The 72,089-nt window shown below is 40.7% G+C and overlaps 2 protein-coding genes across 3 annotated transcripts; one reads left to right on the forward strand and one right to left on the reverse strand.

The window, feature by feature from the left end:
• Nucleotides 1–6,011: 6,011 nt before the first annotated feature.
• Nucleotides 6,012–17,293, reverse strand: KLHL28 (kelch like family member 28). The gene is made up of 5 exons (XM_075192571.1): nt 17,076–17,293; nt 13,621–14,519; nt 11,285–11,728; nt 10,358–10,566; nt 6,012–8,753 (listed from the first exon to the last, which is right to left on the reverse strand). Exons 2-5 carry the CDS (start codon nt 14,517–14,519, stop codon nt 8,590–8,592), a joined length of 1,716 nt encoding a protein of 571 aa, XP_075048672.1. The 5' UTR covers nt 17,076–17,293; the 3' UTR covers nt 6,012–8,589.
• Nucleotides 17,294–17,385: 92 nt separating this feature from the next.
• Nucleotides 17,386–50,032, forward strand: TOGARAM1 (TOG array regulator of axonemal microtubules 1). Of its 2 annotated transcripts, none has more exons than XM_075192568.1 (18): nt 17,386–17,473; nt 20,403–22,015; nt 30,747–30,864; nt 33,714–33,958; nt 34,979–35,205; nt 37,794–37,894; nt 39,094–39,249; nt 39,574–39,672; nt 40,558–40,712; nt 40,859–41,000; nt 41,829–41,915; nt 42,827–42,962; nt 44,276–44,381; nt 44,991–45,226; nt 46,948–47,106; nt 47,373–47,499; nt 48,678–48,793; nt 49,785–50,032. In XM_075192568.1, exons 2-18 carry the CDS (start codon nt 20,792–20,794, stop codon nt 49,813–49,815), a joined length of 3,465 nt encoding a protein of 1,154 aa, XP_075048669.1. In that variant the 5' UTR covers nt 17,386–17,473; nt 20,403–20,791; the 3' UTR covers nt 49,816–50,032. The 2 variants fall into 2 exon arrangements, with proteins under 2 accessions (XP_075048669.1, XP_075048668.1); XM_075192567.1 differs by lacking the exon at nt 17,386–17,473 and adding an exon at nt 17,874–17,955.
• The last annotated feature ends 22,057 nt before the right edge of the window (nt 50,033–72,089 follow it).

The following is a 72,089-nucleotide window of genomic DNA, read 5'->3' on the forward strand; positions in this document are numbered from 1 at the left end:
TTTACAATCAACTCATTTTTATGACAGCGATGCTGCGTCTCACGCTACGGAATGTTGATGGACATCGACTTCATTAAATTTTGTTTATTTTATTTGATTTCTGATCTAATTGCCAGTTAGCATTTATATTCATTTGGGACACTGCACATGCATATATTCAACTTTTTTTGGAGACACATGAATCATCTGGAGCTGTAGAATTTGAGAGCACTATTGGACCGTTTTTCACGTGTCTTTATTACTATCATCAATATGGATTATTGACCCAACTGCCACATTACAGGCTCTTTTTCCATCTTGTTTGGGCTAACATATATATGACCGTTAGGACCTTGTGACTTTCACATCATTTGAGCTTCATTTTTTGTTTTCATCATTTTTTTATTGCCTTGGTGCATAGATTTATCCTCACTCTTTTTGCCCTATATTGAACATTTATTTTTGATTTATTATTTTCCTATGTTTGAGTTTTTATTTTTTTATTTTCTACTATTTTAATTTTTTATTTCTATTTTTATTTTATTATTGTTTAATCTCACACCTTATTTTTATTTTTTCATTCATTATTATCATCATTTTTTTATTTTTCTGATCTTATGTACACCTTTTATAGATCCATTTATCCAGGTTTTGACTTTGCGAGCGCACTTGGGACTTTTATTATTTGTCTATTTTGTCAAGGAGGGATACCTTGGTCCCACAGCTGCTGCCATTGTGTCGCTTAGTCTGTCTTTGAGCGCATTTGTCTATTTGCTCAATGGCGCTCTATGCTGAAGACTACTAGGCTGAGTCACTTACCGTAACAGCTCACTTTACCCACTGAGCAGAGTGAGCGGTGATGCAACTGATCTCCCGTTTGGTCCAATCCCACAGAAGAGCTTCTATAGCGCAAATTGCTGAAAACGTTAATGCTGGTCATAATAGAAAGGTGTCAGAACACACAGTGCATCGCAGCTTGCTGAATATGGGGCTGCAAACCAGTCAGAGTGCCCATGCCGATCCCTGTCCACCGCCGGAAGCTCCTATAATGGGAACATGAGCGCCAGAACTGGACCATGGAGCAATGGTAGATGGCCTGGTCTGATGAATTGCGTTTTCATTTAGATCATGTGGAAAGCCAGGTGCGTGTGTATCGTTTACCTGGGGAAGAGATGGCACCATGGAAGAAGGCAAACCAGCGGAGGCAGTGTGATGTTCTGTGCAATGTTCTATTGACATTCATGTGGATGTTACTTTGACACATACCTAAAGATTGATGGAGACCAAATACACCTCTTCATGGCAAAGGTATCCCCTGATGGTAGTGGTCTCTTTCAGCAGGATAATGCCCCCTGCCACACTGCAAAAATTGTTCAGGAATGGTTTAAAGAACATGAAAAAGAGTTCAAGGTGTTAACTTGGCCTCCAAATTCCCTAGATATCAATCCGACCGAGCCTCTGTGGGATGTGCTGAAAAAACAAGTCCGAGTCATGGAGGTGCCACCTAACAACTAACAGAAGTTAAAGGATCTGCTGCTAACATCTTGGTGCCAGATACCACAGGAAACCTTCAGAGGTCTTGTGCAGTCCATGCCTCGACGGGTCAGAGCTGTTTTGGTGACAGGAGGAGGGACCTACACAGCTGGCTTTAATATTGTGCCTCATCAGTGTATATACAAACTAAGGATGGGGGATTTTTTTGTGGAGAATCCCCCTTTAAATCAAGTTATGTTAATTTTATGAAGCATTTGGAATAGTACAATAAAATAAATTTCCATTTAAGAAGCATCTGACTCATGCCAAAAAAATATGCATTTATATGGACAGTCTAAACCAGCGGTGGCCAATCTGTGGCTCTAGAGCCACATGCGGCTCTTTGAGCTTTGAAATGTTGGTTCGGGCCAGAATCATGAAAGATGTATAGTGTGCCAGGCAGAGGCAGATTGGAAAACATTCAGCTGCTCGACTGACCGAGACGTCTCATCGTGTGACCTCCTCTGTACAATGCAGGAGGTCACAGTGCCACAGATAATTAAATCAGGGAAGGAAAGTGTAGTGTTCTCTGTAGAGTGAGGGGTGTGGAGAGGCAAGTAAGGGGCATGTGAGATCTGAGGAAATGTGAAGAAGCTAATGGGCATTTGGGGAGATCTGATGAATATGTGGATACCTGTTGACATGTGGGGAGGTTTGATTGGCATGCATAGGGAATGTGGGTATATCTGATGGCATGTGGGAAGGTCTGATGAGCATTTCTGGGGCATGTGGAGAGGCGGATGGGAATGTAAGGGGCAAGTGAGGAGGTCTGATGAGCATTTCTGGGGCATGTGGGGAGGTCTGATGAGCATTTCTGGGGCATGTGGGGAGGTCTGATGAGCATTTCTGGGGCATGTGGAGAGGCTGATATGCATGTAAGGTGCATATGGGGAGATTTGACAGCATGTGGGGAAATCCTATGAGCTTGTAAAGAGGTCAGAGGGTTTGTCTATGCAGTAGCAGTGTGAGCTACCATAGAGAGAGTATAAGTAACCCTTCGAACCCCCCTCCACTGGACACAGCTGTGCCAATTTGATGATTACTCTGAACATTTCGGCAATGTGCTGGATATTTTCTTTTTCGCTTAGCAAGATATTGTAAATTATGTTATATTTGCAATGTATGAATGTAAGTTATGTATGAGCGTCTTTATGCTGGGTCTATGCATATGCACACAAATATATAAAAGGTAAAGTTGGCTCTTTGCGGTATTAATAGATATTTTTTGGCTCTTGGTCTCTGACTGCATGACCACCCCTGGTCTAAACCATTTAGTTTTGCAGTTTCAGCTTTACTATAAGCAGCCATAATGACTTCGCTGAAAGTGGGAAGTATTGTGATGTAGAAATCAATGAGGCAATACAAAAGAAATATTTATTTTGCACATATTACTGCTACCAATCCAAACAACTGACTTTATGTATGATACGGACACTCACTGAAATATGGTAGTGATCAATTTGAATTATTTGTGATTCACCCAATTTACTTTTGTGTGTGTTTATATTTATTTCAATGTGAGCTGCCACAGGATGTGCTTTAGCAAATTAAAATTATCAAATCAATGTTCCAACACTAGGTGAATCCAGGGGACTAAACTTGACACATAGCACCATTGTTTAAATACACTTACAAATAGAATTCTAAAGTGTGAAGTAGTAACTCGAGATGGACTCTGTACAGCCATAAAGTCTGGTCCCAACTTTTCAGGCAGTGTTTCCCAAAGCTGGTCCTCAGCAAACTCTAACAGTGCAGGTTTTCCATATCTCCTTGCTGGAGCACAGACAACAGATACACAGGTGATATAAATATGTCACTGGTGACCTGGAAAACCTGCACTGTTAAGGCTGCGGGAGGACTGGATTCAGGACACACTGGTCTAAGGGATTGTTAATATTAAATCACCTACTATATCCATCTTCTTCCCAATTTCCCAAACACAGTTCACTGTGAGCATCATATACAGCAGACTAGTTGCATAAAACAAAGAACAGGAACATAATGTTCCTTCTTCTTCTTGGAATTATTTAAATAACCTTCCCTTCCTAAACCACTAATCTCTGCACTTGATGTACAATTCATAAACAATTGTACCCAGCTCTCCGTTTTCCTCACAGTAACAGTATCCGGGCCGTAAACTGTGACATGAACTATTTATAGACTAAAGTCACAGGTAAAATAGCCCTTTAATTAGAAAAAACTGATTTTTTTTTTTGTCCTGTACCTGCCCAGATAAATAAAAGGAATTAACAAATGTTTGCCCAGAGAACCCAAATAAATAGAAGGCATATATAGTACAACCACCGTGAAGTGGCGGGTGGCTTTACATACAGGTGTGCAACTGAGATTTCTGCATTATTATGTACAAATAAAAATAGCAGCTCCGTTGCTGGTTATAGCAGAGTGCTGGGGGAGTTTTCTCTGTATTTGTTCTATGCTGGATAACCCCCCGTTTCAAGCACCTGCTATGAACCTATAAATTGATTGAGCAACTTCTACTTCTGTGTATATTACAACCATGTCAGAACATAGACTAATCCCCCTGAGAAAGTCACATCATGTGAAGAAACGCGTCAGGTTCGTCTTTCTGTATTGTTTGTTTGAGAGGCATGCTACGGTGTCAGTAGGTGATGGGGAGTGCTGGTGCTGTATTGCCATTTGGAGGAGTTTGGGGTACCTCTTGGTAAGTTAGATCTCAATTAAAAGCACATGTATGACTCAAAAATATGGACTCTCATTATTTAGAGTTAGGACCAACCTATTAGTCGATGCACCATGAAGTGGCGGGTGGCTTTCCATACATATGCAAAATGTCTGCAACTAAGATTTCTGCATTTTTATGTACAAGTAGAAATAGCAGCTCCGTTGCCGTGTATAGCAGCATGCTGGGGATTTTTCTCTGTATTTGCTCCTGGCATGATTACCCCACCCTTTCAAGCACCTGCTATGAACCTATAAATTGATTGAGCAATTTCCACTTCAGTATATATTACAACCACGTCAGACCATAGCCAGACTAATCCCTTTGAGAAAGTCACGTCATGAAAAGAAAAACACTTTGGAAAAGCCTTTCACACTACACACCAAACTATAAGTAGCTCTGTGTGTTCCACAGTGGAACGCACCTCGGATTTCTCACCGTCATACTGGATATTCAGGTACAACTTCTGATCAGAAGCCTCAGATAAAACAAGAACCTACCTTTGAGACACTAACAGAAAGTATCCAATCTAACACCATTGGATAATAACTACTGCATAAATGGAACTAAGCCATCATATGGATATTTCTGGATAATTACGAAAACCATTTTAGCAACCATCGTTGCTAAAATCGGGACTACTGCCTTATATGGTTATAATATATCAGTTTAGTTGTGCAATAAATAACATTTTTTTAGCTACCAATTGTATCTTATTCATATAGTTGACAAACAATTATAATTTATTAATGATCAAGGTTGTCAAGTTAACTTAATTTTTTCCAAATCTGGGCGATGATGAATTTACTCCAATTACAGTGTGAATGAGATCCATGAGGATAACCTAAACTTGATCAGAGAAGTTTTGGGGGAGGGAAGGCAACAGAAGTTCACTACTGTCACTCATTAGCCACCCATTAGCCCAAATACAGACCCCCCCCAGTTTCACACACTAGTGCTGAATCTCGCCTTTATTAATTTAAAAGGGATATAGGAATGTATGCCCAGAACAATGGTCTGTAAGTGGATGTAACATAACATATTTCCATCTACTACTGAATAGAACAGATAAACCAGAGGACTGGTATAATGACGTTTACAAAAGGTTTTCCACCATCGGAGGACTAAAGTAACAGCATGTACATGCTCTTCTGCAAATACACAACTACTCCCTCCTTCTGTGCCCTTTAGCCATGTTTTTCATCAGACAGAGTACATTATTTTGCTTATCGTGTGACACAAGACAAGGATGCTCTCTATATGTAACTGTATCCAATGCAGAAAACAGAGCAGATGTGTCGTATCAAAGGGTAACAAATAAACAACAATAAAAAACCCATAAGTCTGGCTGATGATGCAAATGCATGGAAAACTATAAATAAAAATAAAGTAAAATTTGAGAATGACATGTAACAGTCTATAAATTAGTCAACTGAAAGGCAAAACACCTTTATATCAGTGCTGGGAAATTGCGGATGTGTTGTCAGTCCTTACCCACAATCCTTCACTGACCAGCAGAGCATCATGGATGAGGACACTCAGCAATTGGCTGAATTTCCTAAACAGCTTTAACATCTTCACACTTATTAAATACAAGGCTGGGGTATTGCTGACCAGTTAATACTACTGCTGCTGCTGACTAAAGTTATGGGTTCAAGAAAACCCCAAACTATGGAGGAGCAGTAATGAACCATTGAAAGTATTGAACGGTGCCTGGTCTGTCTTCGCCAGCATTAATAGTACTGCAGCTGGTTCCCATAGAGTCTAGACCCTTCTCTATGGAAGATGGCCGTGTAGGACTCAGTCTGTGTGCAATATAACCATTGTATTTACATACTCACAAACGTTTTGATTTTCATTGTCATATAGTAAGAGGTTATATATGAACATGTTTATTTAGAACATAACATTCCATTTTTTTTTCTGAAATGCAGTTTTAGACCTTTTCCATAATATCCAAGCTTTCTACAAGATAATATTTAAACATTTATATAACAGCGCAGTACTAGCACCAGTTATTTCGCTATGGGACAGCAAGTCACATCTTGTCACTGCAAAACAGCGAGAAGATTTGTATAATTGACCAGGACAGGCTGTCCGGCACACAACTCTGATACTTGACAGAGATGGGAAATATTCACCATGTCTGGTAAATTTACTATTCTACTAAAGTAAAATAAATCTGGCTGTGCCACATAAACGAGTACCTGTCTTCTGCACACAGTAGAGGCAGCCATTTTGAACCAGTAGTCAAGAGAATACAGCCTGTCATTTTACTAGGAACAAGTAACAACACGGAGGCACTAGATGCATGAAGCATTCAGGGATGGCCAACCTATGGCTCTCCCGGTGCTGCAGGACTACAAGTCTCAGCATGCTTTGCCAGTATACAGCCAGTCAATAGCTGTCAAGGCACGCTAGGAATCACTGAGGCACTATGTGCATGAAGAGTCAAGGCTACCGATTACTAATGCAGTTGAATCAGCCATTTTGTTTCACTAGGAACCATTGGCATCTCTTAGGAACCTTTTTGGGGTTAATAAATTGTCAGAGAGTTATTTTTTTTTGACCGCGTAAAGTAATTTTAACGCTGTTTTTTTATCATTTTCGAGCGGGTTAACCCACAATTCAATTCCATTTTTAACGCTACGTTTTTTTCATGAAACGGTCCTCTCGCGCTCCAGTAGACGGTCTATTGAAAGTATAGGGCTTGCGAGAGGCAGCCGCGTTGAAAGCCATTTAATTGTTTTAACGCGGCGGCTAAAAATCCTGGAATAATGTGGAAAAAAGTTAAACTTATGTTTATCACTAATGCCTAACTTGTGTAAGTTGACTTTCTTGTGAAAAAATAATGAAATAAAAAAATAAATAAATAAAATCACTAATTATATTTATGTATGTTTTTGGTACAAATATGAATGTAGTAATGTGTTTTGACATGGTATAGATGATTGTATGGTAAACAAATAGTTCAATAAAAAATATGCTAAAGAAAGTACTGTAATGTAGATATTATCAATGTGTAATACAATCTAATGTATGGAAATGTATGCAAAACCTTTTTTTTGGGTTATACATGATTGCGTTAAAACTCCCCTAAAATCTCGCAAACACAATTTTTAACACGCGGGAGCAGCGTTCTCTTTTTCAATTTAATTGCACGAGTTTTCCCGTTGCACTAATTCAAAACGGTCGCTACTGCAGTCAAAAACCCGCAGGAGATTTTTTTTTTTTACGCGTCAGGGGGAAAAAACAAACAAAAAAAAAACTGCTAACAATTGAATACCCCCTTTGTGTCTTATGTCTCCATGTTACCACTAGTTTCTCATAAATTAATAAACTGCAGTGATGTGGAATATTCAGTCAGCTCACAAAATGGCTGCCACTATTGCACGTCATGTATAGGGTGTCCGTGATGTTACTGGTTACTAGCATAATTATAACCTGCAGTCTCATGAATACTGGATCATCCAACCTGGCCTGTGGTGGGTAGACATAATGTGCCCTTCAAAACCTTTGTCCAACCAAAACAAGCTGCCATCCAGTCAATTTTTCTTTTCTTTAATAAACTGGGTACCTGATGAGTCCGTCACCTCCCTCTGACTTACATACAACGCAAGAGGAAAAAGACAAGGGGAAGACGGATTAACTAGGTAAAATGAGGAAATATTTCCACAATAGATGGCTATTATAATGTACGTATAGTTGTGCACATGGTAACAATGTACAACATGCTCATTTGTGGCGAGAGATCCACTTTATGTATACATTTTGGGTACATGATTGGGAGAGCACTGCAGAATATTAAACAGTGATTTCAAACTCCAATTATTATTCTACGTTCAGTATTCATAAATTGAGAATTGTGCAAACACACACGCATATAATATATATATATATATATATATTCCAGTGACACACTGTGTGTGTCGTGTGTGTCGCTCTATTTCCATCGTAAACACTTACACCGAAGCTGTTCAGAAAGTAACGGCTGTCAAGGAACAAGATGGCAGTCATATCTGCCAATGTTAGATCTGACACAGAACCCATTTTTACTCAACATAAACTTACATCTTCAGGACCAGCAATAGTCACCGACTGTTCTTCCCACATACTACAACTGCAATGGTTGATCATTATTTTAGATCTTTCCAGAGGTTTGGAACTTATGATAACATTGGGAATAGTGAGTCATGCTAGTTTGGATTTACGGAATACAAAAATAAGTGACGTTTCAGACTGCTGAAGGGCTTTCACCCAGCAGATGATCGGATTTCCCCTGAATCTCTGCGTCGTTGTGTTTCAATTTCCTGGAAACGAGGCCTCGGACGTCTGCTCATGCAGGGATATATTATCACACAATGTGCTTATGTTCATCAAAGGGCCGTCAGACCAAAGTTACATCGAGAATATGCCATGCCAGCCGAATCCAGCCATGTGTCCGAGATGGGGTCATATTTCTGTACTGTATTGAGATAGGATGACCCTGAGTGACCCCCAACCACATAGAGGTAGTTCTCAATCACCGCTGCGCCAACGCCTGCACAGGAAGGGAGAGAGGAATGAGAAATGTTCTTGTGAAAGAGATAGATGCATATATTACAATGACTCAATCAGTTCTACAACTGCAGCTATGATTTCTCAAACTGTCTGGTACACAAAGTGTTGACCAGTGCCAGCTTTGAGGGGTGCCATGCGCGCCACCACACAGGGCAAGCTTGTGAGGGGTGCCATGCGCGCCACCACACAGGGCAAGCTTGTGAGGGGTGCCATGCGCGCCACCACACAGGGCAAACTTTTGAGGGGTGTTCTTTCCCCTTAGTGGAGCCTTGGGATTTGCACACTGTACCCGTCTTTTCCCGGGCCTCCCGCTTTGCTGTAGTGAAGCACAGTGGAGAGCTTGTGGCCTCCCACGGATCCACAGGGACACAACCCAGTCTGATAGTTAACACAACCAGCTGAGGACAGGACCTGATTCGCAGAGACTGTTGACCTTCAGGAGAAACAGCTTGAAATGGCAGTTCCTGGAACTCCACTTAGGGGCAAGGAGCAATTCAGCAATTTAACATTAATGTGGGTCCCACAATGTAAAGGTCGACCTTAGGGTGGGGACTCTGAATGCAGCATAGTGTTCCAAGCGAATGCTATGTGCTGCCTCCTTGTTTGAGGAGGAAATAGTATCATGTCATTGCAGTGACATGACAAGGAATTCCCCTGGCAGAGGGCAGTGCCAATGCAGAGCAGAAGAGACCTAAATCAGCTATCTCCGGCCTGCTAGCACTATTAGATCCAAGCACACGATCTAATAGAAGCAGCTCTACCGGACCCAGTTTACATCACACCATTTAGTGGGTGTAAAAGGAGAGACCCATTAAACAAACCAGGGTCTACCTAGCATAAAAACAATAACAAAACCCTACATATTACAATAAATAAAAATATACTGCTTATATTTACAGCGTTATTGTGCCTTCAAAGAGGTAAAATACAGCACACACATCCCCCTTCCTCCTATTTAATAGTCAAAAAAAATCCTAAAGACATTGATTCCAATATGCAATCAAAAGAAAGCCGTACTTCTCCCAGGAAAATAAATACAAACAAACAAATCAGCTAACACAGTCATTTATCAACCTAAGTCAGTGATTTAGGTTGTTCCACCAGTTACCCGGGAGTGCTGCTCATGCGCCACTTTAAAATGACACGAGAGTGGGGGATGTGGCCATACAGCCCAATAACGTGCCACAAGCTCTGTGCCACCCTCCTGCACCCACCCCAGCTGGGAGACAAACAACTAAGTGGTCAGTAGGGTCATTTTTGGCCCCCAAAAAAATGGGAATGCCACTTTAAAGTTGCAGGCAGGAACATTGAAACTGAAATAAATAAATTCACTCTTCCGTACTGTTTTTTGGGAATGGATGTGGTGCTGGGAGCTGTAGATGAATGAACTGCCAACACGTCATAGGAGTATCTTTCATTCAAGGGATGTGTAGCAGCTATAGATCTGAGTAGGGACAGGGCTGACTACTAGGTTTTCACAAACAAGTAAATAATTAATAAAGACAGCTCCTGAAACATTCAAAAGAATACAGGGTTGAAGTGTAAATTATTGATAGCCAACGCTTTATGTCACGTTTCTCTCACCTGTTCTGGGCTCTGTCATTGGTCTGCAGACGGTCCACTGATTCTGGTGAGGATCATACCTCTCAATGCTGGACAAGTGAGACACCCCGTTGTGTCCCCCCACTACAAATATAAATCCCAGCATAACGCTCACGCCAAAGTTAATCCTTTTATCCGCCATTGGAGCCACCATGTCCCAGGAGTCCTTAGCAGGATCATATCGTTCCACACTAGATAAGACATACAAAACAAAGTTAATGCTGCATTTATAGAACAAAAGGTCACTCTATTATTGTTGAGTTATCATTATTCTTACATATATGTTTTTGAATATTTAATCTACTCAACTATCACTCACTGTTGTATGCATAAACCAAATTTTGGGTCAGCCATTTTCCTGGAGACCAATTTTGCCTGAAACAGCCTCCAACACAAGAAGACAAAACTTAACCTCACTCTATTCTCCCATTGAAATCTAACACAGCAGTTTGGGAAGCAAAGGGATTTTTGGTGATCTGTAACCTGTGAGTTTCTGAAATCTCACAGAGTGGACACAGAGAAATACGCCGGTAATAAGACATTGGAAATAGAAATATTTGGCAATATATGGTATTACTATGGGACCAGTATATTGCCCCTCCCTAGGCTGTCTCCGATTAATTTATATATTGTCGAGAGCACTCCTTTAATTATAGTTGTAGCAGCACTGTCACCAGCCAACACCCAGTAAAGTTTGTTCACAAAAATAATGACCACCATAGACTAACATTCTCGTGTTCCCATTGCAAACCTCTATTTATGCAAAGAAAAGGTTCCCTTAACAACCATGTATTTATAGCGATCAAGATGGATAATTAAATCCCTTGATGCTTATTACCAGGAGGATTTAAATGCTCAAAACGCAGCATAGAATAAACAGGACACTATGCAACAATATATAGAAAGTACCTGTTCATATGAGCTGGTCCGTAGCCACCAATAGCATAGATCATGCCATCCAGCACGGCACCGGCAAAGCAACTCCTTGTTTTAATCATGGGAGCAACTGGCTGCCATTCTTTAGCCTTCGGTATATATTTTTCCACAGACTGTAAGCATGACTGTCCATCGTATCCACCTAAAGCATACAGTTCTCCTGCTAAAACCACAGCACCAAGAGTACTCCGACACTCATTCATCCTCTCCACGGATGTCCACGTGTTGGTCACCGGGTCCCAACACTCCACGGAGCTCTCATGCTTCCTGTAGTTGATGCCCTGTCTCACGTGGGTAGCAATGCCCCCAACAACATACACTTTCTGGTCCAGGGTGCACAGTCCAAATTCATAACGGGTGGATCCCAGGGGGGCCAGGCCTATCCAAGAATCGTCCTGGGGAAAATACATCTCCATACTGGAAGGAACAAGACATAGTCAACCAGACAATAGACCAAAATGATTCAAAATTAAATAGTTTACACAAATACTGTGATCTAGGCTTACGGATCAGAAATAGTCAAACATATGGAGAGCAAAATGACACCGATTCAGTTGTTCAAGTACCTGATCATACAACAAGATCAGAGTTCTCTCCATAGGTGCCGGCATGCGGAACTAATTGGACAATTTTCTAGCATACTTGAAAATTCAATCCACACGGTACAATTAGATAATGTAACCAAACTAAGCAAAAACTAAAAAAAAAACCAAAAAAAAAACCAAATAATAAATTACACCCTATGCGGCCAGCCTAAAACTCAGATGACTCATTAAACTAAACTTAACTAGTAGACCCCCCTAGAAAAACAAAGAAAATGAAAACTACAAATAAACAAAGACAATGACTATCCCACCACAGTCTGAAAAATATTCCACAAACATCTATATACAGTGTTATTGTACATTTAGAAAAGAACATGTATGTGTTACATAGAATTTAACTCAGAAGTCTAACAACATTTCCTGGAAGGCAATAGAAACCCAACTCAACACTGAATGTGAATAATTTGTTAATTATAGACTCAATACTACTAGCACAAAGTGAGCTATTGTTGTAGAGTCCAAAAATACCATGCTACTTGCATTACCACAATTCCACGTATGTCTCCCGTCTTTCTTAAAAACTGCAACGTGCTAGAATTTATAACACACTATAGTTCAAGCTAACTCTATATTGTGCAATAAAGTATAGTAATTTAACAGTATAAGAAACAAATTATTAAAACGTGGGCCTAAAAGTTTAACAAACCCATCCACATGCAGGCTGGGAAATGGGCAACATAAAGGGGCCAATTTAATTCGTCCGCTTTAATCTAGAAATAGCGCAGCCTGCACAATATTACCGTTGGTACGGTAAAAGTGTGCAGTATTACCATTAATATGGTAACTTTAACGCTGATTTTTGCTCGCAACTCTCGAAAGTAAAAATACCGGTTTAAATGACTGTATTAAAGGTAATACTACTAACGACGCGTTAATCCTAAACTAATTGAATCTGCCCCAAAGTGGTATATTCATCAAAGTGTCTAAAAGGAAAAGTGGAGGTGTTGCCCATAACAACCAATAAAGTTTTAGCTATCATTTTCTAGAATGTACTGATAAATGACAGCTTAAATCTAATTGGTTGCTGCAGGTAACCCTTCCACTTTTTCTTTTAAGGCTTGATAAATCTACCCCAAAGTGTCTGCACACCCCTCATTAAGCATCATATATCACTAGAAAGGTTACTGTCCACAGAGGGAGCTTCTCAAAACAGGCTTTGTTGGGAGAATGTAACAACTGGCAAAACTCCCAACGTGGAAAATTAAATATGTTGATGCTGCTTTTGACGAATATTGTTGTTGGGTTTAAAAATAGGAGGCAGCGATCACTGCTAGACTTCAGCCAAGATATAAAAACTTTGACTCAGTCTATGCTTGTATATAAATGTCCTAAATCAAAAAAATCCAACATTAGATTTTCACTATAAAAACATGAATGGACTGAAATTGGGCATACAGCTAGGAGCGTTATTTTGGAAGCTTGATTAATCTGCCAATACATTTTACAGGTAATGTTAAACACAAAGAGCCGACAAATAAAGATTTCAATTTCAATTTCAAAAGCATTCGATCGTGGTTAGTATATTACATACGTCATAATGAATAATTGAAGATTAGCCCAAGTGACTGATCAACCTATCCTCTAGTAGGGATTTACAACCCTTTACATTTAAAAGAAGCAATGATGCTGTCCGCTACTATCAGAGACTACAGGGAGTCTAATTCAACAGAAGCTGGGACACTAAGATTGGTTATATAAACGTACCTCTCCAGGCAAGCAAACAGTCCAGCTTTTCCTCCCACCGCACAAAGCACTTTGGGAGCACAGCGTGACTGTGTCTTTAGCACCGTCTGATGGGAGAGTCTATGTTCAGGCATAAAATGGTATTTCAGAGCTTCGTTCAATAAATGTTTACATGTGTGGTCATCGCGTATAAGGTGATTAGCTTCATACAGCCTGGTGAGAAATTTGACACTCAGCAACGGCAGTCGGACACAGTGCAATAACTGAGAGAGGAACTTCTGGCGCTCCTGCACGTCATACTTGATCCACGCCTCTAGTGCATAAAACACGCTCTCCTCACTAACAACATTCAAACAGTCATTGGAAACTATCTCATGTAACTCGGAGTTTGTCAGCTCGAAAAATTCTTCCGTCTGACAAACATCCTCAAAGTTCTGGCAAATGAACTTGTTGGCGGCTAGGTACAGTTCGTGACAGCCGTAAGTCTCAGCAAAGCGTGAAATCCCGATGCAATTGCCTACGTCCAGCTGGCTCTCCAGGAACGCACAGCATTCCTTTAGCACAAGCTTGATCTGTAGGAGGTTTGCGGCTGGAAGAAGAGATTCCACTGTTTCCTGGGAGATGAAGACTGTTCCTGTATAGGCATATTCTATGATGGCCTGGAGAGCGGCCTCATCGACGCACTGAAACTCCACCTGCGAATTCTCTTTCTCTGAAAGGTTTCCAGTAAACATGGCTTTGAAGTAGGGGCTGATGCTGGCGAGCACCACTTTATGGGCGTGTATCTTGACATCGCCCACCTGGAGGACAATATCGCAGAGCTCGTGGTGCTGGCGGAGGAGGTTGAGGCCCTGCAGAAGCTGTTCGGAGTGCAAGTGGGTTATGTTGGCAAGCATGTAGGACTGAGAGGACTGGTCCATCTGAGAAGAGAAGGATACATATTACTTAATCATGAACTTCAGTAGGTCAATGGATTGGCCATTTATTTACATTTTCCTGAAAATAACACTTGTGCCCTTGATAAGATCCCTATATTAATGCTGAAATCAGCAAATGGGTTGCACAATATTTAACAGAAATATACAGTATGTGGATATCTGAACATCAGAATCAGACTTAACATCCGATTGAAACAAATCTATTCATTTTTAATAGCTACTATGAGAAGTGATAAAATGACTAGTGATGACAGGTGATTAGGGACTCCCAAGAAGTCAGAATGATGAGTGATGTATGATGTTGTGCCTCACCACATCTAACATCACAAATGAGATTAAAATGTACATTTAAGAGAAGCATGTTATGCAGTCAATGGAGCTAGTACATGTTGATATTTCCATCATCTAAAATGCATTTTCAAGCCTTAAAACTGATGTCGATTAGAGACTCCTAACGATGTGCAATGGAGTGAAGCAGGGCTCGACAAAATCTAGTCCATATGGTGACCAGTGAGCTTGACTATCCCAGCTCTCTTGTAGCTCTTCAGCTAGATTGAAAGCCTGGGATAGATCCCTCAAACCAGAGGTGGAGGCACCAAGTAGGTGATTTGCGTTACCGTGAATATTGGGGTCGGCCCAGGACCCACCACCAATGCATGTGGGAATGAGGTGGGGATTTATTAATGATAGACAGCACTCCTCCAACCACAGTTAATATATTTCAACAATGCCTAATAGGCAACTCATTTGTGGCTTCTACTCTATATGGTCCTTAACCTCAGAAAACTTTTTATAAAAAAATATTATTCACAAACTTTTGTTAGATTATGCACCTATTTCTGCAACATTGAGCTGATCTGTATGGATAATAGCAGATTAGTGTGTCAAGATACTGATTGTGGAGGCCCGTCTAATGGAAGAAGTGGGGCTGGGCTAAGGAGGGTGTCACAGAGACTGTGCACTTAGGGGGTATTCAATGTTTAGTGGCGAGGCATGGTGCTTTGGTACTCAAGGCGAAGTTATCTAGATGTGTACCCTCAATTATACCAGGTCGGTGCCTTACAACTGATTATATTAGCCCTTTGCTGCAGGGTTACCCACAAAAAAAAAAAAGAAAAAAAAAAAAGAATAAAATGAAAAGGTAAATTAGAGAATACATTTTTTTTTACAAAACAGCTAAAGACAAAAACAACAGAGGAAAAAATAGGAACAAACTTATGTCCTAAGTTGTGGGTCATGCATAAGATGCTCCCTAGGGAAATGAGGTCCTAGAAGACAGAAATCACATTGCCTGTCTGCTGACAGTACTGACCCTATGGAGTAGTCTTCCCCTACTTTGCTCTCAGTGGGTAGGTGAATGCCAGGGTGTAGCCTCTGCCTCAGCCCTGGGCCACAAAGCCCCTTCAACTGCTGAAGGCAAACTTTAAGGCTTGGCTATTACTTTCCGTGGGTCGCATTTTTAGCCATCCAGACTCATCTTGTATAGAAAATCACATTTATAGGCACACAAATACCATTGTAATAACTAATAAATAACTAAAAGAATACAAATAAGACACCTTAAAGACATTTCTTAAGTCACATTACTCTAATGACTTATTTAATATATAATTGGCTGTGGAAACATCCAAGACCAAAAATGTAAAAGTTTCAAAGCGATACCAAGGAGGACTTTGAAATTATATTTTTAGTTACATTGCCATGTGTAATCCTATGCAATACAGATATCTGTAGTCTCATCTCTGGGGCAGGTTCAGGCACCAGTTAGCTCCCTGATACTAGTAAACTGTCTGGCACCATTTACCAAACAAGAGTTTACTCCCTGGCACCTGTCAGTTCGGACAGTCTCATGCCTGGCACCTGTCTGTTGGGACAGTCCCCTGGCAGCCTCATCCCTGGCACCTGTCAGTTGGGACAGTCCCCTGGCAGCCTCATCCCTGGCACCTGTCAGTTGAGACAGTCCCCTGGCAGCCTCATCCCTGGCACCTGTCAGTTGAGACAGTCCCCTGGCAGTCTCATCCCTGGCACCTGTCAGTTGAGACAGTCCCCTGGCAGTCTCATCCCTGGCACCTGTCAGTTGAGACAGTCCCCTGGCAGTCTCATCCCAGGCACCTGTCAGTTGGGACAGTCCCCTGGCAGTCTCATCCCAGGCACCTGTCAGTTGGGACAGTCCCCTGGCAGTCTCATTCCTGGCACCTGTCAGCTGTCAGTCTCATCCCTGGCACCTGTCAGTTGGGACAGTTCCCTGGCAGCCTCATCCCTGGCACCTGTCAGCTGGGACAGTCCCCTGGCAGTCTCATCCCTGGCACCTGTCAGTTGGGACAGTCCCCTGCCAGTTGGGACAGTCCCCTGGCAGCCTCATCCCTGGCACCTGTCAGCTGGGACAGCCCCCTGGCAGTCTCCTCACTATCACCAGTCAGTTGAGACAGCCCCCTGGCAGCCACATCCCTGGCACCTGTCAGTCTCCTCACTATAACCAGTCTTGTCTGGTGGAGGACTCTGTCACCTCTGACCTCCATAGCCCCACCGGCCACATACCTGTGTCACTCAGAGACAGCGGAACAGACACGAGCGCGGCCTCCTCTCTTGTCACAACCCAAACACAGCGGAGAGCGCGTCACTTCCGGGTCACCACTCCCTCCACCCTTTAGAACCGCTCTGTAATGGATGCGCGCTCCATCGCTGTGCCCTGGTAGACTACAACTCCCAGTATGCTGTGCGCGACTCACTGAGGCCTCCTCCTGTTGCCATAGGAACGGGTTTAGTGACGACCCGATCTTATCTAATTCATAGCTAAGGTTCCCCTGATCTGTTCACCGATGAAGAAGCAGGGGGCCACTACGGGACCCGGCGGGGCCACTGACTCTCTCACCAAGCCCAGCGCAGTGACTGGTGGAGGGAAGATGGGCCTGATCAGGTGACCGCCACTGTTTATGGTGGGTAGTAGTGTGTCATGTGACCTCCAGTCTGCACGGCCACATAGGACATGTATGTATGTATGTATGTATGTATGTATGTATGTATGTATGATGCATGCATGCATGTATGGTCAGTATGTTCCCTGTTGCATATATCTGCATATGAGGGGTGTACAGTATCTGGAGCACACAAGCTGATACCTCTGCAGGGTGGGGGACAGCAACACCTGGATACATATGTAGCCGATAGGAGGTGAGGTTATTACTTAATTGCTCATTGATTCCCATGACACATTGTATGGGTATTATTCCCGGCCACTTTGGCAGAGACCCTTCCCCTCACCTCCCCGAATCCCCTCCCCTTCCTTCTCCCCTCCTCCCTGCCCCATCGCCCTCCTCCGCTCCCTGCCCCCTTCCATCTCCTCTCATTCAGTCTCTACTCCTCTCCTCCTCTCTGTACACTGACCGTGCACAGACCAGACCGCTGCCTTCAACGTTAGGTAGGTATCTGGGGCTACTAATGTCATCTGTGGGGTATATTAATGTTATCTGGGGCGGGTGTATTAAAGTTATCTGATGGGGACGTGGGGTATAGGAATGTTATGTGTGGTGGGGGGTATTAAAGGTATTTATTTACAACAAGTCCCAAGTACTGCACTCCTGCCACCACCGTTAATAAATATTAAGAATGATTTATAGATGCTTCTTGTTTGGTCCTTAACTAGCATTACACCTATAGTGAACACAGAGAATCAGATAATGTGGTAAATTAGATATCCTAGGGCAGGCTAAAGAAATATTACATACTCTGAAAAACCAGAATAAAATCCCTTAGATTGGTATCTATTTTATTTATGTACATATTTTGATGGGGAATTTTACCACATCTTTTCATGATTTTTTTTTTTTTAGTCTGAAACAAGGAAATCCATAACTTGAAAGTGGAAACAATGTCATAGTTCTCAGAGTGTTTGTTACATAGTGCTAAATAGGTGGCTGTATAATATATCTCATGCAGTCAATCATTAGCTGTCTAGTGTCTCTACAGAGCTGGCTCGTTTTTGTATTTTAACTGGAGAACCTCAGGTTGCCTAACATTGTTGGAACTACAAATCTCAGCAGTCCCGGCTAGCAATAATCTGGCAGATCATGCTAGTTTCACAACAGTTAAATCACATGTATATTTCCCTTTTATTATCTTTGTTATATATACAACACAATGTTTTACATTATAAATTCTCAAGCAGCAATATATTATTATTATAAAAATATCAATATTTTATCTTATGTGGCCATAAAATCAGAATTTATAATATGCTTGCATTAAGCTATAAGAAATGTCATATTGGTGAATTGAACATTTAGTTGCTTTTTGGCTTATGGTAAGTAGGAGATCACTGAAATGGAGCATCTAATAGCTGCATATAACTAAATCTGACACCTGGCTTACATGCTAAGGACTTTGGTATAAAGGTGGCCATGCATGGACAGATTCTATTTGGGGCTAAATTTAAAGTATCTGACTTATGGGAGTCCTATGGTGTACAATAAGTAAAGTTGGACAGTGGCCATAATTTAACCACATTAAATACGTTTTGACATCTGAAGATGATTTTAATTGGTATTGTCTTTTTTGGTGGGCTAATACACGCTGTGATTTAGGGATTATTATGTCTAATTTCCCATTGGAATCACAAATCCAAAAGAATGGTTATAAAGTTACTATTTTAAAAAGTGTCAAAATCTAGGTAGGTCTTCGGTGCAGTTCAATATAAAACAATAAATGGTACATCGTTATGAAAACTGCACAGCAAATTAATAATAAGACCTTTCCAAGGCTCTTGAGTTGTCCATACTATGAAATATTTGCCAATATTTTAATTAAACTTCCATTTAGTACAAAGGGAAGGAATTTGCCAGTTCCCAGCTAACTGAAAAAATTAAAAAGTGTTACAAATTTGTCAGCTGGATCTTTGCGTTCAACCGTGTTATAAATGTAGAAGCCGTCCAGAGTATCCCTAACAGAAGCAGATAATGTATCAACCAATGGGATAGAACAGTGGAATCCCGGAAATTCATGTGTAGCCAGTATAAAAATCCATAAACTTGCATACAGTTCATTTGTCTTTTCTGTGATGCACACACAAGCACGGAGCTGCAGTCCATCTCAGGGTTTGGAATTGCATATAGACCAGTAATGGGCAACAAGTGGCTCTCTGAGCCTTCACTGGCGGGCCCCAGCTCCTTACTACTTTATTGGCAGATCTGTTTGTTATAGCTTGTTACATTTGTTTAAAATGCCCGCTAATGTTATTACAGATAGGTGTCTCTTCCTTTGATTAAAGTATCGTTTTAAGTTATTACTGAGATTAACGTTCAAAACGGTCGCACGTTACCCTTAGAGGGTCGCAGCATGCGGCCCCTAAAGTGTTTCACCCCATCACTGTTCTAGACTGTGCTGTCATGAAGTTGTGTAACTTACACGTGACACAATTGCGCCAATTACCAGATGGAACACACTTACTGTGCAGTATAATCACCAAGTTACAATCGCTGCCAGTGAATGGGTGGGTAGGAAAGTGGGGTTGAAGATTGCTTCCATAGATCACCTGTAGCATTGTGATGTCACAGGCAGTGGCAGAGGATCTACCATTGGTAAATTTATATACTGGCTCTGGTCATATTTATTCCTATAGTGGTTCAGCAGATACAATAACTACTGTCAGCATTCGTAATTCAGGTATGAAAAGCTCTACATTTTGAATGATTGCCGAAAATATTGATCCACAGTGATTTATGCAATAATGTTGTAAAGGAACGGCTATTGCTCTCTCAAAGCTGTAAAAATCCATTTTGCCCTCTTTGTGAATAGTTTCTTTATATTTATATTCTGAGTATATTACATTATTTTTGTTTACTTGGTGTTTTGTTCATTTCATTCACGTAGGAATCTCCTCTGTCTCGGGATGTGTGAGGAAGAATAGAATTGGTGCCATCAATTAAGTGATTGAATCTTGGATTTGCATCCTGTTATTTCATTTTGATGTTTGAGGACTCAATCCATTGGTGACTGACATTTTTTTTAATCCTGGGAGCTTGATTGATAAACTAATCTGTCGCTGAATATTGATTATCTGGAAAATACCATTGATCTTTTACAGATTTAGCACAGTATGATATTTATAGCCAGTTTCCTAATACAAATCCACATTAACAGCTGGAGAACATTATGAGGTAGCCCAGAAGGCCACCTCCGTCTCCGGCATTGTCATTATGTAGACAATGACGTTTTCTAACTCTAAATCATTTTCCCAAGTTGAGAATTAATCTCAAGTGATGGAAGTCCACATATCGCCCTTCACCAGTAATGGGGATATTAAACCATTGAAAACTGGTTCTGCAAGGAGGAGATCACGGGCACGAGACTGCTCTTATTGTGACGTACCATGTGAACCAGTTACACAGTGGAGTGGTCCTACAGTTAGCCCTCAATCACGTAGTCCCAAAACATCTTCAGTAATAACGGGAGACAATCAAGTCAAACCATACTTATCTGTAAGTGATGGCAATCTTAGCTGTGGAGTCATCCCGCAGGAGTTGAAATCAAGACTTCTTGACCTGAAGGACTATAAGTCTAGAACCCGCGCTATTGAGGAACTTAAATATCTCATCCAAGATTGTGATTTTAGTTCCATATCACAATCCAATGTGGTCGGATTTATCAGCTTTTTATATACACTGCTAGATGACAGTAATTTCACAGTTGTCCTGGTCACATTGGATGTCCTTAATTGCCTCGTAATAAATCTTGGTCAAGATGTAAAGGACTTCCTCAAATCTATCATTGCTTCGACAGTGAAACTTCTTGGAGATGGCAAGATAACCGTTAAACAGGAATACATGAAAATATACATGAGACTCATGAAGGTGGCGGGACCTTCCAAAGTGTTAACCGTGCTGCTTGAAAACCTAAAACACAAGAACTCCAGAGTGAGAGAGGAAGTTGTAAATATTTGTATTGTGTCCCTGTTGACCTATCCAAGCGAAGACTTCAATTTACCATTTTTAGCTTGTGAAATTGCACCATGTTTAATTGATAGTAAGAGGAGAGTCCGCCATGCCGCTTTGGAGGCCTTTGCGGTCTTGGCTGTCTCGATGGGCCCAGGAAAGAGCTGTCTACTTAAAGCAGTTGATGAAGTAGAGTTGCAAGAAAATGGCGATGGATTAATGAATGCTGTTCAGGCCAGGTTGGCACGCAAGACCCTACCCAGGATCTCTCCCCAAGGTTTAGTAGAGTACGCTCTACCGTTCCCCTCATCGGCTCAAATGAGAGGGACTCATCATTTGCCAGGAGCTGACACAGACTGGCTATTGACGGGCAACAGAGCTCAAAGTAGAAATTCTCTAGCCTCTGATCGCAGTGGTAGAGGGATGGTACCGCACATTGATCCTGTTGCTCGCAGAATGTTGAGTGCTGGGAAAGGAAAAAATAAGTTCCCTTGGGAGAGTGAAGACCCAGGTGTCTTGGATGTGTTTCCAGGAACTCCGACCTCTGAGCAGGTATGTTGTGTTGATTTCATGTTCTCTCCCTGTTGGTTTCCTTCATTCATCACGCAACCTCTCTGCATATGTGACCTTCTCAGGATCTCGCTCTGTAGATTTGCAGTATGGACTCTATACTTAGATGCCAGGAGACCATTGTTGCAACATAAAGTACCTTGCAGGATATTACGGTAACTGAAATCCACCAACCTGCCAATGTGTACATAGGACTTTTAAGGTGGTTGTTTGGTGTGTGTTAGTCTTGACCTGTTTGATACAGTTATTAGAAGCTATAAGCACACACTGTCCTCACTCTACGGGCTTATACACACAGGTGCTATTTCTGCACATGGTCCATCTGTCACAACAGATAGTGGATAAAACCGAGAACAATGTTCTCTATGAAGATGAGCCTGATAGCGTAGTGCATGCACTATTGTTGTACATTGAAGCTTGCCTTTCCTTTGCACGTTTATCTAGATTTATTATTTTTAACGTTTGTTTTTATTGTGCCAACACACTGTGCAGTATTTTGCAATTGGATTGACTGGTATTATCTTTATTGGGGCAAAATTCCAAATTAAGCTATGTTTTACATCAGCTGAACACATGTATATTCATATATTTCACTAGTTTCCATAAAGCATTTACTAGCATATGAGACAAGAAATATAGAATGTTCTATAAGTGTGGCTTTGTCTTGGGTAGATATTAAATAACATACAATTCTTTCCAGTTGCAATAACGTGTTAACAAATAGGGCATACTCTAAGGCTGGGTACACACTACAAAAAATTTCTCCCGATGCGATATTGTTAATTATTTTACCAAGTCCGATCAGCAGCCGATTCATGTGTACACTATACACATTTTAAAAGATTTACCTTCAGATCTGGGCTCTTCATCTTTTTGGCTGAAAAGATCGTGACTCTGTAAACTCTATGGAGATCTATAGACACTGCTGGTTCGCATAAAGACTTCAGAATGTGCCCGACATCGTTTATAAAATCAAATCAAACGATACAATGTGCTTTGGTACAATAAAACGTGATTGTGGGAGCGTACACACTAATGTGATATCAGACCTAACGGTCGTTTATCGTGTGACTGGTCCGATATTTGGGTGAAAATTATCGGCTCATTATTATTTGTGAGTACCCAGCCTAACAATGCCTTTCTATAGTACTATGAGCCCATTCATACACATTATTTCTTATTCAAATCTGAAGACTTATTACTTGTGTGCAACTAGTGGGGTAATAAAGCATATTCAAGAACTAACCGTATATTTCATGGTTCAAGCGGGCCTTTACAATGTTCTTCCTGAGAATTGCCTTTTGTAGTATTTTAATAATCAGTTAAGCTCAAAGTTGCTTATTGCAGCCTTAAATAAAGTTTGTTAGGGTTATATCACGGGTCTCTTTGTATGTCTGTTTGTTGCTTGATTTTATATAAAGTTATTCATAAGATTTAGTGCTTGGTCACATGTTTGAATGTTTCGCTTGCTTTTCAGCAGTTTTTGATGCATAAAGACCACATGCAATATGTAACGCAGTGATTGCAACTTTCATGTATCCTCATTGATGTTCTAGCACTTGGCACTTTTATCAATGCAGCGTGCGCATCAAAGTCAATACATCTGAAAATATATTTGTTTTGATGTGCTTTTCTTGTGTGCAGATTTGTGAATATTTTTATTGTATTGTTTTAGATCATCAGATTTATATTACCGTAGATCCTAACACCCATTAGCCTAGAGATCCTGGAAAAGGAAGCCGTTAAAGAGCCATATATTTTGAATTTTGATCTTTTATGATATGTTGTGACATTCACAAATAACCTAAGTTTAGCCATAGTTTGGTTATTTAATGTAATCTATTGTCTAGCTGAGTGCAAGCTGCTGTTCTCTGCAAATTTCCTTTCTCTTGCTCCTGCTCTCAACTGTACTTTTTGTTAGTATGATTACAGACAGGTGGGTATATTTACTAAACTGCGGGTTTGAAAAAGTGGAGATGTTGCCTATAGCAACCATTCAGATCCCAGCTGTCATTTTGTAGAATGCACTAAATAAATGACAGCTAGAATCTGATTGGTTGCTATAGGCAACATCTCCATTTTTCCAAACCTGCAGTTTAGTAAATCTAGCCCAGGAAGTCTATTATTTACATTGGGAAAACACATCCCACCATGATCATAGCTTATCACTTTGGATCTATTAAGTTACAGAAATTAAATGTGAAAGTTAATCTTGTAATACTTTCACTTAAGTCCACATTAGTTGTCATTTAATGGCTGGATCATATAGCCTCACTAAGTACATTTTCCTATTTCAATCTGGCTGGATTAATAGGCCAACTGAGTTTCTTAATCTTGTGTATCAAACTGCTATTGTTCTATAGTGTGTAACATTGGATTGTAAAATAGGATTGGTCAACATACTATGTCACTGTGCAGTTTAATATGCCAGTTTACAATAAGCTAAAACTGAATTAATTCCTTTTAACCAAACTTCTAAATCTGATTAAGCTTGAGATACAGCTGTGATAGTAGAAGGTTGGGGTAGTTGAAACAGATCTGCCCCATATTGCAGCATATGTGAGCTCAAAGCAGTCGGGAAACCAAATCAACATTTGACTCCGATATGTGAGCTGTCAATCAAAGCTGCTGGAAAATCTGATTGGCCATTGAATATAATCTACTACTTCCACACTAGGCTCCACATTGGTGGCCAAATTTGGACACAGACTTTGTTGCTTGGCGTGAGCAACCAAAACGTCCCATGTATGGCGCAAAGCTATTGGAGGATGCTGCGAGATTGTGTCTGATTCTGACACAGCTGTTAACAGAGGACAATATCTTGCACTACGTTATATATAGCAAATGCAAAGTGCTAAACATTGCAAGCTCTTCTGCTCCAGCAGCAGTTTTCCCAGAAGCCCCCAGTGCTCCAGCAGCAGTTTCCCCCAGACTCATAATGTATGCAGTGTTAGTATATTATTGTTTAGTCTTTTGATGTAGTTTAGTTAAGTCTGTTGTTTTATTATTCACTTAATAAAATGTAGTTTACACAGACTGAACATACCACAAATCATATAAACTGAGGACATAAAAGTTTTAATTAAAAAGGACCTGTGACCTTGTGTTTTATTACCTTACTACATAGGCCCTTCTGCGCCTTGTAGTTAACAAAGAAGTGGGATCACTATGACCCTGTTTGCCTTGGAGAGTGTGTTTAATTCAGACCACAATTTATGCTCCACTGCGGCCATGTCTGTGTTTATCAGCACATATATTAGAAACTAACACAGCTATTTGGATTTACACTTCTCTGGTTGTAAGTGCCTGGAGAGTAAATGTGACCGTGTTGGAAGGGGGTGAGTTCCTTACAGTTCTGCTAGTTGGGGGGTGGGAAGATGTTTTGTTGGTTTATATCCCACTAAAAGCAATAGCAATCATGAGACTGTAGTAACTCTTATGTCAGTGTGTTTCACTAATCTGTAGAATTCCGCTAATCAGTCTGGTTTCACTGTCGCCATTTTCAGCAACTGACATCCGAACTATCTGCAGTTAAGTCTGGCTGTACTTTAATATCTTGGCCAACTGAGAGGTGTCTAATCTATTGGCAGCAATTACTGCCAGTCCTCGGTCAGTATTTCACAACTTTCCCCTCAGCCACTGTGTAGGCGGAAGATTTCTGCAACTCCTGGGATTAACGAAAGCCCTCTTAGTGTGTGTGCACAAATTGTATTCTCAAAGCACATGAAAAACAACATTTATAATGCATGGAATATATGCATCCTAGATTGTCTGTAATAGACACGTTGAGCACACTGCAGGTATTGTATAATTGCTAGTATCCGAGGATACACTGAGGTAGATAACAAGGTTACATACAGTGTTCAGAATCTGAACTCCTATGGCGACGTTTTGGATTATTTTGTACTGTAGAAAATATCCACCCATGTTAAATATTTCATGGTAAATCCCTCTTCCCACAGCTAATGGGGACTCCTGCTGTGTTGGAGATTACCACCAAGTGGTACCTCTGTAATGGATCACTTTCCCTTCCACAATTTTGTCTCTGGGTCCTCTTGGCCCAACTGAATGGTCCCTGCTGTGCTGTGACTATCTTCCGAATGGTTCAGGGTATTGCCCTACCCCCGCAAGTGTTCAGCTGGATGGGGTGAGAGGTGGACATTTTATTTAAGGAGGTTATTTAAAGAAGCACAAATGCACCTCACTGCGTGTTTAAATATAGCAGATTTCCTGCATTCACAATGTGTTATTATCACTCTATAACTATTAATACCAGTAATGAGTCACTGTTTTTTGCCTGTGGTTATGGAGTGATATAGTGATTTTTTTATTTTATTTTAATGTAGCCTTAAATTAGAGTTTTATGGGTCTATTTAACAAGTGGTGAAGAGCCAAAATGGCGACAAATGGCTCATTTTACGTTTTTTTATTTATCCACGGGTTAAAGCTGGAGAAATCATAGTTTTCTCCTGATTTTTTTTTTTTAAATAACTTTATTTTCATCACACATACAGAAATAGATCCCTTACTTTTTGAACCAAAAGTGATCGTTTTTCCACTTCACAAGGGGCAGCAATCTCCGGAATAACACATAACTTGACCTTGTGCAAGTGAACACCGGGGAACAAAGATTGAGACATGAAAGTCCCTTTAATTTTAAACTTTCATTGCTAACATTACAGAAAAGTCACTCATCCATCATTCTGTTCCTAACTACCATAAGTAAACCACTGTACAGGAATTAATACTATCCCATGGTAACCAGGCCGCATTTTGTGCTAGGTGTTTTCCTGTGTACAGAAGGCTCCGTCTTAAAGTCAGAAGTTCTATCTAGCCGCATGTCACTATTATTTTGTTAGCAGCACAAGTTAAATATTATGTCTGCCCATAAAAGGAGAAGCCTCTTGTTACAATTGTTTGGCCCAAGTTTACTTGGTGTATGTATAAAGTGTGATGTTGCCACGAGACAGACAATAAGCAGGGCTGCCAAGAAGAATTCAGGGCCCGGGTACAACAAATTCATGGGGCCCCCCTCATAGTGAAGTAAGCCCCAAAAATTTTTTGCGCCGCCTTACGGCGGCGCAAAAAATATTGGGTATATGGTCATATATTCAGGGGCGTGGCTAGCCAAACGGCAGTGCAAAAATTTTGGGAGGTGCGGTCATGCATTTGGGGGCGTGGCAAACGTGCCATTGGGGCGTGGCTAACATAAAAACCACTAGGCTCTCAATTCGCCGGAGCGTCACATATGTTTAAGCACTCCTGACTTTCAGGACATCTACCACCACAGGGTAGTATACAAACAATGCAGTGTGTACACAAACAGTTCAGTCTTGGCCTACACCTTACATTGGACACAACATTCACCAAAAATTGGTATTGTCCCTACTAGAATCACAACATTTCACACACTGTGCTGCTCTCTCCTACCTGTTCTTCTCACTTTCTCCACCTGTGGCTGCTGCTTTCTTTAGTTGTGGCTTGTCCGGATCCAGAAATGTTGAAGGACCTATTTTGAAAAAAAAATGGCTACATTTAGAAAATTACAGCCAGCCCCAGCGTTAAATCAATAGCACCCACGATTAATAATTAGGCCTTCCTCCAGCTCCAATATTACAATAATGTGCCCCTTCATCATCGCCATGCCTTATGATCACACTGTGCCCTCCATGCTGTTTTTGCCCCCTTCATCTGGCTCCCCTTCATCAGACTATACTATGCTGCTCCCCCCCTTTTTCAATCCCACTGTGCCATGCCTCCCCCCCCCCTTTGTAACCCCACTGTGTCATGCTGCCCACCATTTTTTAACCCCACTGTGCCATGCTGACCCCTGTTTATTAACCCCACTGTGCCATACTGCCCCGTTTTTTAACCCATCTGTGCCCCTCTCATTTTTTCACCCCCTCTGTCATGCTGCTTTCCCATTTTTTAACCCCTCTGTGCTCCCCCCTCAATTTTTAACCCCTCTGACATGCTGCTTTCCCATTTTTTAACCCATCTGTGCCCCTCTCATTTTTTAACCCCTCTGACATGCTGCTTTCCCGTTTTTTAACCCCTCTGTGCTCCCCCCTCAATTTTTAACCCCTCTGACATGCTGCTTTCCCATTTTTTAACCCCTCTGTGCTCCCCCTCATTTTTTAACCCCTCTGACATGCTGCTTTCCCGTTTTTTAACCCCTCTGTGCTCCCCCCTCAATTTTTAACCCCTCTGACATGCTGCTTTCCCATTTTTTAACCCCTCTGTGCCCCCACTCATTTTTTAACCCCTCTGACATGCTGCTTTCCCATTTTTTAACCCCTCTGTGCTCCCCCTCATTTTTTAACCCCTCTGACATGCTGCTTTCCCGTTTTTTAACCCCTCTGTGCTCCCCCCTCAATTTTTAACCCCTCTGACATGCTGCTTTCCCATTTTTTAACCCCTCTGTGCCCCCACTCATTTTTTAACCCCTCTGACATGCTGCTTTCCCATTTTTTAACCCCTCTGTGCTCCCCCTCATTTTTTAACCCCTCTGACATGCTGCTTTCCCGTTTTTTAACCCCTCTGTGCTCCCCCCTCAATTTTTAACCCCTCTGACATGCTGCTTTCCCATTTTTTAACCCCTCTGTGCCCCCACTCATTTTTTAACCCCTCTGACATGCTGCTTTCCCATTTTTTAACCCCTCTGTGCTCCCCCTCATTTTTTAACCCCTCTGACATGCTGCTTCCCCGTTTTTAACCCCTTTGACATGCTGCTTTCCCGTTTTTTAACCCCTCTGTGCCCCCCCTTATTTTTTAACCCCTCTGTCATGCTGCCCCCCCGTTTTTTAACCCCTTTGTGCCCCCTCATTTTTTAACCCCTCTGTCATGCTGCCCCCCCGTTTTTTAACCCTTGTGCTCCCCCTCATTTTTTAACCCCTCTGTCATGCTGCCCCCCCCCCCCCCCCGTTTTTTAACCCCTCTGTGCCCCCCCTCGTTTTCCTCCCTTCACTTACCTTTTCTCCTCTCTTGGTCTTCTCTGCTGCTCTGTGCTCCATTGCTCCAGACTGACTGAATGCTGGGCATGACATGATGACATCACACCCAGCATTCAGACAGTCTGAATAGAGCACAGAGCAGCAGAGAGGAGGGATGCCGGCTCCGCGATCAGGTGAGTATGTTTTTTTTTTTTTTAAACTAGCCTGCTCCCCCCACCAACGACCGAGCCCCCCCCCCCCCCCCCCCCCCCCCCCGCCAAAAAAAAAAAAAAAAGGAAAGGAAAAAAAACGTTTGGAAAAAAAAAATTAAAAAATTAAAAAAAATCAGCAGCGCAAGGGCCCGGGCCGGGCCCCCTGACATGCCGGGCCCGGGTAATTAGTACCCGCTCCCCCCCCCTCTCGGCGGCCCTGACAATAAGAATTAGTTTGCTGACTGCTCTGTCCAAGCATGATTAATTTCTTCCATGTATACACATTCAGCTCGTTGGGACAAAGTTTGGCTGTAACATTCTTAATTATGGTGCACTGTAATTGCTTCAATAGCATTGCACATTGAGCAGCTGTCTTTCCTCATGCAGTTGTACTCTGATTTAGGACATGTAGACAATGGCGGTTAACCTATGGTTTTATTGCCAAACCAGTTTTAAAACACTTTGGGGAATATTCCTGAAACGCTAATACAGACTTGCGCTTTTCTTACAGGTCTTAGGAAATTGGATCAAATATTGCTTTTTTCTGTCGCAAACAGTAAATCCTGTGCAAAAATTGTTTCCCCTACAACGCTTTGCATGCTGTAAGCACCTTCTGCTTTCATCCTGAGACACAAGTTTTGCAAATACCTGTAAAAATATTTCCAAGCATTGGTAACATGTCTATGGGATAACTCGCTGACCACAGTGCTTTACTATCCAGATTAACAAATGAACTGCATTGTATGGCCAAGTCTACAAGTCAGACTGTTTAGCAATCACACCAAACAACATAAACACATTGGGCCTGATTCATTAAAGAAAGTAAAGCAAAAAAAAAGTAACTTTGCACCTTGGAAAATCCATGTTGCATTGGGTGGAGAGGTAAATTTAAAATGTGATGGCAGATTTATAGTTGGGTTAGGGCATGTCCTAGATCAACTTTACATTTCAGTGTACTATAAGCTATCAAGTATTTGTGTGCTAGATGAAGAATCAGACAGTATTTTCATTTTGTACAAAATAATAAACTAACTTGCACCCCTTGCATTGTAACATGGTTTAATCCAGGAGAAAACGTATCTTTTTTTTTTTTTTTTTTCATGTGTGTGTCACTTTCTTTAATGAATCAGGCCCATTATGTGTTGGTTACCGTTTTACAAAATGTTACTTTTTATGCTGACTGCATTAAAAACAAAAAAATACCCATCTTTTTAATTCAGGTGTCAGAATTCTAGTATTTAGTCACTTATAGCCAATAAGAACTTGTGCTTTAGTGCAAAACAGTCAACTATTGCAAATTATATTTTACAACGTGTGGAAATTAAATGGCACTTTTGTTGACATTATTAAATCTGCTCTCTTTCTTTTTGTTTCCCATTATTGGTAAAGTTGTTTCTCTACTGATATATGAATGTGTTCGCTCTTGGATTCCATTGTTGTGTACCATCTTGTGTTGTCCTGTTGAGCGTCTCCTTGCTCAGTCCTCTCTGTTTTATATGTTGTTTTTATTATTATAATATTGTATGTTCTTATTTACTTATTTTGGATCCTGTATGGTTCTGCTTGCAGCTGACCTCCAACTTTGATGTTCACCGCAAAAGCTTTGTAATGACCCCAACACTTCCAACCAGAAATTCTTCTATCAACCAGGCATCTGCCAGTTCTGAGACTTTCCCTGCATTGTCTGGTAACCTAATTTTATTTTATTATTTTATTTATTTGCTCCATTCATCTACCTAGACCAATGCTGTCTGACGTCCTCCAATATCTTACAGCTTTGTGCTTGCAGGGCAAATATTATTTAAAAACAAGACAAAACCATACAGTAGAGTTTATGAAGGCTCTTTGAGATGTTGGGTCCTCTATATTTACAGAAGCTATAGAGACGCGGGTTCCCAAACATTGGCCCAAAGGTGGACTAATTTTGAGTCAAAATGTGGTTTCCTTAAAAGCTCTGTTTTAGGGAGATAAGGGCAAGAGAAAAGCCTTTGGCGTAAATGTATCAAGCTGTGAGTTTCTGGCGGATTTGAAAAATGGAGACGTTGCCCTTAGCAACCAATCAGATTCTAGTTATCATTAATTTAGTACATTCTACAAAATAACAGCTAGAATCTGATTGGTTACTATAGGCAACATCTTCACTTTTCAACCCCACCGGAAACTCGCAGCTTGATACAGTTAACCCCTTTGAGAACAGCAGCTGCTTGAAGCCACTAGTTAGGGAGATCTCTACCATGCACGTATCTGACTGGAGAGCAGTGAACTGAAAGATCCGCGCTGGAGACTCTGGTTCAAATCCTAATGTTGGCTCCTTGTGACCTTGGACAAATTAATTTGTCCATCTGTGCCCAAGGTTCCAGGCTGTAAAGTCAGTTGAATAAAGACACACGTCTTACCTTTAGCTAGGGCATAAGGTGCCCATACACACTGTGATTCGGAGGACCAATTAGGCAGCTTGTTACCTAATTGGCAGCTAATTATATAGGCACAAAGACAACTGACTGCAATCTAAATCTGATGTGAAGCCATCTGTGCCACAGGGGACATGTTGACTACATCTGTATTAATATTTATTTAAAACATACCACCATACACTGCTGGAGCTATATAAATACCATCTGTATCCAAACGAACTAATGGAGGTCCGTCAGATCACAAGCTGGCCATTTATACACATCTATGTATATGTATGGCCAGTTCTACGTGAGCTGTGGCCACCCAACAGTCCAGCTTGATCGACCATGTATGGACGGCTTTATTTGTTCTCTCAAACTTCAAAGTTAATGAGCTTGAGGGTTTCCACAGAAGTGTTTAGTTAGTGTCAGAGAAGCCGGACAGGTGAATGATGGGTCAGCTTTCTGCTCAGTATTTCTGGAATGCCAGTCACACTTCCGCTAGCTAATTATAAAGTGAGAGATCAGTGGCAGTTCAGGGGATACAATAGAGGGATTATCCAAGCAAGAGCTGTAAAATACCTGACTTTGTCTCTGTCACCGTTTGTGTAAAGGTTCCGGCCTATACCTAGCCTCATGTATTTACCTTCACAAGGGAGCCTTCATTTATACAGTGCAGGGCTAAATAAATAGTTTCTTTTTAACACAAAGGGGGGAATTCAATTGAAAATGATCTGTTAAATCTCTGCCACAAAATGTCTCACGGACCTTCCAGAGACACTTCACAGCTAATTGAATTCCCCCCAAAATGTTGTATTCTTTAAACTGGGAAAAAACTATATAGTATAATTAAATGGTTTAAGACTTAAACAGGAATTCCCTCATATGAAGCCCAATTATGCATTAAAATATACCAGTACAAGACCCCCATAACTGGCGTCACAATATCCAGTTTGCTCTAAAAATCTGGCAGTCGTCATCATCATCATCACCATTTATTTATATAGCGTCACTAATTCTGCAGCGCTGTACAGAGAACTCACTTCAGTCCCCGCTCTATTGGGGCTTACAGTCTAAATTCTCTTAACACACACACACAGACTAGGGTCAATTTTTTAGCAGCCAATTAATCTACCAGTATGTTTTTGGAGTGTGGGAGGAAACCGGAGCACCCAGAGGAAACCCACTCAGACACTGGGAGAACATACAAACTCCTCACAGATAAGGCCATGGTCGGGAATCTAACGTATGACCCCAGTGCTGTAAGGCAGAAGTGCTAACCACTGAGCCACCATGATGCCCGTCTCTGTAGCTAATTCTATGCATTGCATAGTCTCATGTTGAGGTCTCTGCTAAGGAAGAACCTGCATTGTACTACTGAGAATGATAATTATCAGCTCTCTCCCTTCCCAGTGTATATGATGTGATATGAGGTTTCCTGTCGCTACTGTGCTGCTGCCTCTACGCTTAGCGACGGGGAAACAGGAATGACATGTGCAGTAGCATGATTGGTTGTCTCAGTAAAGATAGAACCGGTTTTTGTTTTTTTTGTAGTTTTTTTTTTTTATGTTTTTTAAACTCTGTTCTACAAAGTGCTTCTAGATTTCTGATTGCTGAGACTGGTACAGTGCCAGTGGCACTGGGCCTATTATACAGTCTCCCTTCCTCACAGAGCTACTGGAAGCTACAAGTGTTTTGTATTACAGTCTACAATAAGTCCCCTCTATTCCCAGCATGTCAATGATCAACTCAGCGATACTGCTGCCGATTGGTCCATTTATCTCTTCCAATATTAAAATAAAACTGTAACAGAGGCACTGTCAGTCCGCTTAATGAGTTGCTATGTATACGGTCATGCCAGCAGTGTCATAAGGATTGACACTGCTGGCTTTTCTTAGTAGCTTTTATGTCTGTGGGCATAGAAAAACTGTAAAAAAGAAAATAAATGAAAATAAATAAAGAATTGAAATAAAGAATAAAGGAATGAAATAATTAAAACTAGAGCGAGTGCTTAGTATCTTGGGAAACGTAATATCTGTGATTAAAAATTTGAATTCTGGAAAATATTAATATACAGTTGTGTTGTTCCCTTTATCAGTGACAAATATTTTTTCTCGGTTCTCTGTACAATTTAAACCTCCAGGTAGGGATGATGCTCCAGTTCCACTTAAAGCTTTGATTACAAGACTACCATCAGGACGGAATGACCTCAATAGGTCCAAACCAGTCCCTCCCATCACCAAGGGAACCAGATTGCCAGAAATTAATTCAATGAAAGACAGTTATATTTGGAGTAATTCTCATCCCTTGGAGAAGACCAGTGATGAAGAGAATATTTCGATTGACCTCTTGGAATTAAGTATGAGAGACGAGGATGATCATGAAGAGGTTCGTGCTTGGTAATGGGAAATAGGGACTTGAACAGGGATTTGGCAGAGGGAGTTATCCACATCAAAGACATTGACCTGTATTCAGTTATCACAGCTATGTTAATGAGATTCACACATCAGTGGGAATGTGTCGCTTATGGTTTCACACATAAGAGGGAGTCACATTTACATAGCTGATTCACACCACACTGCCTCATGCATTTCAGTATGGCTTAAACAGTAAACTTACTGTTCAAAAGTACATTTAGGGGTATCTTTACTGAACTGCTGGTTTGAAAAATTGGAGATGTTGCCTATAGCAACCAATCAGATTCTAGCTGTCATTTATTTAGTGCATTCTACCAAATGACAGCTAGAATTTGATTGGTTGCCATAGGCAACATCTCCACTTTTTCAAACCCGCAGTTTAGTAAATATACCCCTTAGCCTTGTATCCAAATACATGTGAATCTGGGTATATGTGTCACTGTAAGTACTCATGCACACAAGTGTGTTCTAAAACACATGTGAAAGTTATTGCAATTTGTTAAGTCCTCTTCTCTGTGTTACGTCTGTGTTTTTTCTTAGGCTTTTTTTATTGCATCAATTTATGGTATATTTGGTTCAATGTATAGAAAGAGGGCAGAAAATACATACAAATTAAAAATAAATGCATTGCTGTTTATTTTTCAGACCTTCATTAAAACTACTAAGAAAATTTTTGGGTTTAAAAAATTGTAGTGGAAGAGAATAAAATAGCATTTCTGTCCATCATGCATTTTAATGGAAGGCATTTTTATTTCTGAAATGCATTATCATCCAATTCGCCTTGTTTTCCCTTCACATCCAGTGTTATTCCCTCTTCCCAAAATGCTTGTGTTCCTAAGGTGCATAGAAAGGGTTTACAATGTGTGTCTGTTCTTTTTCACAAAGTGGCAGTGACCAGTTTGTAATATGTATAACGTAGCGATAGAGTGGTACATTGGTGTTCTGCTCTCATCCCAACTCATTTATTATACAATTCTATTTTCCCATGTAGATGATAAGTTCTCTCCGACATCTGCGGAACAGTGCAGCTAAAAAGAGAGCCAAAATTAGTGGCAGTCTGTCCGACCTAGACAGCCCGGATTCCATGAAGATAGATCTGAATATGGATTCTCTGTCATCAACGCCTTCACCAATAGATGATGGTTATAGTGAGAGTGGGGTCTACAGCCGGGAATCCCTCACCTCACCGCTCTCTCCCACCCCACAGCTGAAGAGAGTGTGAGTGAGCCCTCATTTATTGCTGTAACTACTGCTTGATTGTCCGTCTGAGACTTGTCATATTTCCGTTTGGAAGGTATTGGCGGCTGGAAAGGTTCTCTGCAGGCTGTGATCTGTGACATCCTTGGTGACCGGGTATTTGTTGACTGAGGTTTAGATTAGATTGTTTTTGAACCTATGTTGTCTGCACTGTCCAATGTCCTTAGCAATACCGGTTCTTCTACTTGTCATTCGTGATCGTTAGGTACATTATGGATTAGTTATTTGAAAGTAGCCAGGAAACTGTGCACCATATAATTATATTTGTAATTAAAGGGAATTTCCTAGATTTTTAACTAGTCACAAAACTTAATCTTCCTACTGTCTAATTTCCAAATGACCTTGTTGCTTTTGATGCAGAAGTTTCTGGTATGAGTTTATCCTTCTGTCAAGAAGTGTTTTGCGAACGCTGCAAAAGGAGATGAATTTTGCTCCAGCTCGGAGCTGCCAGTATTTCAGTTTCCTATAAGTTAATGGGAACTATTTTTGTCCTTTCTAGAGCATTTCTAGGGCGCTCTCCGCAATGTAATAAAAACACTGCACACAGATGTGCACACATAAAACAATAGTCTCAATGCCCCTACAGTCTCATGGTTATTTTATGTAATGAATGGGGTGGAACCAAAGTAGTCGGAGGTCGCAGGTTGATGCGACTTTCACACTTTTCTGCGCCTACGTTCTCTTCCAGGCCTCTGCGCGCTCTTCCAGGCCTTTGTGCGGCCTGCGTGCTCTTCCAGGCCTCTGCGCATGCTTCTATGTTGCAGAGGACTCTCCTGAGAGAAGAGTAGAGTCTAGTACACTTGGATGCGTGCTGGGGGGATCATATAGGTGAATCTGTACAAAACCAAGACATTCTACTGTGCTCATTCACTGTACTGCGTAAATGAGAGAACATATGGAAGTTATCGCATCAGGTTAAGTTTTACAGACCAGTAATACTCTCTCTCTTCCATTGTTTAAATCCACTGAGGGGTGTGGCTTATTTATTTATTTTTCTTTATAAAAGAAAATCAGAAAATAAATTAAAAGCAATTTTAACCTCTTCCATATTATCAGGTCTTTCCGGGTCTATATTTAGTACTTTGTATTGCAACATAGTCAAAAGTGTTACAATAGGTGCACAAATGCTGTTTTAGCTGTTAAATAGTAACCAGGACTGGACAGCTAATGATTAGAGGAATGTGGTATGACCGCAAGAAATTAGTTGACGTAGTAAAATATAAACCACACAGATCGCCTGGTTACTGAGGTCATTAACATGTTGCTGTCTGCTGACAGTCTGACACAGCAGGGTATTTACATGTATGACCTCTGCAATTGCACAGCTCTGTCAGTGACACACCCTGGTTCCACTGCATTGTCCAGGGTCATTTAAACCTGGTTATTATTAGATCACTAAGAAGCCTCTTTCAGTAGAAACTGACTCAGGGGCTGGGGGCCAGTTGGGTATCTCCCCATCAGTGAGGGTGCCATAGTGGGCTAACATGTGCTGGGTCACTGGGCTACATGCATTTTTTTTTCTTTAAAATGTTCCTTATATGCTGCTGAGCTAAGTATTTATTATTATTATTATCCTTTATTTATAAGGCGCCACAAAAGTTTTGCATTGCATACACAATACAAGTGGACCATACAGTATAATACAGTACAAAACAGTAAACAAATAATACAAAGACTCGAAAAGCTCCAAGCACAGCTGGTCCAGTGAGGTTGGAGTAGAAGAAGAAGTATAGAGGCAGGAGGGAAGAGGACCCTGCTTGTTAGAGCTTACATCCTAAAGAGAGGTCAAACAGACAGCTGACACAAAGGGGCAGTGAGGAAAGCAAGCATGGAGAGAGGGTTAGGTGGATGGCTGGTAGGCTTTAAGGAACAGGTGAGTTTTAAGTGCCTGTTTGAAGGAGCACAGATTAAGGGACAGTTGGATGGAGCGTTGAAGGTTCTTCCAATTGGAGGGGGCTGCATGGGAGAAATCTTGAATTCTGGAGTGGGAAGAGGTGATCAGAGTGGAGGAGAGGCGACGGTCATTGACCGAGCGCAGGGAGCGGGAGGGAGTGTGAATAGAGAAGGTTAGAGATATATGGGGCAGTAGAGTGGGAGAGAGCCTTGTAGGTGATGGTGAGGGGTTTGAAAGGGTACTGTAGGGTACTGAGAGCAAGACGGAGAGGGGAAGCAGAAGATGAGCGGCGTGAAAGGAAGATAAGTCTCGCAGTCATGTTGAGTATAGAATGAAAGGAGGTGAGGTTGGGAGCAGGGGAGGTCCGTGAGGAGAAGGTTACAGTAATCAAGACTGGAGATGATGAGAGCATTGATCATAGTTTTGGTATTATTTAGGAGTTGTACATTCTTTCCATTTATCTGTAGGATAGAAAAACAAATTGGTGTAATACTGTGATTTATTTTGCTGATATTCTTAATGTGCGATGTCCGGAGTTCCTTAGTAATGTTCCAGAAATAAAGTCACATTTCACATTTCCCTTTGTTACATTGGGTAACTCTGCTCTGTTTTACTTCACTGACATTATATATAAATCTCTTCTGTGCAATTACAGGTCTGATGTGACTTCTATTCCAAAACCAAAATTACGGCCTGCAAAAGTCCTGTCTGCACGAAATAGGGATGCTGTGAAAAAGCCAGACAGTCTCCCACAAGGTGTGTTTTCCATACAGTCTACCTTTGTATTACCCTCCCCCTTCGTGACCTCTAACTTCCCTCGTGACCTCTCCCCCCACGTGACCTTGCTAGGGTTTCCTCCAGGATGTCTGGGTACTTGAAATACCATTGGATCCATGCTTACATGGGACTAATAGTAACTGTTCGTGTAATTGCCAATAAATCCAGTTTGCATTGAATCTATTCATAATAAAAATAAAACTTTCTAAATGTATTTCTTGGTTAAAAAATAAATATAAGGTACAAGAACAAACAAACATTCTGTTCCTGTAACTCCCTAAAACCTTGGTTAGAAGAACTTGAGAGAACCAGACTAATACATTTCAGGGTCATTGCTGGGATTCCTCTGAATATGTAAAAATATCAATGGGAAACATGATAGGAAAGTCTATTATTTGTGTGTTTCTAAGTATTGAGTTTCCTAGCTAGTGGACATAGCTTTATATTGGATTTCAGTATTTTGCCTAAAGCCCTTTTATGTCCTGAAAAAAACATATATAAAATTTGCTTTGGTGAAATGAGAAATTCTGAAAATGACCCCTATACTCGTATGACACCACACAAACTATTATATCCGACCACTACCACTTCAAAGGGCAGGACTATGTGACTTACTGACGGCTAATATCCACTGGAGGTTCAGGTTGGCCCAGAGTGACTGACTCAAAACACCACATAGGGTTAAACTAGGAGGCAAAACCTTTGCCTGTGCCGATTACATTTTCAGCATTGTTGGTGATTATCGGCATCTATGGTAATAATTATATAGCTATTTTTAAAATAGGGTTTTATTTTTAAACAGTTGAAAGATCTATAGAACTCTTCTTACATCATATCTCAGCATTTCCTTTGTCATTTTATTTTAATTATCTCACTGTATAATCTTGACACAGTTACACGCTGGTTCCTAATGAGTTGTGCAGTTAGAGCTGACTCAGGACACATACAATAAAGCACATATTTAATGGGCACTACTTGATGTGAAGTGCTCTTGTATATGTTTTTCTGTATGATACGAGAGATTTGAACCGGATGCTCAAAAAGAAAAACTTTCCTACTACTCCTATACTGGGATTTCTTTTTGCCCTCAGTGTAGTATGTGTTATTTCCACATTCTACCTATAAAGCTTTCTGCTCCGGGCTTTATTGATTGGGCTATTTATCCCCTAATTACACAGGAACCTCAGGCAACGATAAACCAGTGACTGTGATCGGTCAGCGGATGAATTACAGGAATGGGACTGTGGATGGCGACGAGGATTCTCCCAAAGAGATTACTCCTGTTATAAGACGTCCATCCAGGGACTTGCAGAAACTATCAAGGCCCATGAAAGGTAAGATTCCATGCACAGTCCCTTGTACAGAGTTACACAGAATGTACAATACATGCGGATTTATCTTGCATCATTAACGTTGACATCCTCAGTGAGCGTAGATCTCGCCTTGTGAAAGTCACTGAAGATTTTGTTTTTCCAAAACTCTTTGTCATTATATTTGTGAGGCCCGTGCGTTAAACTAAAATACTTCTACAAGTATCCTAGATGTGTTTTAATACTTAACGAGCAATCGGATGTTTCTATGAACTAATGATGTTCTGAGATATCGTCACAGATGACGGTAACATTGTTGCTGCTTTATTTTATTTTTTTAATTTATAGGAATAACCGGATCATCCACAAATTTCCAGCAAATGAACAACCATGACACTGATGGGACCAATCCCCTGTCGGAGGAGTCTGTGGCTGTAATTGGAAAAGGTGAGAAAGGAATTCACACGTAGGCCTGTACCTAGCAATGCATGCAGTGCTTATGTTTTCTCTTTTTTCTTTCTTTTGGAAATAAGAAAATAATCCATTTGTCCACAGGCTCCGTTAAAATTCAGTCTGTGGGTTGTTTGGGGCTTTTCTTTTTCCCCCTGTGTCAAAAAATAAAATGAGTGAATTGCTATTAAACCGTATTACAGAAAACGAAATTTCATATAATGGGTTTGTTAAATGCAATCTAACCTTTAGGATATATGTATATTTTTTTTTTTGCCTTTTACAGGCTATGAGAAAACTTAGTGGGTTGTATTTGTTTCCCTTTGCCTCGTGTGTGTGTGTGTGTGTGTGTGTTTTGTTGTTTTTTTTTTTGCTTGCTTGTTCGTTTTAGACCCACTGGTCTCCAAATAACATCATACATTATGACTATTTTACAATATATAAAATAAACAAATCAGGAATATCCATAAGTGACGTCTTGGGCGCTGTTTGTTGCAGATCTATTTCGGAGTTGACAAAGTATCACCTTTTTTATAGAGTTATTGTGACTTTAGCTGGATAGTATGACCCCTTCAAAACCCTTCTCTCTTTCATTCACTGGAAACTCTGAGGTATAGAGGCTGTACTGGAACATGGGTACTTTAGAATGTTGAACCTTCTTCTCCACTATACCCGTGAAGCGTGCTGCGGAGATTCCGCTGCTGGTTCCTCATCCTGTCGCCCGACAGGTGTAACTATAAGGTCTACATATGGATCTGCCCACTTTGGCTCTCCACCTGTTACTTAGCAATATCTCTGAGCTGGACTAATAGACACTAGTTTTGTGTATTGCAGAAGAACGGTCCTTAAACCACAGTAATGAGGATTTATTGTATTTTTAAGGTGTGTTTGAGTCTTCTCCTTCTGCCGGCCAGTCGTACGTTCAGCTTTCGTTCATCACTCCAGAGGATTCTAGTCCAGCAAAGCAACACATTCACCCTCCAACTGGTGTCTATGGGAGAGCAGTGCAGCACGTCAGTCCTGCTGTAGAAAGTGATGTAAGATGACAATTGGTGATTTATTGTGCTGCCTCTGGCATTATAGTTGTTCCCTCTTTCGTTGGGTTTGTTGTTTTTTTTTTTAAAACAAATCTGTGATCTTCATTCAATGATATTTGAAAACAAGTATTCCTTGTATTGTGCAGGTTAATGTCACAATGTCCACGTCTGCCCGGGAGAAGATGAGACAGAAGAGGGAACACAGCCTGAAAGAACTGATCGAGAACAAGGATCCAGAGAGAAAAGAGAGACTATCTCAGACGGATCCAAGCCCCGTGCGCAGAGATTGTGAGTAGTTGTGAAAGGTTTGTGACACACCAGACTGTCGCTACCGATATTGACTATTCACCAATTATTTAGTTTAGAACTTTAAACTTGTTTTAATCCACATTGGTCTCACAACCCTTTAGGAATCTTAATAAATTTTACTAATTCGTAGATGAAAATGATGGAAGAGGTTGAATTTGGGTACATTTTTGTCAACATCCCACCAAGTTATATCTCTTCCAAAAAAAAAAGATCCTATAAATTCTGTTGACACCTATTGAAGTGTAATCCACTCTTGTCCTAACCAACTCATTTTGATTCTTGCTCAATACTTGTAATATATAATTCTAATGATTAATGAACGCTGGAAAACTGGTACACAGGGAAAGGGTCTGTAACCCGTAGAAACCAATCAGATGTTTGTTTTTCTCTTTTAAACTATACTAGACTGCAAAGCCCCTTACCGTTACTGAGCTGTGGACCACCAAATGTTCTCCAGGCATCTCTGCCTGCACAATTCACCAAGTAGCCGCATTCAGACGTTTTAATGTTTTTTTTAAACATTTAAATACATGTTTCTCAGTTAACATCTCTACACGTTAGTGAGAACATATTCCACGGTAACGTGGGCACCGGGGCAATGGTTACAGTTGGGTATATGTATATTTCCTCTTCCTTTCTCCGATATATCAGATATTTCTCCGTGCCCTGTTTTTTGTGTTCTCTGTACAATGACTTCAGCACCGGTCACTTATTCATAACGCACTGGATGACATTAGCTCAGTACGTAGCATTGTGCAGCTTGTTACCTGCTCCCATGTCATCAGTTGTGTTCTGTAACTGTTCCAGCTTGGAGGCCGCAGTCAGACGGGATGGAATATGTAGACATAAAGCCGCCAACCCTAAAGAGAGCTTCCAGCATAAAGAAATCCTCAGGTAAACGCTTAGTATATTATAATGCCTCCATTTGTGAGAACATCCGGCATGTAACAGTATGTGTTGCAGTGAATTTCAAGTCAATAAGAAAGCTCACAGGACTGAGGACTGTAAAGAAGGGACTTTGACAGCCGCCCATTTATTCAGTGACAGTCAGGCAGTGGTTGGTGTTGTAGAGTTGCTTAGATTGTGCTTTGTACACAGTTGTCAGAATAGGATTTGTTCCTGTACATGTAAGTCTCATTTGTTATGTAGGATCTCCTGTACTCTGCTCAAGTAATGCTTTAGGAGAGCAAGGTGTCCAGTTTATTAGCACACAACCAAATATAGTGATTCTGCTCCACAAGAGGTTTCTGTCCTCCCTGAGCTCACCTTCGGAGACCGGCATTACGGTTTGACAGGTGTACCGCCCCAATCAATCTCACCACCTTCCACGGGAGCGGGTTCTGCCAACAAACCTGATTTTGAATAAATGTAAGCATTCACTATTTGAAATGACCATTTCATAATAAGCCTGTCAACACCATCGGTGTCGCTTTCTTGTTGGCAGAGGGGTTGTGTGATATCGGACAGCAAAGCCTGTCTTTCCTATAGCTAGCTATAATGACTGTATGGGGGGAATTCAATTCCCCCCCGAATTTGCGCGGCGTTAAAACTATTCGTTTTAACCCGGCTTTCTGCTCGCAGCTCAGGGAGCTGTGAGCAAAAAGCCGGCGTTGAAACTACCATAATAACGGTAATAAAGCACATTATTACCGTAATAATGGAAATAATGCGCAGGCCACGTTACATTTACCCGTAACGCGGCCAATTGAATTCCCCCTATAAGTTCAGTATCCTTAGATTTACATGTAATTGCTGCTGGGTACTGACCCTCTGACGCGTCTAACATCTGTATGTCATGTCCTCAGCACAACGAAGTTCATACAGAGACAGATCTTCCGCCAGTCGTAGCTCGGAGGTTATTGACCAATCTGTGCCCAGAGAACTGCCCAGACCGGACCTGTCTCTCATTGAAGCATTTAAATTGTTGTCTGATGATGAATGGTAAGTGAGGGTCAATGTTGCTACTTGTTGCTCTCCTATATTTTATTTTAGCCTTTTAATCGGTGTCCTTACAATTCTGTGATTTATAAATTGCTGTGATAAAACACTATACTTCTATACCAACATCTCTACTATGACTATAATACTGGGCACTCTAAACCATTTTTATAGTGTTGGGCAAAAAGCTATAATAAAATCGTCAAGGTAGGCTGTCATATTAACCTACAAAACCATACATAGTAATCTAAATCCGGGTTTCTCCAGTCTTGTCCACCAGTACCTCATCGGGTAATATTTTGAGAATTTCTCTTGGTGAGAGCAGGTGGTATAATTGCTGAACCAGGCAAATAGATTAAAGAAGAATAACATCCGGAACTAAAGAATCTAAAAGTGAACCTAAATTAACTCCTCTGATCTGACGGCCCCACACGGCCTCTAACAGTCCGATCAGGGGCCCTGTTTTATCTGCTAGCCTTGAGTTTGTGACATGTTCGAATTTTAACATTTCTCAGCTAATTCCACCCGAGACTCTGGTTTTACGTTTTGGGTGGGATAATCCATTAATTGATCTGCGCATGTTGAATAAAATCCTTAAAACACGACCTGTTGGTACTGTATTTGATAAACCTGGATAAAGATGGTTTTCCGTTTAGAAAGCCAAATTCAGCTTGTATTATTTTATGACCTTGCATTATTATTTTTGAGATCCAACAACCACTATGTTTAGCCATTACTGCAAAATTGCAAAAAATAGAAAAGTGTATATGCAGAATTCATGAAATAGCAGCATAGTTACAAATCTACCTAACTCCATCAAAACATGGTTTCCGGAGTTTAGTGTGGAAGAACTTGATTGACCTGCATAGAGTCCTGACCTCAACCCCATCGGCCACATTTGGGATGACTTGGACCGCTGACTGTGAGCCAAGCCTTATACTCCAACATCGACATCATCTCGCGCAACATCAGTACCTAACCTTCCAAGATCTAGCCTAAATCCTTCCCGGAAGAGTGGAGGCTGTTACACCAGCAAAGGGGAAATCAACTCCCCTTTGCTGGTGTAACAGCTGGTTTTTATATTAAGGCCCATGTTATTTATTATGTATGCAGCCCTTCTGCAACCTGGACTGCATTGATCCGTAATAGAAATATTTAGCATTTTTAAACCTCTGTTAGTTGAATATAATTGAAAAATGCTTTAAAATATCTAAGATAAGGATTACAGTGTTGTATATTAACACCATAGCAGTGATACCGTGTGATCCTTTGTTGACCTCAAGATTCACAAATTGTTGTGTTTAAATGTTTTAAAGGGAGAAAAAGATTGAAGGCCTGAACTTTGTGCGATCGCTGTGTGTTTTCCATTCGGATTATGTTCTTGAGAGACTTCACGAACTCAAGATTGTGATAATACAAGAGGTACATATATATTTAGAGGGCTGTCAGGAAAGGGCAGCTATTTTGGTAATTGTAACTTAAGTATATTAAATTGTGCTGGATTTTCCTGTCCATCATTCTTCCTAGATCATTCTTCCTGTAGAAGGTTCCATTTACATATCAAGTAATCCAGATCCTGCACAGTCACCCAACAAGGATTCTCTTAGTTACCCTTCATAAACTAGAAGAGGCGTTCCTAAAGCCACAGGCTCTTCTATAAAAGTCTTTCTATGTTTATCAATATCTGCTGGTCTTTGACTTTGCTGCCACCTAGTGTAATAAAATCACTAGTGCCGATGGTAAACTTCAGGAAACTGCTCATCAGTAAATCAACTGGCAAAACCATGCTGCCCTGTGGCATCATGGGACATGTCATACACGTGCATGATGACCTGTTAAAGCTGCTGGAAAAGAATTAGCTTATTTCATTAGTTTAAATTCAATTTAAAAATGAACTTCTTGGCGTGTTTTCTTTTGTATCATAAAATATTACTTATTACATATGAAGGATTATTAATGTTCTGAATTCAGTTTATTTTCACTTAGCATCGTTTACACTTTTACATCCTTACATTTTAACTCCTAATGTAGGTGAAGAACTTGCGCTCCAGCGTTTCCCGAGCAGCGATTGGCTGTTTAGGGGACATGTTCACACACCTGAAGAAGAACATGGACCATGAACTGGACAATTCTGTGCGCATACTTCTCTCCAAGGCGGGAGAATCCAATCACTTCATGAGGGAGGATGTGGACAAGGCGCTGGATGCGATGGTACAGAATGTAACGCCAGTGCGAGCTCTCACGTCCCTCATAAATGGTGGGCTCAGGTAACGTTACACTGGGTGATCTTGCATATAGATTGATGTATTTATTTAGTATGTATTTCTCATTCATTCTCTTGGTGTACACTGGCACATTGGGTATAGAGGGTCATCCTGGAGTTTAGGCACTTTGGATGCCTGAAGCGGACTGAGGAGTTTACAGTTGCCAGTACCCCCCTCCAGCCACCTGTGCGCCTGCTTCCTTTGTGGGACTGTCTCCTGAGGGATGCACAGGAGGAGTTGGTGGGGAGGGTGATAGTGTTATATGAGACCGCAGCAGCTACGCACTAGGCACCAGGATGCTGTGGGGCTGTCCTTCTGGACTGTAGACATTCCTTGGCACTGTGCCCTTGGGAGAGGTATACTGAAGGATGCCGACCGGAAGAGACAGCAGCACAGCCAGCAGCTCTCCTCCCCTTCTACCTTCTCCATCTGCAGGGAAGTAGAGTGTGAGGTTGGGTGTAATCTCTGGATTCTTCAGTCACTGCTCTTAGGTCTGTATCTGTCATTGGAGTTTCCCATCCACCTGGTTTTTGTACACTGCAGCATTCTCTCTTTTCATGTCTCATAAGAGGAGCACGTCAAAGTCTAAGCCTGTAGTGGGCATTTCAGGAAGTTTTTGTACCTGTTCCAAGTGTCACTCTACATTGCCTAGTGACTAGTCAGGTGCTGACACTTATGCTAACACGATTAAATGGATTTCTCTGCCTAAACTGGATGCTCCCATAGCGCATTTGTCTAAGACCACCACCATTCTGATTCCGTATGCTGCAGCCCTAAGGGACAGCACGGATAAAAAAGTTAAGGTCACCCTTAAATCCGTCTATGTTGCGGCATGGGCTTTCCTTAGCCCGTTCTGTTTCAGTATGGATTCATAAAGCAGTTAAGAGGTGGATGGAGCAACTGACGGAGGATGTGCAGTCAGGAAGCCCAGGTTGGATTTGCTGACTTGAGCACCTCCACGAGGCGTGCGAATACCTGAGGGACACGAGTTTGGACGCTGGGCTCATTAGGGCTAGAAATTCAGTCTCGGCACTCCATACCCTCTTATTTATAATCTCTAAATTGCTTCAGGCATGAATCATCATCTGCAAAAAATCCAATTCAATACATTCCCAGTGGATCAAGAGTGTTGAAGCTCCCAATAAATGTACTGGAACTGAGTGTTGTTCATCATTTTAGTCAGAGAACATCATTTGTTATGAGGAAAGGCCCATTCAGACAACATCGTGGCATACCTCATCATAGTGGCACCAATAGCTTCCTTGCCAGGAGAGAAACCAGAAACAGCGATAGGCAGAGCAGAATGTTCCAGCTGTCACAGCAGTGTTCACACCAGGGGTGGAAAACTAGAAGTCCGATTTTCTCAGCAGGCATGGCCGACGCCCCAGAGAATGGCCCATTCACCCAGAAGCCTTTCACCAGGGGCTTAAAGTTGTTTGTTGTTGGAGAATCTTGTTTTTCCTCTCTCTTGTTCGGTTCCTCCTTGTTCTGTCCTTCGGGGCTTGGTTGGAAAATAACTAAATTCCAAACAGGCCATGTGGTTTTAGAGGGGTGGATGTTCAGACTTATGTGTTAAAATTTAAAGCGCCCAAACTGCAGGATCTGCCTCTATACCCAATATAACAGTGTCTCCCAAATGGATTCAGAGAAAATTACATTATGTAAGTATAACAATCCAGTTTTTGTCATGTTGATGTTTATTTGGGTTCATGTTTCATCGGTAGTCACTTGAACACTGCAGTCAAACGATGTTCGGCACAACACATGTCTGATTTGGTGGAGAGAATGGGACCAGGGCGGATTTTGTCTGGAATAAAGGACATCACAGATAGGACCGTTCCAGCAATAGCAAAATTTGCTCAGGATAGTTCCCAGGAAACCAGGTTAGTAGAATGCTGCTAATATGATATTAAGCAGAACAGATGTGGGAGTACGATCAGTTTGTAGAAAGAGATTCTGTTCCTTCCTGTCGTAGGCAGCAGCCTTGTTCTCTGCTGGAGACATGTACAAGAGAATAAGAAGCAGACTAATGAGAATGATCATATGGATGTTATGTTTTAGGTGCTGGTCTAGGTCTGTGTATGTCCAGATGACATCTCTGGTCTCAGGATGTTTTAATGTACATTTGAATACATTTTTGTTATTACAGATTCTACGGCAGAAAGATGCTGCATTACCTGATGTCACATCCGGACTTTGACAAAATGCTGGAAAAATATGTCCCAGCCAAGGAGTTACCTTATATAAAGGACATCATTAAACATATACAATCGAAGGCAAGTGGTCTTTCCTTGTTCACTGATTGATATATATATATATATATGTGTGTGTGTGTGTAACAGCCTGTGTATAAGGGTGATCATAGTCTGCATTCTCCTCTGCAGTTTTTGTTGGGTGAATGGAGGGAAGACAGAATCTCACGTTGAGGTCATTGATCTCTATAGAGACCCGTTGGTGCATTTCTATAGAAGATTCTGTGATGTCTCCTCCATTCAGCTGTCAGAAATAGAGCAGAAGAGATAGAGATTACTAGTAGATTATTAACATCCCCATCCAACATACACCAACACACACTCTCGCACACACACTCACACACAATCTCAGCAATGTTTGACCAGTCAGTGAAACTAAACGCACAACAATTACAATATCTATAATTTGTACAGAATCTTTCAGCCCACCATTGAAATATATTCCAGAAATAAATAGCATCATCCCTCTTAATATTCAAAGCTTAGTATTTAGTTTATTCTGCTTTACCGTTATCAATGGTACATTTCAAAATTCAGGGATCAGTTGCCATTATCAGTATTATTAGAGATTGAGATGAAAACCATTTTTCTTGCATTAATTAAAACTTGTTGTCTAGCTGCGCGGGGGGCCCTTGCCCTGCCGCTTAGCTGCGCGGGGGGGCCTTGCCCTGCCATCCAGCTGTCCCTGCTCCATTCCTCACTGTATTCGTGCACTGCTATGTTTTAATATCCCAGAGCAGTGAAATTCAAGGAACGATTAATGGTGCAAATTTCCATTTAAATTGTCTAAGGCTCAGGATACAATACACTCCTCCCTATAAAGTGTATAGGAGAACATTAAGGTGGGGGCGACCAGCTTTGTACTTGTCGATTTGATGATTATGGTAGATGTGGTTCAGCAACAGTCTTGGTGCCAAATTTGCTTATTCTCATAAAATGTGTTTTTCCCTGTTCCTACACTCTACACGCCCCAGTTTCAATATTTGCTGACACAACCTCCCTATGTGTGACACACAGGGATTACATCACACTGCTGGTAGGATGATATCTTTCAATTGTAGCACAAGATGTCCCTGTTGCCCCACGTACATCTCTACTTCTGTCCTCTCTTCATCAACTTGTATGTTATCAGTCCTGTATAGATGAGTTTCTTGTACAGTTTTGCAGTACACCAATATCTGGATTGCTTTTCTGCCATGCAGGGTGTAGGCGAGATCCAAGATGCTCCCTCAGCCCGAGGAAGAAGATCTTACCATGGAAGTGTCGGCAGCTTGAGAGCTTCGTCCGTCTCGCAGAACGCTCATGTTACACTTGAAAGGTGCGTGGCAGCATTATCATTAGGAAATGGTTGGAGAACTTGCTTGTTCCCTTTTTATATAATAGTCATTACAGAAACATTTATGGCTGCAGAGAGGTCTGCTCAGTACTCATCTAACCACAGTTCAGATTGTAGCTTTATAAACTTGGAGGTAGTAGATTACACTGAACTGATTAGAGGAATTACTGATTTTAGATCACAGTGGCAATAACATGGAAAAAAATAGATGTTTTTAAAAACATAAATCACTGGCTATAAAAAAAATATTAGTATTTACCATTTTCCTTGGCTTGTTTCTTCAGGCTGCTACTGATGATTTTTTGTTCTGCACAATGCCATGGACTACAATGGCAACCACAGTCACATGGCATATGATATAGTGAGCAGAGAGGATTTTGAACACCCCTCTGAGCTCTGTGTACTGTAACCCCCCCCCCCCCCCTCCTCCTCCTCCCCTCCTCCCCCCTCTGCTAACACTTGACCTGCTGTGAGCCTGTGTCGGTGTAACTGGCAGCCATATTTTGTATCCTCCAGAGAGATTTTGTAAAGGAGATGATTTGTAGAAAAAACGGAAGGAAAAAATAATCTGATACATTATTAAAAGGTACTTAAATTGCTCTTAAAAGCAAAACAAAACAAAAAAACTTTTGTTTTGGAGACCACTTATATAGCTTTTCTCTTAGTATGGTCCTAGAATCTGAAAGGTTAAAAGATTACAGGACCTAAAATATATAACTTGATCCAGTTTGAAACGGATTTTGTAATCTGTTAAAGTTTTAAGAGAACTTATGTTTTTGAAGTGTTATGTACTCCTGCAAACAACACTCTCGTTTCTATCCAAAATTCCTAGGAAGAGAAATGTTGGTTGTGTGGGATGCATACATATAGCAGACACTGTAAGCCCTGAATTCTTCTCATAAGCGCTGATAAGCTCTCTGAAACCTGTCATTAGTTCATTCCTCTTTTTAATGTTTTTCCTATTTCTATACAGTGTATCACACCGAGATATGACATCGCAATGAATGGCTAACTCCTGAACTATACTGTTGAATTAATAATTTGGGAGACAGACGCACCTGGTCAATCCACATACATGGAAATCCAACACTGGCAATCTGCGTGCGTCTTACGGATTAAGATGTGTCGGCACGTTAACACATTAAAGAGACGCTAATATTTTGCACACTAATCACTTGTCAAAATAACCAGAAGAGTATTAAAGATGAATTTCTTTGTAAAGTTTCTTATTACAACTTGTTGTTGTGACTGTTCTGTGTCCTGTAGATCATTCAAGACGGCTTCTCATATACAAGACTGTGGCCACATGGCTTATACAGATATTTAGGGATATTTTTTATTTGCTTGGTCTTTAATTTATATTTTTTTGACTACCAAAAAAAAAAAAAAAAAAAAGAGTCTATAGGTGAACATGGAAAAAATGAACACACAGTACAACAAAGAAATTATTGAAGCTGGTGTTTTGTATAGTACAGTTCTTGTGGATTTGTGCCTTTTAGAATATTTAATACATTTTGTTCACTCTGTTACAAAGATATTATAAATGTGGTACTTAACTTTCAGTTCCTGTCCACAAAGCGACAGCGACAAGATGCGATCTTTCTTTTAACAACACTACAATGTTTAGTCTCCTTATTTGCTTACAATGCCAGCGTCAAGAGTGGATGGAAATGAAAAGAACTAAATATTTGTGAAACAAATGCAGTGTGGTACTTGCTAATAGACGTTCTACATCCATTATTACACGTGACTCGTGTCTGTAGTGTGTTGTCTGAACGTACGGATCGTATCTCCAATAGATCACTTGGATGACTTAAATCACTGTCATATTAGCAGATCACAAATAGACCATGTTCATTGCCTGCTGTGTTTTTGGTAATACTATGAATATTGTTAAAGTGTTTATTATACTGATCTGCTGGTTACTGTATTTTTACAAAGGGTCACCCTGTTAATATGACCAATTGGATACAATACCAGGCACCACCCACAATTAGAAATGGTTAATGATTAGAGGGCCCTCTTAAGACAAATTCCGATGGGATACACATTCTGGGGCTCACTGCATCATAAGATATCTGATTGATATAACTTATAAACTGTTTGACCTTAATTCCATGCCATTTAGGAAACTTTGTAACTGAAAGGTACCATTCATTTAATGGTGCAGGTAACAAGCTACTTTTAACATTTGCCTCAATAGATATCAAGTAGAAATGAATATCTGCTATAGTACAGCAGCTACAAAGTAGTTTTAGTTCGTGGTTGTCATTCTTATATCATGTTAATAATTAGGGATTCTGGTATTTTGGTTTTAAACAAAAACTCTGGAATGAAAACCCTCTGAGGTCTTTCCTGGCATTTACAGTTAAAACCAAAAATAGTCCCAAAATCTGACTGCTGGTCAGGGTCCTCCCACCTGGATTTGGGGACCTTTCATACGGTCTTTACTATGACTTTAGCGTGTTCCCATGCCATCCTCCCTGTCCCACCACCGCCTCTACACTGTAGTTGGATGTGTTTCTCTATCATAGGAACTGCACATCCACTTCCTGCATCATCTTCTGCTAGTTGCTGTGGTATCGGGGTCCGAGGTAGGATCCCATTGACGTTCCAAGGGTTTTCCCTCCCTTGCTCCGATACCACTGCAGTGATGATGTGCTCCAACAATAATGAACAAGAGCATCAAGCAAGTGTGATGTAGATTTGAATGTTGCTAAAGTGTCAGGAAAGATTGTGGAAGGTCCCCTTATGCTGAGGATTGAGCAGGATCACCAGAGTTATTAATACAAAGTCCCCTATCGCCATTATGTTGGAGAAGGACAAATACTGTGTGTGTGTGTGTGTGTGTATGTATGTATATATATATATATATATATACACACACACACTACTTAGGGAAGAAATTGCATCAAGATACTTATTTTTGTAACTAGACATTTAAACGCTGTATTTTCCATATTGTATATATAATATGAATGTAATACGTTCACAGTGGCACTTTAATGTTGAATGTGGCAAGAGAAGGCATACACAGTAATGATATATATATATTTAGTATAATCATGAGCTATTGGTAGGCTTTGTGTTTTGATGGACCTTCTTATAGTCAATGTGCGCACAAAGCGTATGTCAGATTCCCAGCTGAACAAATGTGATTGTATTTATCTTGGTTATATTGATACTCCCTATTAAGTACAGTTTCCTTTACAATATGACCTATAACAAATGCAGGATAATGCACGTCTGCTGAATAGTGACTTTTAAAGAGTTACTCCAACCCCACTCAATTATATTCTTGAGCATCTGTTAACAGCAATCGGGCCCAGGAGATATGTATAAGGGGATGTGTGTGTTCTTTGGAACTGCAGCCTGTTAGGGGCTAACTATGAGCCAATGATGTGCCACATACCCTAATAAGGCCCCTTTATTTCCCCTAATTAACACCCCCCCCCCCCCCCAAGGCTGGTCACTAATAAATTACAGAGGGGAAGATTAACCCTTAAACTACTATTTTATTTTTTGACTAAAATCCATTATAGGTCAGAGATATGGAGGAACCCGTTTATCGCACACTCTGTAGTATAAACACATCGACCCCCGTCCCATACAGCAAAAATGTGACTCATATATGTACATATTACCAGGGACCTCCTCCACACCATAATGTTGTTTATGGTGTTCAAGCATTAATAAGTGGAGCCTTTAAAAAAATGTGTTCCAAAAGTGTTTTTCCAGCTATCCTGAATTTTACTGGGGAGTTCATATGTCCTTTTGTTTCTGTGTTTGTTTCATCTTTCCTGCTATCGATATATAGAGATTAATTATATTCAGAACAAAATATATTTAAGTGCTGCGATTTGTATATTTTTGTATATTCACTTTTTTTTTTTTTTATATCGGATAAGGTAATCTTATTGACTAAGCATGAACTACATGATATATAAACTCTGCTCTGTATTAAAAAACAAAACAAAAAACAAATTGGTCTTGCCTGCGCTCGCTCGCTCGGTACTGCAATACCAGTTACACCAACGTAAAAACGCTAATTTTTATGTTTTCATTGGTACAGTGATTTTTTTATCTTGGCTTCCATATAATTTTTTACAAAAAAATACATAATTGTAACTTCAGTGGTTAGGTAGGCTCATAGTACTACCAGTTATTTCACGTTGTTTTTGCTCTGTAATGAATATGTTGTTTTGTGTTTTGTTTTGTTTTTCCCTTTGTTTTTTTGGTGTGTGCACTTAATTCTTGTGAGACACATTTTTGTTGCTTAATTGTTATGGTACCACAATGTGACATGTTTCAAGATCTAATGCAATCTAGCCCATTATTTGTAATCTGTTTTCAGCACATCCTCTTATGCATTACTTGACGTGTTAAAGATTTTGCTTTGAGGTATCTACTGCTAGAACAGTTTATATCTTTTTATCCCAACCCATTGATCTATGTTAAGACAAGCATGTGATTAGTGTGTAGTCCTTACTGGTTAATCATTCATTATAGGGTGTCCAGTCATTTGTGTCTTATAATAGGACACTGAATTTCTTGTTCAGTGATGCCCATTACAGACTCGTGGTGGGGCATTGAATGACGTCCAGTCCATATTGGCTCATGGTGGAATAATTCTCGTTGGCTGGTGTTCAGTCATTACTATAAAGGTACAATAAATGCACTTTTTTTCTTTTTTCTTCTTTTCCTAACTTACTATTCTGGTTACATGTTGTCAGAACATGCGAGGAATGCTGATCATGAAATGTGCAGCACATACACATATATTCCAGCTCATCACAGAATGAATTAAATATAAACATTTAATAAGCGGTACAGAGTAAAGGGAAGGAAATGAACATATGTACAGAAAGCCTTACTGTTCCCTTGTAGTGTTGTGTGTGCGTGTGTATATATATCTATTTTTAAAAGTATTGAGTAGTCTCTTACATTGCATATTGTTACTATCTGAAACCTTTTAATTCCCGTCTGTACTTAACAAATGTTTTGGAGCACACCTAAAAATATTATTTTTACATGTTGTGACTTGGGCTGTGTATTTTATATTTATTTTTTTACATTGTGTTCTTTATTTTTTTCTCTCTGTTAAAGTTCACCTGGCGCAATTCATTTTATGCGAAAATTACACTCAATGTATGTTTTACCTATATATTTTTAATGAACCATATTAATAAAGAGTATTTTTGGATGTCTGCGGTCTTTGATGTCTTGCTTCTAATATGATTGTCAGAAAGGTAGACTAGTATCTAAGCAGTTGTATCGGGGTTCCTCTACAGTTCTGCTGCCCTGTAGCAAATATTGTGTTTCTCCCAGGAGGACTCGGACCACACTTCACCTCCAAGGTCCAATTGTCCTCGGCCAACTGTACTCGGCCAACTGTCCTCCGCCCTCTGCAAACTGTCCTCCAGCAACTTCCAACTGTCTACTGCCACTTCTCCCACCCTCTGCCTCACAAAACCCATCTCTGTCTCTTCCCTGGGTCACACATTGTCACCAGGAGGTGTGACATACCACATCAGAGGGGGTGTTGCACCTATGTTACAATAAGGTGTTTGTGCCTATTGCATATGATCCAAAGCTGGTCATGTCCGGGATGTGTCTGTTTTGCACTGCACATGGGTAAGGAATGTGTTTCCTGTGGCCCTCAGGGAAGAATGGTCAGTTTTTACTAACAGGTTGTACTGGTGAAGTAACAGAGCTCAATCTACTCTTCAGTACTATCTGGCTATTGTCCCCTTTATATTTACCTGGTTTTGTCTCGTACAAATAACTAGTTGACTCAGTGGAGCCAGTTCAAAGGGGGGGGAGTAAGAGGGTCCCATATGAAACACCAAGAGGGCACTGGTGTGGAAAAAGAGGCATATAAGAGCTCCAGCCTGGGGGATGACAATTGTCTCTTAGGCTTCAGACTGGCCGGGATTACGGTTCCCACTAGAATGAGACACTGGTTTCCTAATTCATCTGAGGGCACAATCAGTCCGAATCCGTTGGTTTTGCTGCTAGTGTGAACCTGCCTAAAATGAGGAGCCACCAGTCTAGCTCAGTGTTGGCTAACCTATGACACTCCAGGTGTTGTGAAACTACAAGTCCCAGCATACCCTTCCAGCAATAAGCTGCTATTTATTGGCAGAGCATGCTGGGACTTGTAGTTTCACAACACCTGGAGTGTCACAGGTTAGCCAACACTGGTCTAGCTGCTCCTCTACTAGGTAGTATAGAATCCTTGGTACCATGCCTTGGCCACTATACCAAGAAATACCAAGTATGGCAGTAAAGCCCTTCTCACTGTATGTTTGTGCCCTGTGTATGCCCACTGAGGCCAATGAAGTTGCATTGTTTTATCCGTTAATGTAATAAAGTGGTGGAAGACTGTTACCATAATAAAATACTGTATATGTGCACATCAGTTACCTGTCTGACTGTAATCATCAACCCACATTGATGCAGCTATGTACCCAACTCCTACATAGGGTCCAGCTGGCCAGATTGCCTTCTGTTATCACTCAGGGTACCTGTGCCCAGTGAAGCCAAGGGATAGGTCTATTCCCTCTGGCTATTATCACTGTATAGTATTCCAATTAAGTATTTTACTGGGTAAATGGTGCCTCGTGTTATACTGCTCCCATAAGTGATGTTATATTGGTCAAATGGGATCTGTTTCCTAGTCAAAAGTATAGTGGTCAATTGGGTTTATTTACATGGTAATGCAGAGACTGCTTAGTGGTAACGTACTGCAGCATTGTATACTCATCATCTGTGGTTGGCTTAACAGTAAAGTGGGCTTACACATTATATACCAGTACAATTAGGCCTATTTACTATAGGTCCAGTCTAATGCAGCCACTAATATTTACTAATCCAATTGCTGTCCGAGTGCTGATCAAATGGTGCAGCATTATATATTATTATTTGGCTCTATTTATTAATCCAATTTATTAATCTATTTATTACATGCTAGGAGAAGAGGTCTGTTATACAACTATTCTTTCTTTCGTAATTCTCACCAGACCCATTCTTTAACATTATTTGCTTTCCAATTACTGTCAAGGTTTTTTTTTTTGCTAGCTGAGTGATTAAGAGAAAATATATATCCAGAGCAGAAAGTTTCATAGGTAGAATAATATTGCTTCTAAGTGCGGAATTGGAAATAATGCACAGTACACCAAGGGCGGAAAGAAATCTTAATAGGAATGTTTTCCTTTTGAGCACTCGGTCCAAATCTCTCATAACATCCAGAGAAATAAACACGTAAGTACCTCCCATCAAAAGCTCTGATTAATCATGTACTTTATTGTATATGTAATATGTCCGCTATAACAACACATCTCACTAGGAAACAATTTGTAACTGTGTGACGATTATACAGCGAAATAAATAAAAATGACAAAAGAAATATTGAAATATAAATTGAGCAGTGTTCTATAGATCTTTCTATGGGTTACAAAAGTCCTATTTGAAAATAACTATATAATTATTAATATTCAGTATTTTTTTGTAGAAAATGTGCTATACATACTGATTATAACAAACAATGCCTATGTCTCTGCGCAGACAAGGGGTTAATTTTAGGACAATGTTTAGCACAAATAGAAGATTGTTAAACTATACCAAACAGTAGGCCTAATGATTGGGGATAAATCATCAAAAGCCGTTTAATAATTCTTGGTGTTTCCGTTAATTTAACTTTTATACAACATTATGAAATTATTTTGAATAAAAGTAATAAGTCCTGAAGCGAAAGTTATCTTTTGTGACTTGTAGGACAGCCATAGTCTATGCACCTTGAGAAAGACCATTTCAGGTCGAAACATGTTGGAGGTTGTTGACTGATGATTCTATCTCCTCCATTATATGAATGTTTATTTTTGGCTGTCCTACATTGTGACCCATCTGGAAGCCTTGTGGACTTATATCAACTGCCTGAATACTCTATCTGTCTGGTAGGAGTGGATATACATTGTTTTATTATATCTTTGTGATTGTATGAATAAATTTTATCAAAGCAATGTCACACTAGATATATTTTATTTATTTTTGTTTTGGTGAAACACACATGATGATTGTCAATGGAATTGACTCACTGACCAAGATCCTGTGAAAAGCAAAGAAAAACTACCATTTGATGGGCTTATATTTCATCTAATTCTTGTGAGTACCCCACCAAAGGGGGCGTCTATCAATTGAAGAAGATTATCTGTTTTATTTAATCTTTTAATGTCTTATTGACATATGTATTTATTTTGACTGTATCACACTATTTTTGCTCTTTTCTTTCTGTTCCATGAATATATGAACAAGTTAAGAGAAATAAGAATTGGAGGGTTACTACTGCCTAATATAAGTATTTTTCCATTCTACTTTAAAGTGAATATTTATTAGCGCCTGTAGGGATTCATAATATCATTGTTTACACTTTATGACTAGTTGGGAATTTTGTGTATATTCCCCTTGAATTCTAGCGGGCAGCTGTTAAAAGTGAAGCGCTGTTTTGGATCTCACTATTTATTTTATTCTACTCTCTTGTTGATATCTGTTTTCTGCCAAATACTTTTACCAGACAAAATGCAAAATGTTGGATCTGGTTTCATGTTCCCAATCAGTCTGAAGGTTGAATATTACTCAGAAGCATTCTGTTTTTTTGTTTTATACACTTTTTATTCATCATCGTTATATTTAGACTTTGTTTACTTATGTGCACATTTGATTTTTTTACTGCAGATGATATTTCATCTAGTAATGTTGGCCATTTGTTTTAATTATGTTTTCTACTTATTTTCTTATTTTTTATTGAATGTTTATGTTTTTATTATTTTGGATATTAAATTGCAATTATATATTTTATATGATAATGCGACTTTTTGATATTTAATTATTATCATTATTTGTTTTAGCGCAGACACATTTCTCTATATTGAATATTACTGGTACCTAGTCTTTTATAATTACTGACTATTATCACAACTACTACAAGGAAACCAACTCGGCCTTTTGTAAGGATATGGAAATAACAACAAGGGGAAGTAATGTGGAAAATGAGATATTTGATAAAAGCCAAAGACTTTACTGAAACAGGAAGTACCACACATGTGCTTTATACACATAAAACTGATAATGTTACTAAGAGAAGCAATTTTAAAGTCATAATGACAGTTTGACGGCTTCAAGAGATATATCATATATAAAAAAAGATTATTCTATTTCAGTGGTTCCCAAACTTTCTCAGTTCAAAGCACCCTTAGGGTTACCATAATCTTTCCAAGGCACCCCTAAGCCAAAATAATTACTGGGTAGTCCCGTTTTTTAAGTAGTTTGGTCAAAATGACGTAAGATGTATTTAGGCCCCTTCACCATCACATTGTGCCCCTTCACCATATTACTCTGCCCCCCCTTCGCCATCTCATACTCTGTCCCCCTCCTTCAGCGTCTCTGTCCCCCCCTTCAGCATCTCTCTCTGTCCCCCTCCTTCAGCGTCTGTCTCCCCCTTCAGCGTGTCTACCCCTTGATCGTGTCTCTCTGGCCCCCCTTCAGCGTCTCTCTCTGTCCCCCCCTTCAGCGTGTCTCTCTGTGTCCCCATTCAGCGTGTCTCTCTGCCCCCTTCAGCTTGTCTCTCTGTGCCCCTCTTCACTCTCCGTTCTTTTACTTACCTTCTTTCCTGACGTCCTCTCTGCTGCTGTTCCTCACTGAGGCTGACGGACGTGATGATGTCACGCCCGGCAGTCAGTGAGGAGGAGGATCCAGCGCTGGATGATTGGTAAGTTGTTTTTTTTTTTTCTTCTTCTTTTTATTGCTAGGGCGATCGCGGCACCCCTGTGACAGCGCCGCGGCACCCCAGGGAGCCGCAGCGCACACTTTGGGAACCGCTGCTCTATTTACTGTTAAAATAGACTATTGGTGCTTTTCCACTTCAGTATGATGGCTCATTCTGTTACTTGTCACCAATTTGAAGTTGGGAGTCTAGATATCGTCAATAATTAGAAGGATATTAAGTGTATGACTCCTAGAACGTAGAAGGAGGTGCAAAGATCAAACAAAAAAATGTTCTTCATTTCACCAGCTTTGTCTATACAACTAACACATTTTTTTTATTGGAAAATCTATGGTTCTCTTACTATTATACTTAACTTTATCTGTTCTCCACTTTTACATTTGTTTCCCATTTTTTATTTTGTTGTGGCATCATTATGTGTGTACTTGTAGCCATCTGATTTACAGTGAAAATACAGTGATACAATTGATGCCCCTGTCAATGAAACAAGTGACAAAGAAATGATTCTGCTATTTGGGTAGAAGTGAAGTAATGTGGCACACTGAAGTCTTACTCTATACACTTTATTTGCTTCTCATTTTTAATCAACAACACAGAAACAAGAGTGTTATGTGCTTCCATAGTGCTCTTGGCATCATCCAGAATCTGGTACAGATGGTTGTATATTTAGTTAAACAAGTTACTCCCTGTCCTTCTGCATCCTCATCTCCTTCCTCCTCCTCCTCCTCCTCTTCTTCGTCTCCTTCCAGTTATTGGGAAAACCGTTTTACAGATTCCTCAGGGTCAGGGAGAGCTAATCACCCTAATTCTATGATATGCACAGCAAAAGTATGACTACAGTTTGTACTGTGAATTTCCCTTTTCATTAGTGTAGAAAGAAGATGTGAATAAAATCTGAGGGGGACACATCCACTGTACTAGACTTGTATCTTTGTACAGTACTCGCTAGACACACCCTTTTTTAAGTGTCCTCCGGGAGATCCCAGAGGACAGGTCATGTGACAGGAGGTAGGAAGGGCATGTTTGGTGGTGCCGTCACGTTACCATAGCCCGACCCATGCTAAAAAATGCCAAAATGAATGGCATTGAATAGTGGAGGGCGAGGCTTAATGGTGTGTTCGTGTCATTAAGCCTCAACCCTCCATGCGGATCCGGGAGATTGCCTACTCTTGCCGAAGCAGGGAGGACTCCCCGAAATTTGTGAGCCTTCCAGAAATTCTGGGAGATTTGGCAAGTATGTATGCATGTTTGAATTCTATCAGAGCTCTGTAATAATGTGTGGACTCTCTCTCTCCCTCTCCCCCTCCCCTTAGGGCATAGGGGCCTATTTATAATTCCATTATGGCAAAAAAAAGTAATGCACTTATTTAACAATAGTGTAACCCTGGAGATATCACTGATATATCCAACATTCACCTTGATTACAGTCATTACTACAGTTCCCATTGTTCTATATGGGGACTGCAAAACAGTGCTAGTTATCATGAACTCAATTGCTAACATGGTGTTAGCACGTTCCCTCAGTCTCAGGTCGTTGGAGGGTGCACACAGTTCAGTGAGGCATCAGTTCACTTTCCTCCCGGCAGGATGCATGCTCCCCTCCTTCATGTCTACACCAGGCAATGAGCAGTCTATAGTTACAGGGACAGTACCGGCAATGATGGCATAGCTGCCTTCTCTGCTGTGTCAAAAGATAAAACTATGAGGACAGTTCTTTTCCATGACAGATAGTTTCCAGGAAGAGCTGTCCTGGCTCCTGAAAAACGAAAAACAGCTCCAAGAACAATGAGCAAAGAGCTGTGTACTTAGTACACTATGCTGCCAACTGTACAATCTATATATATTTATTTCCACACAATATACACTATATCCTGGCAGACCATTTTGAGAATTAATTGATGAAGTTGTAGAAAAGACCTGAAAGAACTCTTCCATGGTCTTGTAAAGTCGCTCGTCGTTCCCCTTCGTCTCCTTTACTGAACTGGAGTAAATTTCTACTGTGTTATATACATAACACACAAAGAGGAGAGCTGCAGTATTAAATCCAATTGCAGAAAAATACAAATACTAGTGCTGTCTGGCTACGTGGAATTCTGCAGTCCAATTCTACGGTATCATATAGGTTACACACAAAGAGAAGAGCTCCATTGCTAATTGTCATTGCTGAAATACAAATCCTAGGCCTTGCAGGCTTTTCTTGTGAATTTGCAGTCAAAGTGTACGATGTTATCCAAATGGATTCACAGCAGTACACAGAAGAGCAGGAGCAGCAAGCAGCTGCTGCCACCAGTCCTGATGATAGTAATCCATGTACGTCATCTGGTGAAGCCTATGTAAAAGTACATAGTCTTTTTAAGTCAGGGAAACAAACTTCTAGAAAAAACACCTTTTACCGTGGTCAAGAAAAAAAGAGCTGTAATCCAGGCAAAGCTATCTGCCGGAAAAAAAAAAATTGCCAACATGCCATTCTACACACGCAGTGGCAAAGCAAGAATGACAGCAAGGTGGCTAAGTGGTTAGCACTTCTGCCTCACAGCACTGGGGTCATGAGTTCAATTCCCGACCATGGCCTAATCTGTGTGGAGTATGTATGTTCTCCCTGTGTTCGCGTGGGTTTCCTCTGGGTGCTCCGGTTTCCTCCCACACTCCAAAAACATACTGGTAGGTTAATTGGCTGCTATCAAATTGACCCTAGTCTGTGTGTCTATCTGTCTGTGTGTGTGTTAGGGAATTTAGACTGTAAGCCCCAATGGGGCAGGGACTGATGTGAATGAGTTCTCTGTACAGCGCTGCGAAATCAGTGGCGCTATATAAATAGAATGATGATGATGAATGAGGCCTTTGCCTTTCTCTATGAGAGCGAGATCTAAAACTGTTACTGAGGCATCTTCTTGTAAGGTCACTCGTGACCAAGCAAAACCAAGTAATTCGGACTCCAAAAGTGGTGCCCAAGTACTTTTACGTGTAAAAGCCGAGCTGGAAGAAAACAGTAAGGCATTAGAGGAAAATGTATGTTCAGAATCAGAAATGACACCAATCCCTGAGGAGAGTCCACCCACAAGTGCTATGTGTAATCCTGATAATTCTGATAGTGTACCTAAAAAGAAGGCCCCTTTCAGCATTTCTGATGATGTGTGCCTGAACAGCCCGAGTGTGGCCAGTGATACACCAATTGAGGATGCCACTTTGGAATTGGAACAGGATGAGGGGGATATTTGTGTAGCCGACGAGGGCGCTAATGAGGATGTTGATGAGGATGATGTTGTTTAAGTCCTCCACCAGTGGAAGCAGTTCTGGCACGTGATAAGAAGAAGGTCATTGTGATGCCTGGACATAAGACCAAAAAATCCACTTTTTATGTGTGGAATTATTTTTACCCAAATCCTGACAACAGTTGTCTAGTCATTTGCAGTGTATGTAAAGCCACAGTCAATCGAGGGATGGACCTTAACCATCTAGGAACCACATCCATGTTACGCCATTTGACGTGAGTTCATGTCAAGGTGCTGGGAAAATCAGAATGTTATGGTAAAAAAATAACAACAAGCAGTCCATCATCAGCTAGGACCCTTCTCTCACCTACATCCCGATGCCTGCAATCTACACCCACAACACCGTCCTCATCAATGTCCTCAGCAGCGATCAGAGTTAGTCCTGCATCCAAGTTGCTAAGGCTAGATGACTCCTCCACTATCTTGGATTCCTCAGAAGAATTCTTGAGCGTTAGTCCCACTGCTGCTGCTGGGGGTGAATCTTCATCCCAGAAGCAGACCAAGAAGAAGACTACTAGTAGTTTACAACAATTGACTGTTAAACAATCCTTTGCAAAAGGAAGCAAGTATGAAAGGTGTCACCCAGTCACAAAGCGGATCACAGACGCCATGGCGACTATGCTAGTATTAGATCTGCGTCCAATATCCACTATTAATGCAGCTGGTTTTAGACAGTTATTTGTGGTCTTGTGTTCCTGTTACCAAATTCCATTACGACACCATTTCAGTAGAAAAGCTATTCCTTACCTCTACCAGAAGGTTTGTAAAAAATGTATTATTGGGCTGCAAAATGCCATTCTGCGCACTGTACACTTAACCACAGATATGTGGATAAGCAGAACTGGGCAAACTAAAGATTTTATGACTGTGACAGCCAACTGGGTTGGTGATTTGCCTTCACCAGCAGGAACAGCAGCAGCATGTACCCAAGTATGTCACATTTGTCAGAGGCAGGCTACTCTGTGTATCAGCGGCTTCACTAAGAGGCACACAGCTGACAATCTGTTACAAAAACTAAGGGATGTCATTGCAACATGGCTTATCCCGCTTGGGCTCTCCTCAGGACATGTAATTTCTGATATCATCACCAATATTGTGAGAGCATTACAGCTGGGTGAATTCCATCACATTCCTTGTTTTGCTCACACAATAAACCTGGTGGTGCAGAGCTTTTTAAAAAATGACAGGGATGTGCAGGAGATGCTGTCTAAACTATCTGGACAATTCAGGCATTCGGCAACATTGTGTAGGAGATTGCAGCAGCTGCAAAAGCAATTTAATTTGCCCTGCCACCAACTGAAGCAAAAGGTGGTGACAACGTGGAATTCCACCCTGTATATGCTTCTGCGGATGGAGGAACAGCGAAAAGCCATCCACACTTACTCCACAAGCCATGACATTGGGGAAAGGAGGGGGATGTATTTTAGTCCAGCGCAGTGGAGAATACTTTCTGTGTTGTGCAAGGTGCTGAAACCATTCGAAGTAGTCACCTGTGAAGTGAGTTCAGACACTGCTAGCTTGAGTCAAGTGATTCCCTTAATTAGACTTTTGGAAAAGCAGCTTGAGAAACTGAAGAAGGAGATTAAACAAAGCCATTCCGCTAAGTATGTTGGACTAGATCAAGTACTTTATTCGATTCGCCAGGATCCAAGAGTTATCAAAATCTTGAAATTGCATCACTACATTTTGGCAACTGTGCTTGATCCTCGGTTTAAGAGCTATGCCTCGGTTTAAGAGATATATATATATATATATATATATATATATATATATATATATATATATATATATATATATCACTTTCATTACATATACAGTGACTTATTTTTTTTACACACACACACACATTATATATACATATATATATATATATATATATATATATCTATATCTATATCTATATCACTTTTGAGATATATATATATATATATATATATATATATATATATATATATATATATATATATATATATATATATATATATATGGGCCCCCTTAACTTACCTTTCAATCGCCTTTCGATCCCCTTCTCTTCTTCTTTAGTTATCCATGCTGTGCTCGCAGTGAATGTCGGGCATGACGATCATCACTCCCGACATTCACTGCGAGTACAGCACGGGAGAGGGGACCAGGGAGGGAGCTGGATCGTCACCTGACCTGAACGGTCAGCTGACAGCAAGAGGTAAGTTTTTTTTGTTTGTTTGTTTTTAACACGTGTTCCGCATTGGGCCCCCTTTCCCCCTGGGCACCTGCCCATCATGCCCAGTCAGAAAGACGGTCCTGTGATAGACAAACACATTAACAATACCAGAAGAGAACCCAATAACCAGCCCACTAAGCAGATTAATGACATCAAGCCTGTCTGGGGATTCAAACCAGGACCATTATCATCAGCTATCTGGCTACTAGTTAACTAAGCCAGTACATGATGTTAGCAATAATGAAACTTTTATCAATGCCAGTAACAGGCCTGGAGCAAAATTAAAGGAATTTTAAATGTCACCTGGTTGGGGATTCAAACAAGGGAAGCCCTATAAACTGTAAATAAATCTCCTATACACTGGGCCACTAAGCTAGAACATTTGTTAATGATATGGAGAGACTTTTCTCATGGACTTCATCAAGCTTGTTGCAACATGAAATGTGCTAAAATGGAAGCCACTCAGAATTCAAAGCAGGGACTCTACTATGACCGTCCATGGGCACCTCACTACTAGTCAACTGAGCTGACTTATATTTTTCTCAATGTCTTTAGTCAGCCTGCTGCAACATTCAGTTTACTGAAATGAAACCAGACAGGGGATTCAAATCAGAGCCTCCTCTATCACCGCAAGTAAAGAACCTGGCTACTACCCCTCTGAGCCATTTCTTTCTTTAAGTAAGCTAGGAGACTTTCCTCACTGTCTTCAATCAGTAACTTTGAACCAGGAATAGGCCATATTCTGCAAGTCCTAGTAAACTCAATAAACCTATTTGACCATCAGTGGAGAGAGTCCAGCCACAACTGGAGTCCTATATTTCTCTGATTGCAAAAGCCTTTGGAAACTGATTATCTTATATTTATACATAGGTGCCTTTAGAGCTTTGAAACAATGGTGTCAAATAATTCTGCTCTGTGGTGGGGTTTGTACATGTCAAGGACTATAGGAAGAGGAAGGTGACAACTGATGTGTGGAGTGATGATGATGATTTTGGTGTGGCTCACCTCTCCAATAGACACATCGCGACTGGGGGCAGTTTGCGGTAGTGGTTAAAGAGAGACCTTTGGGGCCTCCTCACACTTGGAGCAGTTAGTGAGAGAGACAAATATTTAAATTAGGTACAATGAAGTTAGAACTAAGTTAGATACAAACTGTCACACACCGGTCTCCTGATACCTCCACTGGAGGATTCCCCATCATGTATGCCGTCCTGTCAGCAGCAATCTGCGCCTGTGCAAACTGCCTCACCTGTTTTACCTGGTCTATCCACCCATTGGTCAGTACTCCTTTATAAGGCTCCTTTCCTCAACTTTCAATGTTGATTCTTTGAGTCTTCACCTGGCCTGGAAGCAGCCCCCTTCTCCTCATTGTGATCAACGCTCGATACTACCCTGCACGCTCCGTTGACCTCCGCTGTTCGTTCCACTCCCAAGTGGTAATAGCTGTGGTTCATCGCCTGCTGCATATCCTGCGCACCGCTGCTCTCTGCCTATCTGCTCCACTCCTAAGTGGTAATCACTGTGATCAACGGCCATTACCTATCCTGCACACACCACTGACCTCCGCTGATTCGTTCCACTCCCAAGTGGTAATAGCTGTGGTTCATCGTTTGCTGTATATCCTGTGTACAGCTGATCTCTGCCTACCTGTTCCACTCATTAGTGGTAATCACTGTGATCAACACCCGCTACCTATCCTGCATGCACTGCTGACCTCCGCTGATCCGTTCCACTCCCAAGTGGTAATAGCTGTGGTTCATCATTTACTATAGATCCTGTTCATCGCTGACCTCTGCCTATTTGCTCCACTCGTGGATAGCACTATCCTGGGTCATCGTCTTCTACTCTCCAGTGCACTACTATAGACTCCTGTGCTCTACCCATCATTGGGCTTCATTCTTCAGTCTCATCTCACCTCTCGAATCACTTCTCTGTTCTGTCTGGCTGGGAACTTCCCTAGAGGGCTGCGACCTGCAGGGTGTAAGCAACTAAGCCCGAATCTCCTTGCGGGGATCCCTTGTGAATACCTTCCGCTCTGTTAGATTCCACACCTCTGGGTGAAGTCTAGCCAATACCAGCTGAGACAGCAGAATCCCACTCATCCTTTGTGTTCAACCTGACACAAACCTGAAAATACCTTACTGAGTGATGAATTTCAGATACTCCTCTATAATATGGACAAAAAGGGCCTGATTCATTAAGGAATGTAAATGCCAATACATGCCATATTTTGCACAAAATCGTTCTGCGCATGCCCAGACACAAACCGGAGAGTGCAGAGGACCCTACTCTTGCCTGCATAAGAATAATAGTAGAACTGCTTGTAGACCAACCTTGCCACATCTGTCAATGCTTCTAAAACACATCAACCTCAAGTTGCAGACACTGCCCACTGCCACGTAGATTGCTTGCTGAAGTATACAACTACAGCCATAGTGCAGAGGGGAGTGATACCGCCACAATGTTTGTGGGGAGGGGCCACCAGAGAGGAGGTAGGAGGCCATGGGCACAGCTCTACTGGGAGGGATTAAGCAGGAAATTGTTGTTTGTTTTTTTAAATTAATTATAACTTTATCCATGCAGATCTGATGAACCCACCCCTTTCTCTGTCAGGTGTAAAAAAAATATATTTCTTTTGTTTGTTTTAAATTGCAAAAAGAAAAAAAAAATGTTAAAAAGCCTGAAAAGACATCAGTCGGCCTCCAGACGGCTCCATGAGGCCAATGGCCTACCGGGAAAAGTCCCATTAAGGTCTGTGGCCAATTCACCCCTGGGTACTGCATTCAGACTGATCTATTTTTTTTATTTCTTAAACACTGCACATTGAGGGAAAATAATTGTGTTTTTGGGGTACTACTGTCACTCTGAATTAGTCTTTGAATTTCTTAAAGTTATAAACAAAATAGGGAGACATATTTTTGGGTTACAGTGTTCGTTCTGAGCTTTGGGTTTCTTATAGGTGCAAACACCAAAAACCGCATAGGATGGGTCTGTCTTTCTGTGTACTTGCAGTATATAATATAATGGAAGTGCTTTAAACAGATTGGCCAATTCCCACCCAATGGGATGTCTACTGATGTCACTGCAAGCTTGAAGGTGAATAACTGAGCATGCTCCCCTTTGCTATTTAAGCAGCGTGACCAACTAAGCAACTGTTTCGACTTTAATTTCAGCATGTCAATTTTAAATGAAGAGGAGGATATAAACCATTCGCATTTTAGCAATGTGCTTTGTGAATGAAAAATTCACTTTGTGAGTTGAATTGTTCTAAAATAAAGAATATATATAAGCAATGCAAAAAGTAAAGAGACAAAACAAGATAAGAAAGAAATATAGAGGTAAATATATAGATTGTATTTATATACTGTAGTAAGTTAGAAAATGAAACAAGTGCAGCAAGGACGTGTCTGGGAAAGCTAGCAGACAACATCTAATATTTGGTGGAAGTTCCTACATCCCTGAAATGGAAAACATGTCACACCCTATCCTGATGAAACAAGGTGCCAGAGCTTTTTCAATGTTATTTCCTTTATGCTTTCGTACAGGAAAAAAAGCATTGTATTTAGTATAAATGAAAGGATGTTCAAAAATTTTTTAAAATAAAACATTGGATCGGTTCCTAGATCACCTATACTTAAGGCTCTGGGGGGCCACGCACTTCATAAGGCCCTAAGTTGGAGTAATAGCTGCTCAAAAAGTTAGGTTATGCTTCTTCTACTATGTGCAGCCACTGTTGAAAAAACTTACCATAGTAACAAATAAGCATATTATACAAGTATTGAGAAGCATGTTAAGGTATACTAATGTAGGCTTCATCAGCATGTCAATTAGATTTTTTAACTTAAATCCTTACAATTTGCTGAGTCCCTTCAACCTGCTGTCTAATTAGGAGAGCTGGCTCAGTTTGTCTGATTACAGACACAATTCATCATTGTTAGGCTCACCCGCTCCGGCGCGCCGCACTTCCGGGTAATCCCGGCGGCGATCACCTGACCTAGGGGCGGGGAATTCAAATCTTATTTCCCTCTGCTCTGACACACTATCTGTGTCAGAGCAATGTGTTCACAGCGCCTGGCTTCCTCTCTGGTGTGTCCTTTCCCTGTGTGCCCCTAGCGTTGACAGGACTTGGATTTATTACTGTGTACCGACCCGGCTTGTCTCCTGGCTACTCTTCAGTCTCTCCCCTGGCATTACTGTTTGGATTTATTACTGTGTATCGACCCGGCTTGTCTCCTAGCTACTCTTCAGTCTCTCCCCTGGCATTACTGTTTGGATTACTGTGTACTGACTCGGCTTGTTTCCAGGCTATTCTCTAGTTACATCCCTGGTGCTGTGGACCGGAGAGATTCCTGCATACCAACCCAGTTATACCTCTCAGGATACCACGGTTAGTGTGTCTCACTGTTTACATCTTGTGCTCTTCTGTTACCTTGCTTGTCCATTTCATAGAACTTTATCCTTACGTTGGTAGGCTAACCTGGGGGCCGCGACCTGCGGTTCTCCGGCAGCAAAAACCTTCCTGCCTTGCGTCGGTTCTTGGAGAAGACCAGGAGGGCCGTTAGACTCTGCGTCCTGGGGAGGCCGGCACAAATACCGACTAAGGTAATTCCCGAATTGTAACAATCATAGAATAACTTCATACATGTTACCAGGGCTGGATTAAGACATTGTAGGCCCCTAGGATAGGGCTACTGTAAGGTCCTAATTTGTCAAGCGACTTATGACCAATCCGATTTTATTGGGGGCCCCCCAGTTACATCGGATTGGGCATAAGTCGCTTGACAAATGTTCATTTTAATTTACCTACTCAGTATTTTCAAAATGCAAAAAAGACGTTAAAGACAACATTAAATTTATTCTTACAAGATTCTTATGGAACTAGTAAACTAATGCAGAATACAGACATTTGGCACTGTCCCTCTGCACATAAAACGTTCTATTGTCTTCACCAACAGCAACAAGCATATATTAACAAAGATATTTCTCCATAGCATGAGACCATTATAGTAGTGATATATAACATGTTAACAGATCATGGCAAAGAGGCTACAATCATATGGCGTATTTCACAATTCATAACATAGTCAGCACGTAGGGGATGAAACGTCTTCTACTTGAATAATTCCCAGGTGTGAGGATCCAGAGCTCTCACAAAAAAAAGGAAAAGCTAAAAAGATAACAGAAAAAATTATAGTGTAGTATGTTCCAATGGACTATGACATCGCCACGTATATAGTTATTCCCTTGCATGCACGCCAATAGTATCAAAATAGACCAAATAAACATGCCACTTCAAATTCCAATAGCTCAAGCAACCAGAAAAAAACACGTGAGAGAGAGAGAGAGAGAGAGGTAGAAAAGACGGTGCTAATAATAATAATGGGGCTCTCCTTCACCTGTTTTGGTCTATTTCTATGTGTATGTTATAGAATTTAGACTGTAAGCAGAGCTGTACAGAGCTGCAGGATTAGTGGAGCTATATAAATACCGTATATACTCGTGTATAATCCGAGTTTTTCAGCACATTTTTTTATGCTGAAAAAGCCCCCCTCGGCTTATACACGGGTGAACTTACCTGGTCTCCGTTTCCTCAGCTCTTCAGTTCCGCAGTGGAACGCATGTGCGTTCCACCGACAGGAAGTTCGGCACAAATGCCGAACTTCCTGTCATTGGAACGCACATGCGTTCCACTGCGGAACTGAAGAGCTGAAGAAACGGAGACCAGGTAAGTTCGTTCTCTCTCCCTCACTCGCTCCCTCCCTCTCTCCCCCTCCAATATTAACATAACGTGATTTCCCTATTCTTTGGGGGTGAATTTGGGGGTGAATTTCAGATATGGCATTTACTGGGTCTCATAATACATTATTATTCAGGATACCGTACATTGATGGTTCTAATTTATACGATTCATTTATAAAACAGTTTTTTCAAATTAAATCAATAAAGTAGAGTAACAAATCAGGGGGTGTGGAAATATTAATGCACACATATATAAAGATATTTATTGACAGTGTCCCCCTGCACCCCATTTTGAAATGTGTCAGGGCTTCACTAAAATGGCAAGCTTATATCAGGACCATAAAGCCATATTTATGGAGCAGTTGTGAAAAAATGGCAAACAAACTGTGTATTTTTTTTTAAATTGATGCTGGGTGTCACACCTACAAGACCACGTTCAAAATCAGTCCTGCTTTTTCTAGATATGCTCCCGAAGCTGGTTGTTTTAATGCCTGCTTTCTGCAAATGATATAAAAATGTGTAAAATAAAAATGCATATACAGATGTAAATAAAAAACATAATAATGAATAAATCTACAAAAATTACCAGTAGCTGCTGCATTTCCCACCCTAGGCTTATACTCGAGTCAATAAGTTTTCCCAGTTTTTTGAGGTAAAATTAGGTGCCTCGGCTTATATTCGGGTCGACTTATACTCGAGTATATACGGTAAATGCTGATGATGGTGATGATATTGGTGTGCATGTATCACTATATATGTGGTGATGTCATAATCAGTTGGAACATACTAAAATGTGTGTGATATAGATATATATATATATACATACATATACATATATATATATATATATATATATATATATATATATATATATACACACACACACATATGTCTTTTTTCCTTTTTGCTTGCTGGTATTTTTTTCTGTTCTCAGGCCCATACATGACCCCCCCACCACTGGTGATGTCATAATCCATTTGCACATATTAAATTATATATTTTTTCTCATCTTCTTTTCTTTTTGCATGATTCCCCCCTGTCGTGATCACCCACCCAGTCATTTTCTTTTATCTCCACTCCGCTCCTCCTCTATCCCCCCCCCCCGAGCACTTACCTACTAATTACTTGTGGTCCTCCTCACCGGCCTCTAGTCGCTGCAGCAGGTGTTCATCTGTCACTGTAAGTGCGGACGAGGTCATAGACTCACTCTCACGGGTTCTCCTCACTAAGGAGCTTACTGCGCACCGCGCCAGCACTTACAGTGACAGCAGGCAGCTGACAGCATCAGATTTGCTGTTAGCTGCCTGCAAACCTCCCCAACCTGACAGACGGAGCAGGGGACGGGATCGCTGCCGACCAGATGAAGAAGAAGCCAGCGCCGCACAGAATAACAACAACAAAAAAAGCCCCATATTAAAATCTTTTCTAGGGCCCCCAACGGCCCGTGGCCCCTGGGCTTTAGCCCAGAAAGCTCTGGGGTTAATCCTACCCTGCATGTAACACCCTTTTACTAGGTATTATTGAGGGGTTAGTGCCTCCACCTGAATCTATATTACACTTAGGGTAAATACTTAAGATATAAGTACCAGGGGTGATTCAGGATCCCCTCCACATAGTTCCCTGGTTATATTTAATCTGATGGATTCATGCAGAGAAGCAAAAAATGTGTTATATTATATTTTTGATTATAGCAATAGAAAGTATTGATTACATAATAACAGTAGTGAATATGATACAGCACATCCAAGAAATACATTCAATGTATACAGAAATTAAAATGTAATCTATATAATTTAACTAATCGTCTGGATCACATCATATTACCCCCTAAATCACTCATTAATAACTAGTCAACCCTAATTTTCCACATAACAAATTTGATTGTTACTCTACTAATATATTTTCTTTATAAACTGTCACTTTAATACTAGTACACTATGTATGAAATCATTGGTTTTATACTATAAAATATATATATAGTCTTACAATACATTTACAGAGTCCATATATAGGAATGACAAGTGGAAGGTGTGACAAGTACTTGGAAGTATATTGGATAGATTTTGGGAATGGTGTGGACCTATCCAAATGGCTATCAATTATTGTGTTAAAATTAAAATCTCTTACCAGAGCTACCCTGCCCCTCCTGTGTATTTTTGAGTGTCTGGAAGAAACATAATTGATATTGGTTTGGAGCACACACATGGGGAGTGTGTCCATTAGACATGAACAAAATTAAAATCACGCGGGTGAGTGATTAGAGGGCTAACCAGTCAGAGGTTCTAA

Source organism: Mixophyes fleayi, chromosome 12 (assembly GCF_038048845.1).
Source record: "Mixophyes fleayi isolate aMixFle1 chromosome 12, aMixFle1.hap1, whole genome shotgun sequence".
Lineage (NCBI taxonomy): Eukaryota > Metazoa > Chordata > Amphibia > Anura > Limnodynastidae > Mixophyes > Mixophyes fleayi.

Bases quoted from the DNA above. Each gene is read 5' to 3' on its own strand.
- KLHL28 (XM_075192571.1), bottom strand. From the start codon at position 14,519: ATGGACCAGTCCTCTCAGTCCTACATGCTTGCCAACATAACCCACTTG. The intron at 11,729-13,620 runs GTACGTTTATAT...TGTTCCTTCCAG, and splicing joins CTGTTTGCTTGCCTGGAGAG to TATGGAGATGTATTTTCCCC. The intron at 10,567-11,284 runs GTACTTTCTATA...TGTCTTATCTAG, and splicing joins GGACCAGCTCATATGAACAG to TGTGGAACGATATGATCCTG.
- TOGARAM1 (XM_075192568.1), top strand. From the start codon at position 20,792: ATGGAAGTCCACATATCGCCCTTCACCAGTAATGGGGATATTAAACCA. The intron at 44,382-44,990 runs GTACATATATAT...CTCCTAATGTAG, and splicing joins AGATTGTGATAATACAAGAG to GTGAAGAACTTGCGCTCCAG. The intron at 45,227-46,947 runs GTAACGTTACAC...TTTCATCGGTAG, and splicing joins CTCATAAATGGTGGGCTCAG to TCACTTGAACACTGCAGTCA.